Raw genomic sequence first — 72,089 nt, forward strand, 5'->3', positions numbered from 1 at the left:
AAAAAGAGAGAAAAACAGGATCCACGACGATCGCTGAGCTCCGCGTTACGGGCTATCTGTTGTCGATGTAGTAAAATGACATATAATCAAAATGTATAGGACCATAGGAAAGTGAGTAAAAATCGACCATGTGTCTGCATCTTCTTTTGCTTTGTGTCTCCCTTTTATAGATTTAACGCTTGTAGAAAAAAAAATTAATAATAATAATGAATAAATAAATAAATAAAAATACAAAATTAGGGGGCGGAGAAAATTCAGACTTTATAATCGTTTCGTTCTGAGAACGAAACGGACCAATGCAGATTGGGAGTCTACCTTAGTACTCTTCAAGAGATCCATTATTTTTTGGGGGGGTTGATAGATTTGTTTCTGTAAGTAGCATGGCTCTCTCTATTATATATTTGGGACACTCGATTAAAAAATGCTCAACTGTTTCTAATTTGTTGGGCTTACATGTATCACAAAGTCCCGTGGGGACGGTGGGGTGTATATTAAGTCTTTTTAAATCGTAGTTCAATCCTATTACACCAAAACGGAGTCTGTGGATAATGGTTTCATGGAATGTACTTAGGGAACAAAAAAAAAGGGAGAGTTAACAGTGGGATGGTATAATTTAAGTAGGCGATGGGATTCATTCCATCTTTTTTGCCATTCTAGAGTGTATCTTTTGAAAATGAGATGTTTTATTTCTGTTAAAGATAATTTGTTGTTGACTTCAATTTTTTTCTGCAATGCATTTTTTGCTTTCGTGTCCGCCATCTCGTTTCCACTAATACCGCAGTGGCTGGGGATCCATTCAAAGTTTATGTCTATGCCTAAAAATGTTAAATTTGTTAGTAGGGTAAGAATTTCTGAGACAAAAGGTATTTCTTTTTGTTCTGATATTGCTACTAGGGAGCTTGATGAGTCACTAAAGATTACTACTCCTACGTATACATCAAGAGTTTCTAACCAGTTGAGGGCTAAGATGATTGCTGCTAATTCAGCTCTATATGATGAAGTATAATCAGTGAGGCGTTTAGACTCGGAGTAATGGAAAGCTGGAACGAAAAGGAGGCAGCACATGCTCCAGTGACGGGTTCTTGGATCCATCTGTGTAAATATGGAGTTGATTTGACCATTTTGAATTAATAAGATCGAGGCTCGTTTGTTTTTTATATAAAGGATGGTCATGTTTATTTAGTTCCTTGTTCAGTTCTATTGAAACCTTCGGGTGTTGAAAAAGCCATGGAGGAAAAGCGTATCTACATGATTCTACAGAGTAGTTTATTTTCTCTGCTCTGATTCCAAAAGGTTTATTATTTTTTTGAGTTTTGGATAAATCGAATTGCCAGCACGGTTTTATATTAAGCAAAATTGGATGGTCTTCATGTGTTTCAATCTTTGTTCTGAACTTATCTGTGAGTGCTTTTCTTCTCAGGTCGAGGGGCATTTCCCCGAGTTCAGCCTGCAGGGCTTCTAGTGAGGTAAGAGGGAGCCCTCCAACGCAAATCCTTAATGCTTGATATTGAACTGCATCTAATTTTGCTTTTATTGTTTGGGATGCACTATCATAAGCCTCGCATCCATAATCCATTAGCGATCTTATTATTGCCCTATAAACAATGAGGAGGGATTTGGAGGAGCTTCCAAATGAAGTTCCAGTAAGGCTTCTGAGAATGTTAAGTTTCCTTTTACACCTTGTCACTATATCCTCGATATGGGCATGCCATGTAAGTCGGTGATCAAAAGTGACACCTAAAAACTTTTTAACAGAGTTGAAAGTTAGACGATTTTCTCCTAGTTTTATCTCAGGGCAATTATTTTTTTGGGCTTTTGTAAATAAAACCAGAGCAGTTTTATCAGAGGAAAGACGGAAACCCCATTTATTAAACCATACGTGTAATTTGTTAAGATATTCTTGAATTTTTTTTGAGGTTACATCTAATTGATTACCAGACATCCAAACTGCTATATCATCTGCATAAATGGATGTGGTGACTGGATTGATGATAGGGATGTCCCTCATCATAATATTATATAATATGGGACTAAGTGTACTTCCTTGTGGGAGTCCGTTTTGCATTACATATATTTTTGATTCACTCTTTCCAATTGTAACTTGGAATGTTCTATTAGAAAGGTAGTTGTAGAGAAAAGTTAGCATTTTACCTTTGATACCACACTGCAAAAGTTTGTAAATTAGACCTTTTATCCATAATCTATCGTATGCCTTTTCGACGTCTAAAAATAGAGCCAAAGTATGTTCTCCATTGTTGATAGCTTTTTGGATAGTGTTTTCCAAATCAACAATACTATCAGTGGTGTTGTGGTTTTTTCGGAAGCCGCTGATTATGGGAGGCAAAATATTATGTTTTTCAATGTACCATTCAAGTCTTCCTTTAACCATACGTTCAAATATTTTGGAAAAGCATGAAGAAAGAGCTATAGGTCTATATGAAGAGACAAGTTTAGGATCTTTCTTTTTCTTAAGAATCGGAACGAGAGTAGAATGTTTCATTTCATGGGGTATATCTCCCGAGTTCCAAATTTTGTTCATTATTTTCAACATTACTTTTTTAGGTTTAAGAGGAAGATTTTGATAAACGATATAAGGGATGTTGTCTTTACCTGGGGCTGAATTTTTGCAGGTTTTGAGAACCTTTTCTAGTTCCAAAATTGTGAAAGATTCATTTATTACATGATCTAAACCTTCAGATTGTGCCTGAGAAATCTCAAATTCAAGGTTGGGTAATTGGTTTTTTGTTGGAAAGGTAGATGAGCCCATTTCCTGAAAATGAGTACCTAATAATTCTGATTTGTCTGAATCTTTTGTTATTACCTTATCATTTTCAATAAGTGCCGACATTCTGTTAGATTTCTTGCTACTCAAGCCGTTCATCCGTTTGATTGTTGCCCATAGTTTGCCTTCGTGGACGAAACGGTTGAGTTTTTTGCAGAATGAATCCCAATATTCCTTTTTCGTTTTACGTAGAATTTTTTGTGCTTCTGCCTTTTTTTCCTGGAAAGAGGCAAGATTTTCTACAGATATATGTCTTGTTAATTTATTTTTAGCTCTATTCCTCGCTTTTATGCTTTTGGTAAATTCGGGAGTCCACCAAGGTATAGGATTATGCTGTCTTTTTGTGTTAGAAGGAACTGTCTTAAGGATAGTATCTGTAAGACTTTTGATGAAAAAAGTATAAAATTCTTGAAAACTTTCAAAATTAATGAATTCATCCATCAATTCTTCACATTTCTTTGCGAAATCAGCCCATTTTGTATTTTTGAAAGACCAAAATTTCATATGACTAGAATTTTCTTTTTGAGGTGTGGTGTCTTTAGAGATATCCATAAGAAGCTCTATCGATATAGGGAAATGATCACTGCCAAAAGAATTGTTGAGGACCTCCCAGGCACATCGGTTCGATAAAGCTGGGGAAGTAAAACTAAGATCCAAATTGGACATTTTTCCAGAGAGAGGATCGAGTCTTGTTCCTGAAAGATCGTTTAATATAACTAAATGGTGTTTATTAATGAAATCTTCTATGATAAGTCCGTTATGATCATTTTTTCACTGCCCCAAAGGCTGTTATGGGAATTAAAATCTCCTAGTATGAGAAACCTATCAGTACCACAGGCTACAGTTAGTAATTTATTTAAAATATTTTCGTCTAATTTTTGACAAGGATTATAAAAGTTGACTATGCCAATATGTGACTCACCAAAATACACTTTTATATGTTGGATTTCATATTCTTCATCAAAACGAGGGGTTAAATAGTCGGCCGTGTTGTGGATGTAAAATGCACACCCTCCTCTACTTTGATTTATACGGTTCCTGGGTATACATGTATAATTGGGAATGTTAAAAATATGATCTTCCCCAAACCAAGTTTCTTGTATGCAAATAATGTGATAGAATAAGTTGTGAGGGTTACTTAGGTATCTTATAAGTTCACTGCCATGGCAGTGTAGGCCCTGTGCGTTCCACTGCAATATTGCTAGGGACGCCATGATAAGAAAAAAACTAGCTACCTCCTTCTGCCTGTGGGGTAGGGGTAGATCCACTTCTAAGCAATCGTCCAGTTACCGATTCGACCAGAGCTAAAACTTCTTTCTTTGTTTTTCCTTCCACAAAAATGAATATAAGATAAGTAATAAAATTTATAATCTGTTCATTGTGTGCTGTTGTTAAAAAGTTACTTTTCGTTTGAGGCTCGTATCTATGTTCTTCTTTTCTTGTTTGTTCATAATTAAAATCCATTGGAACTTCTGTTTGTGGTGCCGTCTTTTTTGGGAGGGGTTCTTTTGGACGGACCACCGGAGGGGCGGATTTAGTTTGAGCTACAAGGGGATCAATTTGGTGCTTGTTGGTTGAGTCTACATTATGAGGCGTGGTCAAGTTATTGTCTGCTGTTTTTTCTTCGTTAGCGAGCATTTTTGCGGCGTTAGCATAGGTTGTGTTCTTTGTTACTTTTATGTGCTGTATTTTCTGTGCCTTTTTAGCCACGGCACATCCATCGTATGCTGCAGAATGTCTGCCCCCGCAATTGATACATTTCCTATCTTCTTTCTTTTGACATTCCTCAAAGGTATGTGCTTCTCCGCACCTAACACAACGTATCTTTGCTCTGCATTGAGCTATGCCGTGGCCAAACCGTTGACATTTGAAGCATCTTGAAGCACGGGGTACAAAGATCTTAACTGGGAAAATTTGAAAACACAAGTTTACTTGTTCGGGGAGATTTGTTTTATTGAATGTAAGAATTACACTTTTGAGGGGCACTTCTTCGATGGGACCATTTTCATTTTGTTTTGTTTTCTTATTAATTCTCTTTGCAAAAGAAACTCCCTGGGTCTTAAGCTCCTGCTTGATTTCCTCTTCTGAGATAGCTGTAGAGACCCCATAAATAACACCCTTCATTCCGGTTCTCTTTTCTTCTATTTTTACTGGGATGTTGCCAGTTTGGGTTATTTGTTGAAGAGCGGTCATTTGCTTTTGGTTTTTGCACTTGACAATAATGCTGTGAGGGAGAGAGATAATATTGTCAATTGGATTGGGACAAGTGCGTTTAATTGCTCTTGCTATTTCTATGGGATTTACGTTATTGAAATTCTTGTTTTTTTCTATTGGGCTAATATACAGAGTAAAATTGGCCCTTGTGTTTGTGGATGGGGTGCTGTGTATCGTAAAAGTTGTGTTGCTTGTACTATCTGACGAAGAGTCCGCCCTGGGCGTGATATTTTCCACGTCCAAGCTTCCTTCACGTCTTCGTTTGCCGCGAAATTTAATTTTAGGTGATCGTGCGTACGTGACAGTCCGGAATTCATCGTCAGTGGTATCTTGCAATGGCGGTCCCGTTTTCGCGTGACCCTCTGTCATGATTGGTCCGCCGCTACAGGGCGGGGTTTTTGAAAACACGTGTTAACCTATGCGTTAGTGTGTGCGGAATGGAAATTAGTTAAAGGCCAACAAATCCTGCTTACCTTTGCTTTCTCTTTGCAGAAGAAATCCAAATATTGGTCCTAAAAGATCCGTAAAAGATGCGGCTTGATGAAAATTAACAATTCTGATAAAGAAAACCCAAAAAAAAGGGAGGAAAGAAAGAGCTCCGCGAGAACCCTTCCTCTTCCGCGCGCGTGGCTAGTCTGCAGTCTGCAGTCTGCTATAAAAATATAGCGTAGTCTTTCATCCAGACCAAGATCTTTTAAATAACAAATGATGAATAATAATAATAAATAAATAATAATAGAAAAACAAACAAAGACCCTGCAATCTTATCAACATTGAATAGCATGGAAATATGGTGTAGTCTTTGCTCCAGACCCAGTTATTTCAAAATCGGAAATTATAAGAAACAATAAAAACAAACCAACAACATCAACAAAGACCCCACAATATCATTGATGTAGAATAACGTTGTTGTTGTTATCTTGGGTTTTAATGCGCGTATCGTTCAGATATGAATATTTACACCTATGATTAATTTGTCGTTTTTGTGGTATGCGTTATCACATGGTTTTTATAGTTTGGAAGATGCTGGGGTCTAAGTTTTAAGATTACTGTTTCGCTTAATTTGTACTTTTAAGAGAACTGGGTGTGGGGTAAAGACAACACTCTAAACCCAAGCATTTTAACTGGGTTTAATTGTGAAGATTGGTCTTAGCTTAGATTTTTTTTCAATAAATTGTTTATCTTTTAAATAACCGGGTCTAGACGAAAGACTAAGCATAATACTCGTGTTATTCCACAGGAATAAGAATATGACAAAGTCATGTTTTTAAGATTGTTTAAATTATCATGAAGACTGGGTCTGGAATTCTTGAAATAACTGTGTCTGGAGGAAAGTCTACGATCGATATTCATGTTATTCCACAGTAATTAGACTATTGGGTATTCGTTTTAGAATATATGTAAAACTATTTTAATGTTTTCAAATAATAACCAAGTCTGGAGAAAGGATGTTTGCTTTACCAATGCATTATTACGATGTTTTGTAGGGGTCTTAGTATTATATAAAAAAAAATGGGTGTGGGGTAAAGGCGTATTTTTTTACTGGGTGTAACTTTTGAAGATTGGTCTTAGATTTGAAGTTTTTTTTTATTAATTTTTTTTAAATAACCGGGTCTGGAGGAAAGAGTACGTTTTAAAACTCGTGTTATTCCACAAGAATAATATGATTTGATTTGATTTATTTTTTCTTCTGCATTTATATATTTATAACATTCGTATACAATACAATTTGTATTACGTAACAAACATAATTTATCGGTAATTGATTTAGGTATGAATCACAAAGAAAAGAAAATAAAAAATAGAAAAGTCATTCTAAACAAATATGATCTACAATTAACAAAGACAATTTTAACATTTACAGTTTGCTGGAGGATTGTCATAAGAATATGATAGAGTTTTACGTTTAATAGAAGATTTTGTTTCGTAAATTTTTTAATGATTAGGTCTGGAATAAAGACAACGCTCTAAACCTCTTTTTAAAACAAGTTCTTTGGTTGAAGGATTCTTTGGTCTTAGATTTGGGTTTTTTTATTATAACTATTAGCGTTATTTAAAAAAAAATAACTGGGTCTGGCTGACAGACTACGCTATATGTCCAAAGAGAAGGGGGAAAAAAGCTGTGAAAATGAACAAAAGCTGTGGCAAAAATAGTCATCCTGACTGGTTGCAAACCAAGGAAAGAAGAAGAAGAAGTGATCCAGCATTAATAAGCTCGATTTTCATTTTTATTCCACTGGAATATCATTATGGTATCTTAGTTTGGACTTATATTATAATTTTTGAAATAACCGGGTCTGGAAAAAAGACTTTGGACTTATACTATAATTTTTTAATTAATCGGGTCTGGAAAAAAGACTGCACTTTTGTGCTATATGAACGCATAACCAGAGGGATTTAGTTTTTAGTTTTAAGTAATCGGGTCTGGAGAAAAGACTAAGCTTGATTCTCAATTTACACTTAGCGCATATATTCACAATATGCGCCGTATTTAAACAACAACAAATACATTTATTCCACCAGTTTTAATTAACTCGGTCTGGAGAAAAGACTAAGCTCGATTCTCATTTTTATTCCACTGGAATATCATTATCGTATCTTAGTTTGGACTTATATTATACACTTTAAAATAACCGGGTCTGGAAAAAAGACTTTGGGCTTATATTATGATTTTTGAAACAACCGGGTCTGGAAAAAAGACTTTGGACCTATATCATAAATTTGAAAAAATCGGGTCTGGAAAAAAGACTTTGGACTTATATTATAATTTTTGAATTATCCGGGTCTGGAAAAAAGACTTTGCACTTTTGTGCTATATGAACGCATTACTATATAGTCCAGGAAAAATAAGGTTTGACCTCAAACAAATTGCAACAGAATTTTTTTCACCACAATGCATTTCCACGAAGTCCCCAAAATGACATACTAAAAGTCCAGAAAAATCCAAGTGGTGGAAAGACGTCTAATTTGCATAAATCCAAAATGGCGGCCATCGTGAGAACTTTTCATAATTATTATCAGTAGTACAAACACTCATCTGCTCATAGCACTTTTAAAAATTATAATTTAAGCATTAAAAGTTCTCCAGTGTTATATCTTACCATAGGCTTCATTTTAAAATTATGATGGAAGTCAGATTTGACCTCTGCTGACCTCTAGAGGCCAATGACCTTTAGGTCAATGACCTCAACATATCAGAAAATTGATGTTTTGCATCATTAGTTCATGATAAATATGGTTATAATGCTAAAAAATATTCAATATTGATTTCAGGGTATCCTGATATTCTAGAATGAAGTTTGTGTATTATAAGTTTTGACCTCTGACCCCGGAGCACTGGCAAAGGTCAATGACCTTAACATATTGACACTTAGCATCAGTGGTTTATGAGAAATAGGCCTCTTGTGTAAAATTGCAATACAATTTATTTCAGTATGAAAATATTGTAATGCATTTCCATGAAGTCTAAAAAATGACATACTAAAAGTCCATGTCGTGGAAAGACGTCTAATTTGCATAAATCCAAAATGGAGGCCATCATGAGTATATTTCATATCTATTAATAGTAGTACGTATAGTGATCTGATCATAGTTCTTTCAAAAATTATTATTAAAGCATTAAACTTTCACCAACTGGTATTATATCTCACCATGTATGCTTAATTCCAAAATTGGGATGCAAGTCAGATTTGACCTATGCTGACCTCTAGAGGTTACTGACCTTAAGTTCAATAACCTCAAAATATCAGAAAATTGATGTTTTGCATCATTAGCTCATGATAAAAATGGTTTTAATGCAAACAAAATCATTCAATATTGACTTTCAAAGTAACCTGATATTCTATAAAGAATTTGATGGTTTATAAGATTTGAACTTTGACCCTGCAGAGCTAGAAAAGGTCAATGTCCTTAATATATTGGAGTATGGACGCTTAGTGCTCATTGTTTTATGATAGGCTTAAATAGGCCTCTCTGTACAAAAAAATTGCAATACTACTTATTTCAACACAATGCATATCCATGAAGTCTCTAAAATGACATACACGTACCAAAAGTCCAGGAAAAACCCAAGTGGTGGAAAGGCGTCTAATTTGCATATATCCAAACAGATACAAAATGATTAATCGTAGTAGTACAAACACTGGTCTAATTATAACACTAAAATTATGATTAAGGCAATTAACTTTCACCAGTGGTATATTTCATCATAGGTTTCATTTAAAAATTCATTTCATATGAAAGTCAGATTTGACGTCTGCTGGACTCTGGAGGCAATGACCCAAATGATCATTGACGTCGAAATATCATAAAAATTGATGTTTTGCATCATAAGTTCGTTATAAACATTGTTAGTTTGTGAGAATAGTTAGTCTTAACTTGTAAGGTCCTTTGATTTTCATGAGAAAATAGGTGAGTATTAAAAGTTGTGACCTTTAACCTTGAGGGCTTCAAAGGTCACTGGATTTAAAATATGAAACTTAACTAGTTTACTAACCAGCTTCTGCTGAATAGAGCTACTTGAGCATCTCACCCTGAACAAAAGATCGTCCCATTATAGAACAGCATCCTTTTCCTAACCAGGCTGGTTTTTAACTTGGGAAATAATATACAGGCTAGGTTCTCAACCAGACTCAGTTAACTAACTAACGGGTGTAGAACATTTTCTTGAATTAACAACTGCATCTGACACTGGTCTACTCATATAATGGTACAACACATTGAAGACATTCATCTGACCAAACTCATCAAACTTCTACTAGAAAACAAACATCTCTTTATGGTGCTCAACAGGAAGACCAGCTGTGAAGAATTGAAAAGAAATGACTCTTTCAAGGTAGTGTTCTCGCTCGAGTCCCATGTTCTTCAAACCCAACCAAACCAATGTTAGCTTGTTTCATCCCCGCAATCCTCATGCTTGGAGGAAACTCAAAACAACCTATGGTTGGAATTGTAGGGCCTACATGTAAATGATGGGCAAAAAAATAACTTTTAAATAATCAGAATAATTAAGAGAGTGTTACTGAGTATGGCAGGTTTTGACCCTTGACATCGGAGGGCCTTCAGAGGTCAATGACCTCAAATTGTGATAATGTTGGTACTTAGCATCATTGGTTCATAAGAAATTATACAAATGATATAAAAATGATACAGTTTTTTTTTTCAACAGATCATTTGGGTAAAGATCGCAGACCTCAGCATTTGACTGCTGAGAAAAGTGAAAGGTCAAATATCTCAAAATATCATATCAACCAGTGATGCCGAGTACCAATATTTTTACATTATTTTTAAGGACAATTATCTTTAGAGGTCCTCAAATTTTAAAACTAAAAGCCTGTAGCAATTATCTCTGGAATTTTCAGGCACATAAGCGTTGATATGACAAATATTTTAACATGCTAATCAAGAACTATCGATGCAAAACATCAATATTCTGATATTTTAAAGTCGTTGACCTTGAGGCCATTGACCCGTAGAGGTTAGCAAAGGTCAAATTTGACTTATACGCTAATTCTAAAAGGAAGTTTATGACAGGATATAACCACAGAGCTACTGAGGCTTTTATTTTTAAAAGGGTTATGATAAGACCAGTGTTTATACTATACCTGGAATGGGATAATCATGTAAAATTGTAATGATGACAGCCATTTTTGGATTTAGGCAAATTGGCATCTTTCCACCTTTTGGATTTTACTGGACTTCAAGTATATCATCTTGGAAACTTGTATCGCAATATTTTTAAATGAAAGTCTTGTATATCACTAATCAGTCAGTGTCAATATTCTAAAACTTATAGCTCATTGACCTTTGTCATCTCTCCAGACAGTGTCAGAGGTCAGAACTTCCAATTCACAAAATTCTCTCTAGAATATCAGGATCGATAAATTGAAAGTCAATAAAACATATTTATTTTTCATTTTATCATTGTTTTATGAAATATTGATGCCTTATGCAAAACATCAATTGTCTGATATTTCAAAGTCATTGAATTATGATCAGACCAGTGTTGCAATGGAACGGCTAATATAGTAATCATGAACAATTCTAACGACGGCCTCCATTTTTTTATTTATGTAAATTAGATGTCTTTCCACTACATTGATTTTTCTGGACTTTTAGTATGTCATTTTGCAGACTTCATGAAAATGCATTGTGCTGAAATAAATTGTATTGTAATTTTTACACGAGAGGCCCGTTTATCATATACTACTGAAGCTAAGTATCAATATTCTAACATGTTAAGGTTATTGACCTTTGCCAGTGCTCCGGGGTCAAAGGTCAGAAGTTATAGTACACAAAATTCTTTCTAGTATACCTTGAAAATCAATATCGAATAATTATGTTTGCTTTATAACTATTATAATATTCATCATGAACTAAAAAATGTGAAACATCAATTTTCTGATATTTTGAGGTCGTTGACCTTAAGGTCATTGACCTCTAGAGGTCAGCAGAGGTTAAATCTGATTTTAATATGAAGCCTATGGTAAGATATAACACTGATGACCGTTAAATGCTTAAATCGTAATTTTTTAAAAGTGCTATGATCATACCAGTGTTTGTACTAATCATGAAATATTTTCATAATGGCCGCCATTTTGAATGTATGCAAATTAGACGTTTTTCCACTACGTGGATTTTTCTGGACTTGTAGTGTGTCATCTTGGGGACTTCAGGGAAATGCATTGCGGTGAAAAATTTTTGTTGCAATTTGTTTGCAGTTCACCCCCCCCCCCCCAAATCAGTTATTTTTCCTGGACTATAAAGCTAAAACAATTTTTACAAATTTGAAATGAAATGGGGTTGCGTTTATTTTGATACACACCGTACAACATGATATAGCCAGGGGCGTGACTTCGACAGCCCCCCCCCCCCCGCACGAGAGGGCTAGGCCTTGATGTGCCAGGACTTTTTATGTAGCTAACAGAGAAACAGCTAATCTTATCTCTCCAAGTGGTTAAAAAGGAGTATATAAATACATACAAGTTGTAACTATACACTATACATTATACATATAGTCTTCGAAAATGCATACAAAAGCGACATTTGTGAAATTTGAGTAGTCAACTTTGATACCTTGTAAATTTATTAAAAAGAAAGAGACCAAGTTAGAATTTCATACACATGCTAATAGTATATCAATAAAGTTTTCTGGAACATTTCAAGGTAATTGCTTTATTTTTCTTAGATTTATGTAAAATCATGTATTTCCAAAATTTTCAATTTTTGGTAAAAATGACAAAAAATTTAGTTTTCCACTGAAAATATCATCCAAATGACCTATTTATCCCCTATTAATAGTACCAAATTGTAGGAAATTTAATTTTCTTTCATATGACACCAATTTTGTGGCAATTAGATGTTCATGTCAAAATCTATGTACAAAATATCAAATTTTGTGAAAATTTGGCGGCCATTTTGGATTTATGCAAATTAGGCGACTTTCCACCGCTGGGATTTTTCTGGACTTTTAGTATGTCATTTTGGGGACTTCAGGGAAATGCATTGTGGTGAAAAAAATTCTGTTGCAATTTGTTTGAGGTTGACCCCCCAAATCGGCTATTTTTCCTGGACTAATAGGATTTTAGTTTAGAACGGATTTGCCAAAAATCCCTTCAAATTTATTACATTTGTGGGTAAAGTCATTATTACATTTGTGGGCGATCAAAAATTATTACATTTGTGGGTAAAGTGCATTATTACATTTGTGGGTAAAATTATTACATTTGTGGGTAAAGTGTTATTACATTTGTGGGCGTTATTACATTTGTGGGTAAAGTGTATTACATTTGTGGGTGTTATTACATTTGTGGGTGCAACACACCCCCGTCTGATTCTCTTAGACAGTAGCTCTTAAATACTCGAATTTCAAAGGAGTTTGAAATAATCTAATGATTTAGACTTGGGTAGCTTCATAAGCATGTCTTTATTAATAAAAAAAATATTTATTAAATGGGTTGAAATGGCTAAGGCAACAATCAATTTCTTTATATCAAAATTTGATTAAAAGAGAGACCACATTCCGTAGTCAGACGTTATGAGTATTCTTTGCCGAAAACATAATGTGATTCTAAATTTGTGAGATATTCATTTTGAGTTACATAATGGTGACACACATCATGTGCGAAAGCAAAATGTTGGCAGGAGTCCATGTAAACAAAACCTGTTCGGATTATCAGCAATTACCACAGACTATAACAATCTTATCTATTTCGTTTAAAATAATGATGAAAATGAAACGAGGAAAGTTTATAATTCCCCTATTCTATACATATATTTTACTTCTTTATTTCTTTTATAATGAATTTTTTCACGAGTAATTTTTACAATGACATTGCCATTTCAAGGATATACACTGCATGAGTAATAAGGCAATTGCGTATTTTGGGGAAAATCGTGTATGTTTCCCTAATTTTATAATACATACAAAAATAAATTGTTCGTATATTTAATTTGATGCACATTATTTTGAAATAACGCAAACGCAACGGTATAAATATTGGAGAAATGTGTAACATGAATTAAACAGGTACACATAAATGTATAATTCATGTTGTATGTTTTGTAACCATACTTATCCTGTGATACCGAGTTCATGTATTAAACAGAAATGCAGTAGTGACATTAAAAAAAACAGAACCAAAGGAACGCTATTTCCTATATTTAGTGTAAATGACCGATCTATCACAGTAATAGTGACAACACTGTCTCGGTTACGGAAGTTATTTATGGAAAACAGAGAAAAAAAACTTCGTGGTAATGCATTATTTCAATTCCATCAACAGTTCCAGCATTCAGTTTCCGGCCAAGTCTTATCCAAATTTTCGACGCAAGTTTCGCGTCCTCGTTAGGGATACAAAACTCACCATGAATAATACTTGGAAATTAACATTTGAAATACTTGAAAATAAACTTTTTTGGAACTGAATGCATTACCACTAAAAGATGCACTCTTTGAATCTGTTTTCTATAATAATAATTATTATAATAATAATAACAGTAATGCCCAATGTAGCATTTCAGTTCCGAAAACTGTTCTCCCCCAGCGGCCCTGCTACTACTATTACCCCGGCTGAGCTAGTCTACCAATTCAGGTGCACTCAGCTTTTTGAGGAATTACTTCCTGCCGGTATCTATCCATGCATCTGTATCCAACACGCGGAATGCAATATCGCCATGCCTCAACTAAATGGAAGTTATTTATGTATATATACAAATAACAATAATGCATCATAATATACATGTTATGTTTCATTATAGGTATACAATATACAAGATTTTAGCTTATGTTTAAAAAGAAAAGAGCTGACAGACTGCCTGAGAGAATTGTCTAGAGAGTTCCAATATTTCCTGTATGTTGGTCCAGTATAAAACTGAGTTAATTCTTCGCCGAGATCTGCTGATACATGGTATAAAGCAGCCTGTCTCGTTAATTGTCTGTGTATTTATTCATTCTTAACAAAAATACATGCTATTTCCATGGGTACTCCACCCTTCTCTAACTGATTCATGAAACACCAGAGATATAGATGTTACATGTCTTGGACCTTCAGCATATTTTTTTTCATAAAAACAAAGCTTATCATTCTCAGCACGCATATCAACAGCCAAGATAATTCTCACTGCCCTGTTTTGGATAGCAGCATTTTTCCTAAGTAAAATTTTACTTTGGGCCCCCGAACAAGTAGACCATAATTTAGGTAGAGCAAAATTAAGGAAGAGCACAAAGTTTAAGGTACACTCTTCGGGAATAAAAGCTCCAGGTTATTATAAATCACACAAACATTTCTAGAAAATGCTTTAAATACATCGGTTGCACGCATATTCCAAGACAACTCATCATCAATACAGAGAAATGGGTATTTAAAACATGGTCCTTTTCTCATTATTTACCTCATCAAATGCTCCATTTTGGGGCATAACTGTCTTAGTATTACTGAATAGCATATATTTTGTTTTCGTTGAAGCAAGCGACAGTTTATCTGCGTGAATCCATTTAGTCAGTACACATGTCTCTCTCTTTAGACTTCCCAAAAAAGGGCTTTGTTGTTTCTGTGTCAACATAATGCACTTAAAAATATAATATCCACATTAAAAAATACAATCTTTTTGAAGATTTTGGAAATTATTCACATAGCCACCGCATGTGAGGGGTAGCATACCCGATGCACATTGTTGCCTGTCAAAGGCTTTGGAATAGTCCAGGAATATACAAATTGTAAGGTGCAAATCCAGTGCAGAAGATTTTTTTTCTAACAGGCATAAACATCATGAGAAGTTCACTCTAAAAATTCGAATGTTAAATCAACATTTGAAAGGTTTGAGGAGTGACAACCTTTTCCAAATGTTGCATCCAACCTTGTATAATGCTGAATCCAACATTTTAAGTGTTTGGTAGAACAATTTAAAGTGGTAAATGCAACATTTAGAAAATGTTATCACTCCTCCAACCTTTCAAATGTTAAGTTAATATTTCTTGTTTTTAGAGTGTTGTATGTTAACTTTATCTTGAAAACAAATTGGGAACTTGAAAAACTTGACAAGACTTCCAAAACTGTATCAATCTCGTATATACATTTGTTTTTATACCATAGAGAAGACTGTGAGTATAGAGACTGGTCTTCAATTATCCACTTCTTCACAGTTTTCTTTTATATACACGTATAGCCACAACTTTAGCCATTAACACTTTTTCCACGAACACTCCTCCACACTAAAGACAAGTTGAAAATGTGAGAGGTAAACCACAAATGGAATTACATCTTTCACAAAAAGACCATTTACATGATAATAAAATACTATGTTGATTGACCATAAATAACCTTTAAACTTGGACATGTGACCTGAAACTCACGCAGGAAGTTAACTGATACTTGATTACTCTTATGTCCAATTATCACGAACTAGGTCCATATGATTACTTTCTAAGTTACATGTATGAAGACATTTCTAAAACTTAACTTTTGCTAAGATTTCAATGTCGACGACACCGCCTTTGGAAAAGCACCGTCCATAATCTTTCTCTGATACGCAGGCGAGACAAACCGTCAGATTTGATTTTTAAAAATACTGCGTCAATGACCAAACTTTGATCCGCAACTATATAGCTAAGTATACAAAACATATATAACTGTGGTGAAAGAAGCTACTATTTGGGTAGCGTGCCTATACTGACTGGACCTTTTATAGGTAATGATCTTTGAAAACGGATCAGGAAGCACGATTGTACAACCTCAGTACTAAAGTTCAAATATGGCTTATTCTCTAAACCATCATTTGCATTCTTTCACATTACTTTATCGACCGGCATTACTTTACACATGGGAAATATAATTTTGAACTTTGGTCGACCATCGTATCCGAAAATATCAAAAATCGATGTTCTGGATTCAGCTAAAAATGATGATTTGTACCTTTTAAAACAGTTGGCACCTAAAAAAAATGTTTTTGTCTGTATTTGATTGGTATATTGTTGGATCTTAGTCATTTAAATTCCTATGCTAACCAAACCAAGTACGTATTGTTATTTTTACGAGGATACTATTCTAGTTGGTATAAGGTGTTTATTCTTCTACGCTTATATGCCACTCGACCACTGCCCCTCCCCCGCCAACCACAACAAGTATGTAGACTAGGCAGATAATTTTTTGCAAAATAACCCCCGATATTTGGGCATATTAACGTCAATTTCGCGCAGTGAAGAAACAAGTCGTTGTAAACTTAACCACTAACTTATTATTTTGTACGATCTTGTGTAAATCTAAATTATTTCCAATTAATGCATAGTCATTATGGGTGTTCACATGCCACTTGTCATATTTTACTCTTCGGCATTGGGTTGCTGCGTTACGGTAACGTCATCAGGAAATAGTTCTGAAATTTTCCCTTCAAGTCCATCATCTGTCAGAATTTTGTTGATACTTTCTAGATGACCGGAGTTCTTTTTGCTATACCATTTCCTTAAAATTTCCTCGAACGCCTTCTGATAATCATTACTGTGAGTTGCTAGTATGTTTGCAGAATTGTCCAAATCGTATCCCAATCGAAGGCACAGACTGCTGTAATTGGCATGAGGCATCTTCTTTGACAGATTGACGAGTTTAAGTTGTACGCGTCTCTTGCCGGATCTGCAAGGAAATGATTTAAAGATTGGCTGTATGTTTGTTAAATGATGAAAAGTTAAGATATCGAAAATGCAAGACCTACTTGAACATACATTATACTTCGCTACCTCTCTTTTTACATAATAATGATAATGATATAGGATTTGTATAGTGCTTGTATCCACCATACTAGCTGCTCAAGACGTTCCTTTATTACATCTTCTAATGAGTATGATAACTATCATTACCATTGCCATTTTCTTTATTTTATGCCACTGGTGTTTTTTTTTACAACTGTTATTAGCAGTATCAATATCAATAAAAAAATTCATGATATGTAATTTTTTTAAATAACTTATAATATATTATTACATCAATATTGACTGGCCTCGGGGCGATACGACATACATCGCCCAAGCTAGATATATATCGCGTGAGTCGTAGACAAGGGTGATATCAATTTAGTGAGGGCGATATAATTATGTCCTTTCACTTATGGCCAGTCAATATTGCTATTATTTAACCAAATCAGACATCTAGAGCAAAAAACGTTAAAATGTTATCCTGCTAGTGCAGTGCGGCCAGCATATCATTCGCACACTTACGCGCACCGATCGAGATGACCGGGGAAGTTTCGGCGCGGCCAGACCAGAACAGCACGGTCTTGGCTCTGGCGTCAGCCGTTAGCTTGTGTAGATTTGGTAGGGGCAGCGAAATTTAGCAGAAGAACGGTAACACAAATTTCATCAGTCTATGAATTTTTATTGCTATGTAAACTACAAGAATCATGATTACCTTTTGTCTGATATTTTTTTTTAAATACAAAAATACTTAAGTAATATTATTTAACATATTTTATTGGAGGTTTCAGTATCCATCCAAAATACTAAAATTGAACAAACGAAAAAAAATCAACTCTACAATCTTCCAAAAAAGTGCTCTGGGAGAAAATGGTCACAAAATCTGAGCGAAGTGGACCTTCCTAAAATGCCCTCTACGTTCGTTGGCTCTGCCTTATTTACCGCTACATTTCCACGCATTTTCTCATATACTTTCCTGAGCGGGCAATAAATTGGGTCCGTGGATAAACAAGTGGAAACTTACTGACCAACCATTTGATCACAGTCATAAGCAAGCAATAATATATTAAAGCCTTAGAGTGGTTTAGAAACTACCTCACAAAACGTAAATATTTGTTAGCATAAATGAACAAAACTCTTCTTTCCAAATGTTAATTGGGGGTGTTCCCAGGGGTAGCCTACTGGGCCCACTTTTTATTTATAGTCTATATAAATGATATCCAGAACTTTTCAAAAATATTATCCTATATCCGTTTTGCAGACGATTCAAATGTACTTTATTTTCATCTTAATCCTGATAGTGAATGTATTGAACATTGAACTGGATAAGTTGGTAAATTGGATACGGGCTAATAGGTTGTCAATCAGTGTACAAGAAAATCAAATGTATGCCTTTTTAGCAATTCTTTTAAATATTTACCATTCAACATCTAACTGGATAATGTAGATATTGAAATTGTTACAACAAAATAATGTTTAGGTCACACGATAGACGACAACTTATCTAGGAAAGCACATATTGAATCTATATGTCGCATAATCTCGCACACTGTTGGTATGAAAATGCTTTACCCAACATTAATTTTACCTTATTTAAATTACGGAACAATTTTAGTCTAGGGAAATACACACACATCTTACCTGATAGAATATTACACTTACAGAAGAAGGGGCTGCGTATTATTGTTAACATATCCTGGATATCCCATAAAGATAACTTGTTTTCCGACAATATAAATTTGTAAATTAAAAAAATGATGTTACTATAACCTAGGTAAATCCATGTATCAATTAAACAATAATATGTTACCATCATTCTTTAATTCGCCATTTAACAAAAACAAAGCTGTTCACAAATATCCCACACGTCAATCAGATGAATTTCATCTACCACTACCCCGGACCATCCTTGCAAAGTCAATATTTACTTTCGAAGGCCCTGGACTCTGGGGCACTTTTGATAACAACATCAAATAATCCCCAAGCTTAAACTCTGTTAAATTAAAATTCAAGAAGTTCCTCCTTAATAATCATTAATTGATATGATTCTTTATCACTCAAACACCCATATATTTTTTTATGAATTATGGATGCCATTATCGTATGCTTTGCATTCCCTTCGTTTTCCTGTAGATTCCTGTTGATCAGCGAGATCCGTTGTGAGTGCCTGGCAGGATTCCGGAGACCTTTTATCCGTCTCATTTTCTATTTCTATTTAAATCTTTTTTCCCTCTATTTGCTCATTTTCACTGGTTTTATGCTCAAGTTGTCATTTTGTGTTTTTTTTTTTATTTGTCCTATGTACAAGAATATTTTTATTAGGAGGCTGTACCCTACAAGCTCCGCTTTTTAGCAGCCTCCTCCATTTCTAACTTGCTAATATGATAATCGTAACTATAATTTTGTACTTAAAATGCTATGTTTCCGTGCTTATATTGTTCTGTATTATAATGATTATTGTACAAAGCAAAGTGTAAATGTTGGAAATGGAAATAAATGAAATGAGATGAGATGAAATGTCATAATTATACACTATCACCACATAGTCATCATTAAAATCAGTATTAACAATAAGGTATTTAAATCAGGTATTTTAAATTATTATTATCATCATTAACATTATTTTATCATCCTTATCGTCATCATAATCGTCATTGTTATTATTATTACTGTAATAATTTTTAGGCGCATCATTATTATCTTTTTATGTGAATCCATCATTACTTACTCTGAATCTCTAGATTTCGACGGTCTTGCTGTAAAAGAAAACAACAAATGAATGCAATAATAATAAGCATGATAAGAGAATAATATTTTATGTCAACATTAATCTACAGTGCATGACACATTTTTATAGTATTGCTACATCATATTTGACGGAATACGTCATTAAGTACGTACTAAATCGTGTGCTGTTGATACATTACATGGTTTACATTCACGTATTACCTGCGGCGAAGAGAAAGAGGGAGACATAGTGGTATTAGGTGCAAATACAACTACATTCAAATTTGGAAAATCTACCCTTCTTTCACTTTTAATCAGAAATATTCAAAATTTCACATTTGCGGTTTATGTTTGTTGTCATCCATGTATTTAGTTTTTTAAATGGTCGGTGGTCTATCTGTAAATCTCTTTTTTGTGGATAAATACTCATTTTTTTCACTATGGATAATATTTCGTTACATTATCAGATCCTGTCATATCCTGTATAAGACCCAAACTATGGCAACATTCCTCACGATTGATTAAAAAACAATCGCATCTCAGTCACCATATTCACGCTAAAACTGAAGTAATAAATCAGCAAATGAAAGGTTGGAGGAGTTAGAGCCTTTTCCAAATGTTATATCCAACTTTAAATAGAGCTGCACCCAACCATTTATAGGGATGCCCCGGGCTGAAAATATTTACATCTAAATAAATAGAGTAAAATTCACAAATGTGATAATAAAGAAGATATTGAATTTTAAAGTTTAGCAATATATTGTGAAAACAGTTATACACACGTCGTCATGAATATTCATTAGGTGAGCTGATGATGTCACACCCTCGCTTTCCCTTATTTTGATTACATGAAATCATAAATGTTTCATATTTTCATACATGTGTGAATGATATGTCTTCCTTGTAATGAAATAAGTTTCAGCAATAAATATATAATGCACTCAATCAGTTGTTATTCCAATATATTTGGTACTTGAAGGAAAAAAATGAATAAACCTAATTTCATATAATAAAATACAAAAGAACAAGTGGGAATATGACATCATCAGGTTGCTCATTGAATATTCATGAATACATGCCTAATTTACCAGAATAATGCAAACATTTAAAATGCCATAACCTTGTTATTCCTTGTCCTATTTGGATCAAATTTTCAGTGTTTTGTCTTATCTTTCTTATTTTATTTCAAATATTTTTTTCAGCCCGGAGTAACTCTTTTAGCGATACACTCACACTGCAAGTAACCCGACACAAGACTTAAGTAACACTAGGAGGTATTTTCTTATATTAGCCCCACAACTATGGAACAAACTTCACCTCGATATTTGGAATTCATAAACTTTACATAATTTCTCATTTATATGAAAATAAAAACCTATTAATTCCAATAATTTGTACAGCTTCTGTAAAATGAATAATTGCAGCACAATGACATATCCGGTCGAGAAATAGTTTTTGCGCTTTATAAATGCATATTATTTCATTATTAGTATCATTATGAGATTAAATAACCTACAGTGGTGAATACAATTTTGTGAAAAGCTTGTCATCCATCATCCCTCCAACCCTCCAATTACTCACCTAACATTTCAGTGTTTAGCGTGTAACTTAAAAACTCAAAGGCCTGGGGGGTTTACTTACGAGTCTTGCAAAGGATTGTTTTGTCTTCTCCGTGAAAAAGTTTTACGTTTAGTTCGGAAAACGATTCAATCGTCTTGCTATAAAAGCATCTGGTGATTATGGGTTGAGTATAGATCTCTCTCTCTGTCAGTTTCTGTAAAAAAAGAGGGGGACTGACGATATAACGGTCGAAAAATCTTTCCGCTTTAGTGAGCATCACTTACTTATGCATAGTTAGTGCATTTCAAAAATGATTTGCGCACAACTAGGAAATAGGTATGGATAAAAGCAGACGATAATCAAAAAGAGCACATTGTCTTTATTTAAGACTGATTTGCAGTTTTATCTTACCTTTTTAACTTGTTTCTTTGCTAAAAAAAATTCACCGAGCTCCAGTGTACCACCTCCCCCCCCCCCCCCCCCCCTTTCCCCCCACACCGAGGCAATCGTGATGATATCTGCTTTATATCAGTAGAAGCGAAACAATAAATGGCTTGGGCTTCATGTTCCCTCTGTTAATCATTGTCATGCTTGGGGATAGTGTGGAGAAACAATTAAATGAATTATGAAATATAAACCCGTAATCAATGATAAAAACTTGAAATGAAATTTTGAGTGTTGGATTGTTGGATTTTTTGAAAATTCAAATTAAAATTGTTAAGGTGGATTTGTCCTTTACGTTGCTGCTAAAGTGTAACTCGCCGTCTAAGTCTAAGTCTAATTTGTAATTTTTCAAGAAAATGCCTAAGGAATGGCTATAAACGCTGGCACCGACAGTTGCTTTCTTCGCAAAATGAGGATAAATGTGCTTGAAAGTATAGAATTCTATGTATTTTTATGTAATAATCTTAATACATTTACAATGAACAATATCTGAGAGCATGCGTTAAAATTATATTCGTTTATAATCCCAACTGTTGCAATCGTAACACAATTTCACTAATCAGCCCCTCGAATAGCAAATGCTTCCTTGTAGCATGGACCTTTCCCCGGAGGGTTCGAAACACAAACGCTGTGTACCGCCTTGACATGCAGTTGTTACTCAACCTTGTTCTGTATGATAGGCCCTTCATTGTTGAAATGACGTTATTGATAGCATGGACCTGTCAGAGTAGTAGGTCCATGTTGATAGCAAAGGTTGCATAGAAGCAGGGAAGGCGAGGACTTAGAGTGCACCCCCCTCCCACAGAAAAAAGCGAGCATGAAATAAAGGCGGCTCAAAGGGGCTCAGATAGGCCTGGACAAAATGGTAAATTGCCAATTCGTCTATTGCCAACTCGTCCACTCACCATATGTTCTACGATAATAGTCTAATGCCATTAAAACCATCAACATTTCGTATAACAACCATTTGGTCTAATCATCTCTAGTCTAATCACCATTTCGTCTCTGACGATGTCGTCTTATAACCAGTTGGTCTAAAACCCATTTTATTTTTATTCATTTTGCCCTATTAACACTAAGTTCAGCAACAAGTTCTCAGACGAAATGGTGTGTGGACGAAATGGCAGCAAGACCATGTGGAAAGTGGACGAACTGATGGTAGACCTAATGACAGTAGAAGAGTTGGTAATTGGACGAATTGGCATTGCAGTGAATGCTTCAAAGATACTCAAACAAATCATTAGCATTCTAGGAACCTTATTGTAAATGAAGTCATGGTTTTGTCTGTGCTAATTTTCGGCGCAATTACGCAGTCGACGGCCGATATCTTGGCATAGTTATGATGGGGAGGGGGTCAGAGTGAGTCCCCCCCCCCCCTCCCTTCGATGTCATAGCGAAGCACAAATGTCCAGTTTAATATCAATAGGATCAGTAAGCTTGTTAGCTTAATTAGTTCCTAAAATACATTGTAGATATAACCTTCGGTAAGATTTTGTTCCATCATAGTTTTATCTTAAATCCTTGTCTTACCAAAAGTGACATTATCTCACAGTTGTGCAATTCTTGTAAAGCTTAACATTTAAACTATGGTATTGCAAAACTAAAATACATTCTAGATATAACCGTCTGTATGTAGACAGTTTTATTGTCCTACCAAAAACAACGTACCATCAAAATAATGAAATACTTTGCTTGAGCACCAATTACCGCGTGATTCCATAGATTTATACACATTTGACCAAATGGGCATTGGACCAAGTTGGGATTGGACCGAAATATTGGACCAAACGATATTAGACCAACTGGCTATCGGACGAAGTTGCTTTTGGCCCAAGTGAATTTTGTAAAAAAAAAAATGGCTATTGGGTGTTTATTGGGCGAAGGAGCATCTTTATAAAATGGCTCTTAGACGAAATGGCTTTTAGACGAAGTGGCTCTCAGACTTATTTGCTATTGAACAAATGGTATTGGACCAAAATCATTAGACGACATGGTCATTTGACGAAATGGCATTTGACCTAGTGGACATAAAACCTCATCGTGCGTGACTCAATCGCAGCTGCTGTGCATGAGTCGTACACGCATTTAGTATGCAAACAGTTTACACTTCTATTTCAGTCACTTAGGCGGCATGTTATGCTCTAGAAGCGGGTACCCTCTCGCAGCTGACCACTCACTCCATTCTAGATATAATTGTATTTATGTAGACAGTTTTATTGTCCTACCAAAAACAACGTACCATCAAAATAATGAAATACTTCTGAAGCTAAACATACATAATTACTCATGATTTGCTTGAGCACCTATTACCGCGTGATTCCATAGATTTATACACATTTGACCAAATGGGCATTGGACTATGGCTATCGGATGAAGTTGCTTTTGGCCCAAGTGAATATTGTAAAAAAAAAAATGGCTATTTGGTGTTTATTGGGCGAAGGAGCATCTTTACGAAATGGCTCTTAGACGAAATGGATTTTGGACGAAGTGGCTCTTGGACAAATGGCTTTTGGACGAAGTGGCTCTCAGACTTATTTGCGAGAGGGTACCCGCTTCTAGAGCATAACATACCGCCTAAGTGACTGAAATAGAAGTGTAAATGCGGGGGGGTGTGCTTCTTGTGTAAATTCTGATACTAAACTTCTTATGACAAAGTCAACGATATCGGCGGACAATGTAATTAGTATTCATGTTGATGAAATGAAACCTAGCCTGCAAATGGTGTTAATCAATTTAGGGAATGACTAACACAAATATTTTTCTCTGTGAGGTTCGAAATTGTGCACTTCATGATAGCTTGATTTTTACAACATCGGGTTCTACAAAAAGGTAAGGACTAGAATAATAATAATGCGAGTGCGGAGCGCGAGTTTGATTGACCTGAATTTTCTTTAAGACTCATGTCGATTTTCATCGTTAATTCCATTTTATACACTCTTTTAAATTCTAATTCTCATTTTATGTACAGTTTTTTTCTCCACATATTTTACATCACAAGCCGGGATAAAGAATACTAACAAAATAAGATGATATTCAAAAGAGTGGTAAAAAAAGTGGTAAGAAGTAAAACAGGACAAATGTGAAAAAAGGGGGTAGACGTTATCATTTTTGAAATTAAATCAAAATAATCGGGGAATTAGATAGCAATATAAAATATGTTGAAATTATCACTTAATCACTTTCTTAATATGCCTCTGGTGTACCTCATTTTACAATCAACATTGACCTTGTGCCTATATTCATACTGTGTATCTGGTGAGCTATGATTTTATTTTATAACAATGAGATTGATAGGACTCACCCCAGTCATTTCTTCCAATTTACCATCGAAGACAGTAATTGATATACTGCACTTCTGCCATCGAACATAGAAAGTCGTGCTTTCTGACAAGTCTTGAAAACCATCTGTATTTCGATCCTGAAATTAAAACAAAAACAATAAATATTAAGTTCAATAAAAAGGATTGTGCCTTCCAGCTATATCGTGCGTATCAATAACAAGTTTAAACTTCGACAAATTCCCGTCAGTTGAATAATCTACAACGTTGGCATTATTTATATTATTGGGCTTTGGTCTCTCTATGAATGAGTGAGCACGTGCACCTCTTGTAAAGATCGGTTGGTTTGGTTTGCGCATAAATATTATAAAAATAAAGATTATTATTCCGTTTTGTCCTAAAATGCACCAAAAACGGGAAAAAATAAACTTAAAAGGGAAAAAACAGTATTTACTTCGGCTGTCGCGCAACTTCACTTCCCTGTTTTATTGGAACTTAATATGGCCATTGAGTCCCTGTACAGATCGAGCTAGAACTTCGGTCTCTGTATTTGGTGAGTGGAGCCAACGGAGTTCAGCGGAACAACGACCATAACAGAGACCGAAGCTATTGGTCTAATTACGTATATATATACATTAAACCACGGATGGCTGGCTATGTATACCGCTGAATAAAATACTTTCGGACGAGCTGCGGACTGACTGGCACTGTAACGTGGGATCTAACTTGGCTCGACACACGTTAGCTTGCTCCTTGCTACCGATGCACGTCGTGTCCGACCGCGGCCGGGCCCCGCCTTGGGGCCATTGCATGCAGGCATGTCCGCATATGGGAATGATACGATGTAATATCGATGTGGCAGATATGGCAAGTTCCGACTCGGAGTCCTCGTATAAGACACAGTAGAAGTCCGGATCTATTCTAAGTTAGTTGAGCCACATGGCTGATCTGCTTGTTTGTTATGTTAAAACAGTAGTCGAGTACATTTTATTTAAGGTACTTGCCGGCTCAAAACGAAACTCGAATTTCAATTTCATTTTATTTTCCCAGCGTGTTTGTCCCATTGAAGACACCGTTAGAAAAAAATATAGCACCGAAAAAAAAAAAAATCCCCAAAAATCCAAAACCCGAGTGATTTCGAACGCGACGCGACGCGAGTGATTATGATAAGCCTACGGGCCCGTTGTGCATCTCCCCCCCCCCCCCCTGGATCCGCCAGACGAGTGTGTATTAGGAATAGAAGTAGTAGTATTAGTAGTAGTAGTAGAGATAAGAAGAGGTTGTAGAGGTAGAAGTAGTAGTAGAAGAAGAAGTAGTAGTAATAGTAGTAGTAGTAGTAGTATATAGTAGTAGTAGTAGTAGTAGTATATAGTAGTAGTAGTAGTAGTAGTAACAGAAGTAGCAGTTTTTGTTGTAGGAGTAGTAGTCATGGTAGTGTAGTAGTAGTAATAGTAGTGGTATTAGTAGTTATATAATTAGAAGAAGTGTGCCGTTGTATATTAAAATAAACTCCTCCAATTTTTTTGGAAATCTGAGTTTGAACGATATTCCCTCCTCGGTTTTAGTAAATATCAATTTGTAATTAATATCATTGAATAGATTAATTAATTATCTTAAAATGATACCCTATATGATATGATTATGGTTCACATGGAGGTGCAGTGCCTTGAAATGTGGGGCAAGGTCAAAATTAAAAAGTTGCAAAATGACACAATATTGAAAGTCACTGTCTTTTCCGTGGTGATGAGTGAGCTTCTCAGCGGTTTCTTTTGTGTTTTTTTGCACCTTAACATCAACATTAACATGGAATCAAACACACCTCTGCACAAGCAAACACATAACAAACATAAACAAACATGCATGGGTATTTCACGACTCAAACCATGTTATCTCACAGAACCGTCACTACATAAACCACAACAATACATACAAAATGAAGAAGCAGGGGCTTGATTTGAATGGATTTTCATCTCTATTGACACTAGCCTTTTGTCAAGGCCCTCGCGACTTGGCTATATCCTCGTCAGGTAGTGGCTGATACGAGACTAGCGGCCTGGCGATACCCGATAATTGGCGATAAAAAGTGAACGCGCGAGCCGAACGACTTGTCGTGAGGGCCTTTTAGAACCTGACTTGGATTTCTTATGTTAACCATTGTTTCCGAGTCGGAATTGCTACCTGAGAGGTAGCGGCCAATCAGCGAACGTTTCTCGCATGACGTCAGCAATATTAAATATGCAAATATCGACTCTCGCAATTCATCTTGGCTGCCTCCGAGTCCGAAGAATTATTGCTGAAAAGTACAGAAATTGCATCGCAAATGCTGAAAATATCAGCGTTCAAGGAACTACAACTGAGGGCGATTATATTAGTCCTTCGAGGACACGATACGTTCGTAAGTCTCCCCACTGGATATGGCAAAAGTGCCATTTACCAGGCCATCCCGTTGTGCAAGGATTATCTTCGAAATCAGGTCGCAGGCAACCTCCGACCCCGTCAGCGTCGGGTATAATGAACGAACCACGATGGCAGGCAGTGTGAAACTGCTGTTCTGATTGGTCAATATTCGGAGGGAGACTAATTAGCATGCTCATGAATAATTCATAGCAAGCGGTGAAACCCAGGTTCTAAAAGGCCTTCACGACAAGTCGTTCGGCTCGCGCGTTCACTCGGGTATCGCCAGTAATCTTCGTAGGCCGCTAGTCTCGTTTCAGCCACTACCTGACTAGGATAGAGCCAAGTCGCGAGGGCCTTGACAAAAGGCTATATTGACACAGACAAAATAATCATGTTTCAATATTGACCCTTTATGACTACTTCTACTCGTTTTGCAGCTTTTCAATTCAGACCTTATCCAACATTTGTTAATCCTGCTCTTTTTGTGATGGCATGATCATATAAAAAAACATGGTATCATTTAAAAGGAGATTAAATTATCTTTTGACTGATATCAAATATGCATTGTGTAAAATTGGGAGTTGGAAGAAATAAATGGCCAAACTCAGATTTCCAAACTTTTTTCTGCTCGTTTTGCAGCCTTTCAATTCAGACCTCATCCAACACTTTTGAATCCTGCTCTTTTCGTGATGGCATGATCATAACAAGCATGGTATCATTTAAAAGAAAATTAAATGATCTTTTGAATGATGTCAAATATGCATTGTGTAAAATTGGGAGTTGGGAGAAATTGATGGCCAAACTCAGATTTCCAAACGTTTTTTGAGGGGTTAGTATTGTATTATCACTTTACTATTCCAGGGATTGGAGTTCTATCACAATGAGATGCATTTAGTAGCTCTAATTGCGATTGGTTTAATTTCATGCAAAGGGTTTGTAGAATAACTATTTTATGTTACGTATACGTATTAGCCTTCATGTAGGCCTATCATTATCGGAAGGCCATGTTTCATGACATCATCTTACCGCTGGACAGGACTCATCCCTTAGTGTAATTTTCAAGTCATGCAATTCACTGTTGTCGGATTGTTTTGCTGAAATTACACAACATACGTCTTTTCCAAAAAAATGCTTGCCCATGTTGAATACCGCAAACCACTTGCAAAATTCGGCAATATGCAAATGTAACACTTTCTCGCGTACAACCACTGCAGGAATGTCTTGGACATTATCAGAAATCAAGTCGATTGTTGTCATCTCGCCATCTGAAATTAAGAAATTCGAAGGTTTGTATTTAATTTTTTTTCACGAGGGGTGACGTCGTATAAAACTTGGAAGAAAGTACTATTTTGTACTTGTAATCTTAACAAAGGCAATACATATGTTTTAAGGCTACGGAATACTTAAAATTCATTTAAAATGTTAACCAAACACGATATGTGGAGTTGTGCAAACTAAATCATTTTATCATTCACATTACCAAGTCCATAATGAATGCATCATATCACCATTATATAATACCATTAATACAAGAATGAATATAAATGTTTGATATGCAGAACCTCAGAGTGAAAATATAGTTTATGATATCCAGAACCTTAGTCTTTAAAAATTGTTTGACATAACTAATTGGACTTACCATGGCAATGATAGAGAACCATTTGCATTGGTGATGCATCGGTTATCCTGGCACAGTGGGGCAACTTGATTTGAACGGGTTTCTTGAATTTAAGACCACCTGGCTTGAGCTCCACGCCGAAGCTCGCCAACATTTCTCCTTCTCTTAGCCATGGTCCAGATGGGCCTTCAATTAATTTAATGCTTATCTCTTGATCATCATCAAGTGCACCAGGTGGTATCATCATATGGGTGTTGTATATGTTGAGATCAATTTGTCCCCCTTCTGGTCCTATGACTTTCCTGCCAGAGCGTCTAATGTCCTCGCCTTTATGATCTAGAGCTAATATCGATTACAAGAATGAAGATACTATGAATTAATATTTCGATGGGGGCTGAATTATACTACAAATACATGCATCAAGTTAACAGGCTCCATTTCTAGACAAATAAGCAGTCAGTACTTTGTTGAAACGGTTATTGTTAAATATACATGTATCCTCAATTTAGACTTAAATTGACATCCCAGACCTAACAGTAATCACCAATTTCATGGTATGAAAATGGGAAGACGCAATTAGCAGACGAGATAAAACATGCGGAACTCATTCTGAAAAAACAATAACATATGATTCTGCCCCATTCCGATTTTTTTTTTAAGAATATCCTTGACATGTGGAACGTTTCAGATCATGGCTACACTTTGTTCAACTGCTTAACATCGAAATAAAAAGAATGGAAAAACAAATTACCGGCTAGTGCATCAGATCTCTCTTCTTCGGGTATCCTATTTTGAAAGATACAAATGATAAAATTAAGGTAAGACTTAACGGTTTACTTCAGCTGATTATTCGAGCATCAAAAACATTTCAAGCTTGAGGCTTGAACTAAAATCTCAACTTAAGATTATTTCATTCTCCTTAAACTTGAGCCCAAAAAGTTATTCTACACCTGTAAAATCGTTGGGAAATTAATGAGCGAATCTTTAACCGACATTGCATAACATTTACTGTCCACTATTGCTTAAAGGACAAGTCCAACCCAACAAAAAGTTGATTTGAATAATAAAAAAAATCAAACAGGCATAACACTGAAAATTTCATCAAAATCGGATGTAAAATAAGACAGTTATTACATTTTAAAGTTTCGCTTAATTTCACAAAACAGTTATATGCACATCCCGGTTGGTATGCAAACGAGGGAACTGATGACATCACTCACTCACTATTTATTTTGTATTTTATTACATGAAATATGAAATATTCTAATTTTCTCCTCATTTTCCTGTGAAACAAAGTTTTATTTCTCCCTGAACATGTTGAATTACCATTGTTTAACATTTTATGGGTGAGACAAGTTGGTCCTTATTGCAAATTATGCAAAAGGAAAATGGACAACTAAAATTCCCCCACCTTTTGTATGACTAGTGATAATAGTGATGTTCAAGGCAAAATTACACAACCATCGAATGCCAACAAAAATTACCCACCTACTGGTTATGGGATGAGAGTTCACAACTCTTATCCTCATATAATGCTGGTAAAATGTCAAATATTTGAGTAAAGTTAATCACTCAATGATGGTTAAATAACTTGATTTTTTTAACCAACATAACATTTAACAACAAATTTGCCAACATTTTAGTAATCTATTTGGAAAAGTAGTAACAAATTTTATTGGCACTTCTACCCCCTCCCCCTCTCTCTCTCTCTCTCTATTCCTCTCTTTCACACACACTCACTTGAATCTGCACTATACACTCTAACCTGTTTCCATTTCACTTCATCTACTTTTCCACTCAACATTTTACTCTCAGATCTAGTCAGGTTTACTAGTTATATATAAATGCGATATACAGGCTAGATACATGTAACAGAAATGGTGGAAGTACGGTCAACATCGGAATACCGAAAGTTTTTGATACCTTAAAACAAGAAGCTGCCAGATCTTGTTGCAGGCGTAGTGTATCGGTGTGTAACCACTTGAATCAAATATCTCATAGTTGGCTCCCCGATCTAGAAGGTAGACGATAAGCTTCTCATTCGTTGTAAGTGTTTGGTACTCAGGGTGCACTATTGAAACCTGAAAAGGATGTTATTACATTTATGTTACATAATATAAAAATACTTACCAAGATTTTCTTATTTACGAGATAACTGGATATACTCATTTGATTTGCTAGTTCATTACGATTAACTTGCACGCCGAATAAAAAGTACACAATTTTCCTGCGCGCGCGCAGCATCTTCCTATGAACGCACTATCCAAAGATCATCGCGCAAATTGGCGTCAATTTCCTCTCATGAGCCTCCACGCAATACATGTTGCAACGCAATGCGAGGGGTAGGTGGGAGTGTTCAAATGAGTATATCCAGTTATCTCGCAAATAAGAAAATAATGGTAAGTATTTTCATAATTTACTATCAATAACTGGGATATACTCATTTGATTTGCGAGACCAACACGGATTCAACGTGAAGGGAGGCATGTCTAGACTAAGAAAGTGCGTACAAAATAGGGAGATGAAGACACGAAGGCCGCTGCCTTAAGGACAGAGGAGGCAAATAAGGCCTCATGCGAAGTAAAGTCCTTAAGTACAAGGAAGTGAAGGAATTAGGAGAGCGCCAAAAGGCGGTCCTCAAGATGTCGTCTACGACGATTCCATTGAAAAGAGCCTCAAGAAGAAGCGATACTTTAGTATCATGGGCCCTCGGCCTAGTGTCAGAAGGAGAACATCATCACCAACTGACTTGATCGTTTCAACAATCCAGCGTGAAATGATATCTCGAGAAGCTGCCGCGAACGGTTCGCGCGACAAAACAACCAACTAAACAGAGTTGGGAATTGTCTGAAGAATGGCAAACAAAGACAAGGGTAAGAAGTCACGCCTAATCTACGCCAATCCCGACAAATGTCCGGGAGCGATGCATAAGTATGCAAAGCTACGTACTGTAAATGGTTACAGATAAACGGATACAAGAGGGATCTCGACTGATAGACAGACGAAAGATACCCTGAATACCGACCCAAGAGGGAGTTAGTCAAGCGTCAAGAACGACCGACAGGCGCCATGACGGACTAAACCATACAAGCTCAACGTTTGAGAAGATACTCAAGAGTTTGTAAGATTCGGATTGAAGGTATTAATCATCCGTAACCGGAGGGATGATAATCGCCGATGATCAATAAACGATCCGACTTTGTTGAAAAAATCGACAAGAATCGTGATCGGAAGACTGAAACTTGTACGGTTCAGTGAGTGATCAATCAATCAAACCGAGAAGGCAAAAGTGGGGCTAATAAAAACCACGATCGGGTCACCGGCTTAATAAAATGAAGCCAAGCCGCAGCAATGCAAACGTAATGAATGCGAGATATCTCAGAAGCCCCCGCGTGGGAGAAAGCGCCCAGAAGTCGATCTCTGTCTCAAATGCGTGAGGGCAGAACATCTGCAGAATTCTGATAGAGAGCTGTGGCAGGACGTTTCCAGCGGTCCGATAAGGACATGGAACGGCAGAGAGTAAGGTTGAAGTAAACCACTCGTAAGGCAGTCAATGTGTCGAGAAAAACGACTGAGTGCCATCCTGTTAATAAAGAAACTGCCACGGACCTGCTGTCTATGTGGAATAGAACAGTCTGGTCAAACAGCTCAACTGGGCGTGTCGGAGAAAAAAAGCGGCTCGCATCACGACATAACATGTGTGATAGACCGAGCGGTCGAGAGAGGACCCCGGATCCGATAGGTTGCCCTCTCAAAAACAGCCAAACATTCTCACGAGAGAAGAAAGGCATGCGGTATGTAAGAAATTCTTAACTCCAATCTACAGGCCCGCCTAGGGGGTAGAATGGAGAGAGTTACCGCTGAAAGAGCCGTCGCCGTAAGCGATGCCCGGTCAAACTATGAAGCTTGACGTAGAGGGCGAATTCCGAATTCGGGAGTACCTGCATATTAATGGGGGATACCCATGCAGGTGAACTCGCCGACGGCTCCCCAGAGTGCGGGCTGGCGGGAGAAATCTCAATCCGCTCAATGCCCGACACCGGCAATAAGACCGACAGAAAGCAGCAAAGCGACTTTCGGGGGCTTGACGACTTGCTGGGTGAGCCCAATACGTCGGCAGCACCTGTACATATTGTGAAATCACCCGTGCGGGTGAAAGGGCCGGCAATTTCATAGAAAAGGGCCGGCAGCTGGTGCGATGCTGCTGATAAGCCCGGCCGTCGCGTAGCGGCGGTCTATAGTGACGGAGAACACGAGGGTAAGAACCCGTAATGCTCGGGGACGTATTGATGCAACCTGTAAGGATGCAAAGTCCAGCCGTCGGTCACCGAGAGCTTGCCGACATGTTGGGGCTTGAAAGCCGTATGTCGGAAGCACCTGCATAGAAACGGGGGTCACCGTGTAGGTGAGCAGCGTTTCAATAAAAGCCCGGCGTGAGAGGTGACTGCTTGAACCGCACGGTGCTTAGCACGGCGGCTGAAGCTGACATGAAGCGTGGGGGGAATTACCCGCACTGCTCGTGGGCGTGTGAAGCAACATGAGAGTTGCAACGCCTGACCCACAATTATCGGGAGTCTGGTGACATAATGGGGGGGGGGGATTTCCCTTGCAGGTTCGTGAGCCGGCGAATCATGAAATTGCCGGTGACTCTCCGAGGTGTGAAATGGCGAATGTCTGCTTGACCTGCCCGGTGCTCGACACGGCGGTTTTAGCTGACGGGGAGCATGAGGATAAAAATCCGTGATGCTCGAGGGCGTTCTGTTGTAACATGAAGTTACAACGCCTGGCCATCGGCACAAGAATCAGAAAGAAAGGTCTGCCCGCGAAGCGGGGTTAGCGACCTAGAATTTCTTCTTCTTCCTCTTCTATGCGGCCCCCGCCGGGGGGGGGCAGAAGAGGGCACAAGGGACAGGGGGACGTGATATCTCGCATGAGAAAAGTCACCCAAATCTGATCAAGCCGTTCCGGCACATGAACGCTAATTCCATGGTTCCACCTTTAAGGGCACGTGGACGCGATTCCACGGTTCCACCCTGATCAGATAATCATGAGATTGACGGGGTCGAGCTCACGTGTCTCTAGCGACTAGGGGCTGGTAGCCCTTTGCTAATGCTCCCTGACGGAAATTGACAAAGCATCGAGCCTAGTCTGTGCCGGGAAAAGAGTCCCACGCTCCTAACCCGGACTTGTCGGACCCGATAGCCGGTTGGTCAGTAGTACAACACTCCCGAAAATAGGTTCAGGTCCCGTCGATGGAGCCTTGGCTATCACCTTTCAGGCACGTGGCCGCAGCGCCACGGTTCCACCCTAAAACGCTCGGGCACGTGGGCGCGGTTCCACCCTCTTGGGCACGTGGACGAGACTCCACGGTTCCCCCCTTTTTTTCAGGGCACGTGAACGCAAACCACGGTTCCACCCTTTATAGAGCCCTACGCAAAGTGTCTCTCTTGCCCTCATACTCACCGCCGCTGATCACGGGGACAAATACCATGTCTGGTTCTCTCCCAGCGGCAGGTTTGGAGTCCACAAGAGATGAGTCGAAAGAGCTCATCTACCTGGTAAGTTCTTAACCTGAAAGAACAAAGGGAGGGGCGAAAACAGAGAGGGGGCGGAGGGGTGGGTGGGCAAGAAAGGTCACAAAACAAGACCCCTTTCAGAAATCATTAATAAAATTAATAACTCAGGTAATTAACAAACAGGACCAACTTCTTAAACGAAGAGCAGGATCAGCCAAGAAAAAAACACAAGGTTTTTTTTTTTTTTTTTGGACAAAGGTCGAAAAAGAAACAAGTAATAGGAGCTGATCTGAAAGGAAGAAGTAAAGGCTTACTTCCTTTAAACTGAAAAGCCGAAAACTAATTAGCGAAAACAAGGACGCTAATAAAAACAAAAGGAGGGCTTCCCAAAAAAATTTAAGAGAAATTTTTTTTTTAAAGACAAGTCCAAAAAAAAAATTAAATACAAAATAATTATTATAATTGATTTATAATTAAACAATTAACCAATCAGTTAATTAAATAATTAATTAATTAATTAATCAATCAAGAACAAAAGATTGATTGAAACATAAAGAGAACAATCAACCGACTCAAAATAAGAACAACAACAAAGTTGAAAACAAGTTTGAGAACAAACAAAGGACGACGCTCCTACCTGTCCAGCATAGCCTAAGCTGTGGAGAGGGAAATAAATAAATTCAATTCAAGACGAGGCAAAGGAGCAAGTCAAGAATTAAAAGAATTATAAGGGATTATAAAGAAAAAAGGAGGCGTCGCATCAATGCCCGCGGCACGCAGGAGAGCGCGGAGCTGCGGGGAAGGGAAGCGGAGGCAACCCGTCTGTGAGAAAACGAAACTGACGGTTTGTAACTCACACAGATTATTTGAAGAAAACGTGAATAAATAACACGAAGGCTCCGCGCAAAGAGATATAACTGAAATCAATCTAAAGCCGAAAGGCAAAGGATTGAAATAGGCAGTAAATATATACATAAATATGTCAACAACGGACATTTTAAAAAAGCAAAGTGGGAGTATACTCAGCTTACGTCTGATCACGGCGGCAGGCGAAAGTAAAAGAGGAAATGGACGCCAATTTGCGCGATGATCTTGGGATAGTGCGTTCATAGGGAGATGCAGCGCGCGCGCATGAAAATGTGTATTTTTTTATTCGGCGTGCAAGTTAATCGTAATGAACTAGCAAATCAAATGAGTATATCCCAGTTATTGATAGTAAATTGTATTTTCTCTTTCTATTATTTTTCCAATAGATTTTAAAATAAACATTGTGAAAAAAAATAGGTTTGAATATAGATACCAAAGGGTAGAAAGTCTCTTTTACAATTATAAACTCCATTTATTGTGAAAAGGGTAAAACAGCATGAATTCTGCATTTTATCCAGAAATAAAATGTTGAACCTGATTATGTTGAGCCATGTGGCAAAACAATTCAAACGTAGACAGAAAAACCGGTAAAAACAGTAATTGTTTACTGGTTTCCAGTAGAATTATGCTGGACCAGCTAATTTTTATCTGGACCAGTAAAAAAAATCCACTGGAGACTGGAGTTTTATCAATACATTTCATTTCAAGCAAAGTAGTACTAGCAGAATGTTTTTTTTTAACAAACTCGTGTTACTTGTACAATATATAATATAATGGACCAGTAAGGCCAGTAAGACCAATAAACCGATGTTCCACTTCCAGAGTTACCAGTTGAAATTCTACTGGTCCAGTTGAACTGAGCCTCAATTTATATTGTCTGTCTAAGTTCATTGGAATTATTTTGACCAATTTACTTCGTTCTGTTGAAAATGAAATAAATTGAAATTGAAGTGAATTGAAAAATTAATTGAACTTTGGAACATAATTGAAGTGACCTTGTGAAATATTCCTCACCTGTTCAAAACCAGTTGTATCCTGGACAGTTTTGTCAGAGCTTCCCCAGACAGTTACTGCTAAATGCAGGCAGGTCTTGCCATCATTGGTTTGAATGTTAATGTTTGCTCCGAATTCCACTAGAGCTTCAATAACTGGTGAGAATCCACCTTCTACTGCTAGATGAAGCGGTGTTTTCCCTTGAGCGTCTTCCTTGTTAACAAGAGGACCATCCTGTATTCAAATTGATTTAATGGTAGAAACAGTAAACTGATAACCAAAGAGCGTTAGGGCAATATCATAATTTTAGTTCTATGACCGTGCGATCATGGACCTGGGAAGCGGGGGTGCTGGAGCAACCCCAAGATTTTCCAAGGGGGTGCTGCCTGTATTATTATCCATAGGCAGCACCTCCCGGAATTCTGGTTGGTGTGTCACATAGGAGAAATGTATGGAAAATGACCAACATCTTGTGTTGAAACCCCTTTTTGGCTTATATCAAATTTCTTGGCACCAAAACGACCTTCCTTTTGTAGTTAAACCTTGATTTACTTGTCAAATTTACATAGGCGGATCCACGGGGGTCTAAGGGGCCCGGGGCTCCCTATTGGCGGAGCAAAAAAGAGGGGGAAGGCGTTTTAAAAAAGAAAAAAAGGCAAAAGAGAGGAGAAAATAAGAGGATGAAGAAGAGTGAATAAAATAAGGTGAGGGGATGACTTGGAAAATAAAATTTAAAAAATATTTCATGTCACTATATAAAGTTTCGCTCGCGCTTCGCATTTGCCTTGCATGTTTGATGAGATAGGCCTGCATGAGATTCTTCCTCAATAGGCTGATATGGAGCTTAAAATATCAAGTTTTGAAGTCAATATACAAAATATATTTCAGCTCCAACATCGAGCTTTAAACATTTTGTTTGATTTATGAATTGATTTAAAAAAAAGTGCTCTGTAAAATGTCCATTTTATTGCATTAGTATCAACATTTTCAGCTTGCGCTGCGTGCTCGCGTTATTTGATTTGTCAGGTACCTATTCTCTTCGTGTATTCCACAAAGATATCAAAATATCCCTTAATTTTCAGGTTTGATTGTAAAAAACTATCAGCCAGCGTTGCCTATTCGCATTTTGATTGGTGAGTAATATACATCTCAATAATTTCCTCTATGATAATAAGCAATTTTTAAACAAACTACTTAAAATCCCCTTTTCATGACATTGCAATATGCGCTCTCAATAGTTTGTAAAAAAAATCAATTAACCCATGCATCCTATTCATAATTACAAAAGTGCTTAAAATATCCAGTTTTCTGGAATTAATGTCAACAAAATTTCGAGCTGTCATTAGGCTCATTAGATTAACATTAACATTTTCATGAATTCCTAATAATTGAATTGTCCTTTTTTCAGAATGGAATATCTCGCAATTTAGGACGAGGAATAGAAGAAAGTCATCATTTCTATATGATGACAAAATGTCCTTAGAATGTCCAGGTCCTAGGTCAACGCTTCGCGCTCACATCATTTATTAAGAGCGATCCATAACATCCACTTCACGCTTTTCCTACACAGTGCTTGAATTAGTGCTTAAATTAACCCTTTTTGGCCTGCCTTTTTCAGATAGGAATATCAAATATTTTCAGCTAGCGCTTCGCGATCACATTATTGATTTTCATGATAGAAAATATATTTATATCGAATGCCCAGATACTAGGTATAAATCTTAAACATACGCACGCATGTTTTTTGAGATACACAGCTTATTCTTTATTTAAAACATGCTTAATTTATCCAGTTTCAGACTAAAATTTTCTGCTCGCACTTGATTTAGGATACCCAATTACCCATTCTTTTCATGATTTAAGAACATGAATAGAGTGACCCGTTTTTAGGTCTAAATCTCATTTTCCCCGCTTACGCTCACGCTTCGCGCATGCATTGTTTATGTATATGCCTATCCTGCCCATGACTACAAAATGTGCTTAGACTTTCCATTTTTTTAGGGTGGAATGTCAAAGATTTTCAGCTCGCTTTATTTCATTATTGAATATGTATCGCTTCATGGCTAACTACAAACACTCCTTAACAGGTCCCTTTTCGATCAATTACATGTATATACGGATTTGTTCAGGATCACAAACATTGCCCAGAGCGTTCGATTTTCAGGACAGGATACATGAAATTTCCAAAAAAAGCTCGTGCTTTGCGCTAGCACTATTTTAATATAAAGCAAATAAGTGGCTGTTACGAAGAAACAAACAAAAATCATCTTTGAGTGGCCGATCGGGTAAAAAAAGGGTGACATTTTTTCGCCCCCCCCCCTCTTATTGGCGAAAGCTGGATCCGCCCCTGTTGTTATATATAACTTTATTTGCAAATCTGCACATTAAAGGAATACACTATACGCCCAGGACACTTCCCTATAATGAGAAAATGTAGGGCAATAAAATTCACTATACAGAAAAAAAATCTTAGAATATCATACAATAATCAACATATCACATAAATATAGAGACACCAGTAGGTGCCTCTGGGGGACCGCAACAGGCACGACGCAAGCTGAGACCGGTCAAACGCCAGCCAAAGAGCCGCTAATGACCTTTAAAAAGCGTCATGTATGGCGCCGTCCCTCATTGGCCTGGAACCTTGACAAAGTTGACAGTCGCTGTCTTATTTTAAAAAAAATGAAGACCAAATGTAAATAATGACTTATTGATAGTCAGAAAGTGAGTGGGGATAAAATTAATCCGGGTCAATATCAATATAGAGTAAAATACTGGGAAATGCACCGAGGTGAGCAAAGGGAATGAAAATGGAGTCCGTCTATGTACTTGAAACACGAAGAGGGAGTTTGGTTTCCCACATATTCAGATTTTTTGAGAAATAAATGACAAAAGATGACACAATGGCCAATTTTGATATATTGATTTCACAAGATCGAGGATCTCGTCTGTTTGTCTTCTTTCCTCGTCTTCTTGTCATCTTGACTCCATTTAAGATTTTCATCCATGAAGACCTTACAAGACATCGTCAGTCCCTCGTCAACGCTGCTAACAAATCTGATCTGATATCGAAGGTATACACAACTGATGGTAGAGTCAAAGCCCTTGTGAAGGCAACACAAAGATGGGTAACTATCACTTCTGAAAACCAAATAGAAAAACTGTAGACTCATGAAAACTACACTAGTTCAAATATGAACGTAATGCTCAGATTATATGAACCTAGCTTTCCCGTGCATTTTTTTGTAATAAATCCGTTAGAAACAATCAGAAAGCTATCCTTTGTGTTAAATGTTCAAAATGGTCTCATTTGAAATGTGGAAATGTTTCAGATAATATTTTTATGTCGACGATTGACTGGATTTGTAATAAATGTTTAATGAATGAACTTCCTTTTTACGTTGAAAATTCACCTCAAAAAGATATAAATGTACCTCTAACAAGAGAATCTCAAGATAATTCTAACGAGAACTCTAAATTACAAAAATATAAATTCCCAACAGAGAGGGGAATTAAAGTATCACACCTTAATGTTCACAGTTTAAGGAATAAAAAGGATGAAATAGAGTTGTTTTTAGATTCTAATCCATATGATATTTTTTCAATGTCTGAAACCTGGTTGGACAATGATTTTCCCTCTGGAAGCTTACATATAAATGGATATAACTTAGAGAGAAAAGATAGAACTTGTGGAGCTGGTGGTGGTGTTGGTTGCTATATTAAATCAAATATTACCTATAAAAGGAGAAATGACCTTGAAAATATTTCTTTGGAATTAATGTGGATAGAAATCCAAATAACCAACCAGAAATCATACCTACTAGGTATTGTGTATCGCCCTCCCAAGGCAACAATAGATGTGTTTGAAGAATTAGAATATAACATTGAAAACGTTTGTAATATAAGTAATAAAATACTAATCACAGGAGACATGAATTGTAATATGTTAACAAACAACCTTTTGTCTCGGAAAATCACAGACTTGTGTGACTCCCTTCAGTTTAGACAAGTGATCACAGAGCCAACCCGCATTACTCCATACAGTGAAACACTAATTGATCTTTTTCTTATAACTGATAGCCTGGGTACATTGCCGTGTGGTGTTCAATCGGTCGGTATAAGCGATCATTCATTGATATATATAAATCTCAAAGAAAAGAAATTGAAATCCTATCCGAAGATTACAACTATGAGATCTTTTCGTAACTATGATTCAGAAAACTTCAAAGATGATCTTACTTTATTAAACTGGGATGAATTATTTTCAGACAAAGAAAACGTTAATATGATGTGGTTAACTTTTAAAGATAAGTTCATTGAACTGTGTGACAAACATGCGCCTTATGTTAGTATAAGAAAAAATAATAAACCTGCTCCATGGATAACAAATGAATATTTAATTCTTAGAAGAAACAGAGAATTTTACAAATCTAAATTCGACTATTTTAAATCTATTGGAGATATAGAGAAAATTAATTACTTTTGGTCTGAATATAAACATATTCGTAATAAAATAAACAATATGAATAAAAAATTAAAACGTGAATATTACAGCAATAAATTTAAAGATTTCTCAAGTGATCTGAAACAAAAATGGAAAACAATAAAAGAGCTTTTGCCAAAAAGTAAAACCAATGATAAATATAATCTACAATTTGAGGGTAAAATTATAGAGAATAGTAATGAAATTGGTAATGTTTTCAATCATATATTCAATACTGTGGGAGACAGAATTAGTAATTCAGACACACAAAGGACAGAAGTAGATGTTGAAGATGTAGATGATCCATGCACTAGAAATATACCCAATGTTGATACGATATTTTGTTTTACAGAAATAAGTGAAGAATTTGTATTGAAAGAGCTTAAAAATATTGATACGACTAAAGCTTATGGTCTCGATGACCTTCACCCTCGATTAATCAAAGACGCTGCAGATTTTATTGTAGGACCTCTAACCTATATATTTAATTTCTCACTTTAAACTGGTTGTGTTCCAAATGATTTTAAATCAGCCAAAATAATACCAATACATAAAAGTGGTGACACGTCACAACCAATGAACTACAGACCTGTATCGATTCTGTCGGTAATTGGAAAAATTCTTGAGAAGGGAATTCATAAACAGTTGTATAAATATTTAAACGACCATTCACTGCTTACTGATAATCAATCGGGATTTCGACCATTTCATTCCACAAATTCTTGCCTCCTTGACATTACTGAATATATTTTACAAAATATGAGCTCTGGCTACCTAACGGGTGCTGTATTTTTAGACCTTCGGAAAGTTTTCGATGTGATTCCGCATGATAAACTATTTAAAAAAATGTTATTGTATGGTATACGAGGTACTGAATATAACTGGTTCCAATCATATTTAACAAACAGAATACGACGTGTCTCCATTGATAATGTTTTAAGTGATCCTCTCTTTGTTAAAACAGGAATTCCCCTAGGCTCGACCATTGGGCCATTGATTTTTAGCTTATATATTAATGATATTTGTGAAATTATTAATATACCACTTAATAAAATATCGTTATATGCAGATGATACCGTTATTTTTTGTAAATCAAAAAATAAAGAAAATTTGGAAATAACACTTCAATCTCAATTTAATATGATAGTTGAATGGATGAGGGTAAATCAAATGTATATTAATGTCGAAAAAACCAAAGTTATGGTATTTGGTACTACTAAAAAGATTAATAAATGCAAAATCAATATTTCATGTAATAACTCATACTTAGAAAAAGTTGACAACGTAAAATACCTAGGAGTAATTATTGATTCTTCGATGAAATGGTCAAAACATATTGATGCACTTGTAAGCAAACTCTCACGTTTCACTGCATGTATACGTCGAATTAAGATTTATCTAACACATAAAACAGTAACTGATTTATATTATTCTATGTTTGTACCACACCTTGATTATTGCAGTATTATTTGAGGAACCTCAACGAAGCATAATATTACCAAACTACAACGAGCTCAAAATAGATACGCTAGAATGATTTTGAATGTCGATAGATATACACCAACTAAGGTTCTGTTACATACCCTAAATTGGCAATCCGTCCAACAACGTATAAAATTCAATTACTGTATAATGATGTATAAAATAATTAATAACCTTGTACCAATGTATCTAACAAGACTCGTTTCCTATAGACCAATTTATTACTCTACAAGATATGCTGCAACCAATCCTTTACATGTCCCAACACCTAGAACAGAATATATGAAATCAACTTTTTCTTATCAAGCAATCGTAATTTTTAATACCCTTCCTTTAAATATACAAACTTGTGGATCATTTATTATTTTTAAGAAGCATTGTAAACAACTAAGTTTAGAATTTTAGTTCATTTTTAAAGTAAACTGAATACATTTTAACTGAATTCCGATATAATCATATGTGATAGTCATAGTGGGCTTTATAGTGGGGTTGGGGATGGGGAGGGATTGTTGTTGTTTTCTTTCTTTAAATGTTTTATTGTACTCTATATTTTTATATATGTTTACCTTTTTAGCATTTTTTTTTCTTTTTACTTGATGTTAATAAAAAAATCGAAGATAAGACCGCCATTATGACGTTAACTGGCGTTAACTGATTTTATTGTATTACTCTATTTTTAGTATTTCTATTTTTTATCATGCTGGTATAATTTGTTGTTCTCTGGTTTTTATAGTTGCTTTCTCTGTATATTGTATGTAATGTTTTACTCTTTTTACATTGTATGATATTGTAATATTTTATTGTTAACATTTTAACAGGGCTCTCTTGTAAAGCAGTTGTATACTGAAGAGACTACCCTGGGTAAATAAAACAAAATAAATAAATAAATAAATAAAAATTTCTCTTCTTCTCATCTCGTGTTCTGGGGCACTTTTAAGCTTCCGTACTAGTGCCACTAGACCACTATTGTTATACAGATTCACACAGAAAAAGAAAAAGTGTTGGAAATATTAAGACAACTTCGGAAATATAGACAACCACAAAATTAAACGAAACGATTGAAATCTAGTCTATCGCGAATAGCCATCTTGTATTCTCGGCACCAACAAGTTGACTTGCCGAGTTCCAACAACTCGTCATCTTGTCTTCTCGTCCTGACAAAGTCGACTTAACGAGATTGAGGATCTTGTGCTGTTGTCTTCTCATTATCAATAAACTGACTTGACAAGATCGAGGATCTCGTCTTCATGTCTTCTTTCCTCGTCTTCTTGACATCCTGACTCTTTTTTTCGTCTTCTCATCTCGTCTTCTGGGGGCACTTTTAAGCTTCCGTACTATTGCCACTAGACCACTATTGTTATTAGACGAAATGATGGTTGAACGAGACGGTAATTGGACCGCGCATGGCAACAATACCAAATGGTTGTTAGCCGAAATGGGTTTAGAAAAAGTGATTGTAGACCAACTGCATTTAGACAAAATGGAATGTGGACGAAATGAAAGACCAAGTGGTCTAATTAGACCAGTTGGCTATTAGACCAAAAGGTAATAGACGTAATAATATTGGAAAAAGTGGCTATTTTGCCAATTGGCAAAAATACAATTACACCAGCTGATAAAAAACAAAATGGCTATTAGACGAAATGATATTAAGCCATGTGATTGTGGACAGAATTTTGACTAAATTGCAATAAATCGATAAATATCCATACAAAGAGTAATCCAGGGCCCCGTCTTACAAAGAATTACGATTGATCCAATCAATCGCAACTATGGACGGTCAGCAACGTCAACATGTATTATGCTCGTTTGTTCCAAATATTTTCTAACTATGATGTATATTCATGCATTCATTGTTTTCTTGAAAATTCACTGTGCTTCTCTTTGTTTGCAAAGGACATTGTACCAATCTCCTATAGAAAAAATTATGACACTGATGGATTTCCATAGAGTTACGATTGATTGGATCAATCGTAACTCTTATCGTAAGACAGGGCCCTGATTTCCAAATCACTTAATTCTCTTTCTCATGTCTAAACATAAAGATAAAGAGTGGGAAGGTAAACAAAATCAAAACAAAAAAAATACTTTTAAAAAGTTAGGCCTATTCCTTCCAGCATCAAAACAGTGGTCATAAATTTCCCTGCAAAAGCTTTGAATATGGGAGCCGAACGACCCTCGATCGCCCCCACCTCCCAGACAAATGAGTATAACTGGAAGGGAAATGGGAAAAAGATAGAACGAAAATTATATTGAGAGAGAAAAAAAGAAGGGTTAGGGAAATCGGTTTGATGAAAGCTATAGATTACAGAGGAAAGAAGGATGGACGAAAACAAAAATGTTCAAAGAAATTTGGAGATATGCCAGATCTTTGGATACTCAGTTTTAGTACATTTTATCAGGCATTAGCTTGACGCATGAATTTCATGCATTGTTTAGTAATGTCCTATTGTCAGATTGATAGAATTGCCGGTGTGTCACCCCCCCCCCCCATCAGCTAAGTAGAGCCATGTAATTATTTTTACGTGCACCCCACCCCCAAAAAATTTTGCGGTTTGAAATTATTGTTCCTACGATACGAATTCTAATTAACAATACGAAATATAATTTTCTTTATTAAAACGTCGAGAAGAACGATGAAATATAGTTAAATTTGCATTTGAAATTGTCTTTAAAACACCATCAAGAGGTACGCAATGGCTTTACTCTCTCGCAAAACAAATAAAAATTACATGTCCACCCCCCCCCCCCCCTCCCCTTTCTCCTGATCTGTAGTAAGGTATATGGTATTAGAAGTTTTACAAAAATACTACTTGAGGGTCTTAGCTAATGCAATCAATTGAAGTCTGGCGTGTACTTGTTCTCCATCCCCTTGGCCCAATCCTAGAGGCATTAGAAGGCTGACGCAATCCAAATTTCCTTTCCTCGCAGCAGAATGGAGTGGGATGTGCCCTTTGTTATTCTTTGATGAAGTTGACTCCGACATCTCGTCAAGATTTAGGACATGCTCCAATATCTTTGAGTCCCCGCTGTTGGGAAACAATTCGTGCACATTCATTTTCATGAGAGGCTTGTGGGCAGACCAATGTTGTGTACATGGTATATTGGCCTACATACATGTACGACATACCACAAACCGCGAGGGAGAAATTGATATCAGTAATATTAATTAACTGAACGTGAAATCCCTACCCCTGATTCAATCAATTGAACCATAAGTTAGGACACCTAACAAGAACAAATAAATACTGTAGTTAAAGGAGAATGAAACTCTTGGAGCAAGTTAGCTTTTGTGAAAGCAGAAAAATCAAAGAATAAGATCAACAAAAGTTTGAGTGAAATAGGAGTAGCAACAGAAGAGTTATTTGAGCATTTGAATGTCGAGATCACTAATGCTATGGAGATCCTCCCATTGGCAATGCGACCAAGATCTTTGATGTCACAGATGAACAACTCTCCCCTTTTGGACACTGGAAATATACCCCAAAACATCTCTTTTTGCTCATTCTAATCATATGACAAACGATTCATCAATGATATAATGTTGTGAAACCTCTGTACTTGTCCTCTCATAAAGAGAACACCTCACATTGTGATAGACTCTATAAAAGTGAGAATATAAGTGAAATAAGTACTACCCACTGGGCAATTTGTTACCGATTACCAATTTTACCGGTTATTACCGGTAATATCACCCGGAAATTTGAGTAACACCAAATATTACCGTTATTACCATGTTATTACCGAAATTATAATTCCTGTTGATACCTGTTACTGTTATCACCCTGATGAAACCTACATTTACCTAGTTACAACAGGGTGATGAGGGGTAATAAGGGTAATGTTGAATGACTTTGATTGGTTATAACATTGCAAACTTTAGTAATAAGAGCAATCTTACAGCAATCCCAGCGAAATTTTCAAAGTCCAAAAAATTACTGTTATCACCCTGATGAAACCAACATTTTACCCAGTTACAAACAGGTTGATAAGGGGTAATGGGTAATGTTGAAACGCTTCCATTCCCAGACAGCAAAGTATCTGGATCACATACGGTTCTTATCTGGGATATCTGGGTCCCATATGGGCCCACATGGAACCCAGATGAAAACATATACTTGAACCCACATGGTGCCCAGATAGGACTCAGATGGAAACGAGACCTCCAACCCATGCGGAACCCATTAATATTGGGTAAATGGAGTAATATCAGATGGTAATATCAGGAAAATGCTGGGAATATTAGTTACTCATGAATATTCATTACTACAATAAATGGCCAAAATTTTAGCTAATATAGCTGTAATAATTAATGTGTTTATGTTTATGCAATTATTCCACCCAGAAAATTTTCAGAAAAATGTTTAGTTTATATATCATATTAGTCATAATCATGACATTAATGTTAGAAAAATGTTTTAGGGTTGAATAATTGTTAACCATAATTTGTCAAGTGTTGTAAACTCGCTCAATATATAGAAGTAAATGACAGGGTTTGGTGGATAGGTGTAGGATAGGATTAGGATTAGGATGTAGGATTTTAGGATAGGATAAGATGATATGGCTTAGAGTATGGAGTTGTAAAAATGTGCTTCAATGACCCTAATGACACTAATTGTTTTTTTAATGAGCCGACATTAATTGGGTAATATTGGGTAAACAGAGTAATATGAGCTAGTGGTGATATCATTAAAATGCTGGAAATATCGGTTACATCATACTGGGTAATATTGGGTAAATGGAGTAATATCGGGTCCGGGTAATAACGGGGAAAGATTGGTCTACTATTTCCCCGTTACTACCTACTGGTGTTACCGTGGTAATAACTACGTTATTACCTGTTATAACCCGGGTAATATCGGGTAAAATGCCCAGTGGGTAAAGTAATGAGGGAGTTGTACGTGTGTGACATCACAGATCTTGGTCGCATTGCCAATGGGAGGATCTACATGGCATTAGTGATCTCGACATTCAAATGCTCATAACTTTCTTATTATTCATTCAATCTTCCTCAAACTTTCAACAATATGTTTCTTTGATTTTTCTCTTTGATATGGATTCAGCTGGTTTCAAGGGTTTCATTCTCCTTTAATACACGGTGGTAAACCAACTTCTAAGGAAAGCTGGAAAAAGAGTATCGGGGACTTTGCAACAAGGGTGGTATTTTATTCATCTATTTATTTCCCGTTTTATTTAATGAGGGTGGCCTCATCAGTTATATAAACTGTTGTCATTGAGGGCCCTGGTAATGGGGTAACTTGCGCACATGTATTAGAAAACGTACTAACTCGGCATGGAAATTTTGGAAAAAAAAGTATTAGTGTGGGTGAAAAGAGGATTACCGATTGAGCTAGAGCCAGAACACAAATTTAGTATTTCTAAAAGAACATTTCTTTGACTAACCATAATAATTATATTTGGACTACTAATATGACTTAAGATTGAAGGTTTATTCCTCATTAAAATGTAGGAAATGAAACCCCAAATTCAATACCACGTAATATCATTGATAAATACATGATATTCAAAATAAATCCATCTATTTCATTTCACTTATTTTTTATTTCCAACAATCATTTACAATACGTTTTGTTACATACATCTTGATATAATTATAATCAATAAAATAAGGAAATTTTATATGTATAATAATCAAGATAACCATGTATCAGGTCGGAAACGGAGGAAGCTGCTAAAAAGCGAAGCTTGTAGAATGCAGCCTCCTATTACATATTCGTATGAACAATGTAAACAAAACACAAATACAACATGGTAGAAATTATATCCCAATCAGATTTGCCATTATGGAGTACCGCCTCTTTAAAGTTGGGATTCCTCAAGTTTGATGTCTCTAGATAGAGTTCGCCATTTTCGCGGGGTTGGTTCAAAATCGTAACGTCGGGGACGAACCTACATATCTATGTTTGCCTATTATAGATTATATTATACAGATACATATATACATTATTCATAATACTCATAAATATATTATTCGAAATTGGTTTGATAATATATTAGAATTTACAAACAACGATTCATGAGATTTAATTAATGGTACATGTTCCTTCCAAATTTACAATTTACAAACTGGCAAATTATAGCTAATTCGCCAATTTGGAAAATGTAGCTATTGGTGCAAAATAATCATTAAAATTCATCAAATTGTATTTTGAAACTATGATTTCATATCAAACACATTTGGAAAAAAAAAATATGAACAAAATTGGAAATCTAGAAATATCAAAATGTGATCAACGTTTTTCTACAACGTGCATTTGTGATTTTCCGTTTGTCTACATTCTGAGCACTACTTTTAGAACATTGTTCGTACTATTATCATGATCACTGAATTTTATTTTCTTAAACATGTTTAATGATTATTTCCTTGTTGGAGCATAGTCTTAACACAATTATTCTATGAAAAAAAAATGATAATATTCCTTACGAACCCTAGGGCAGCCGCATGAACTAGGGTATCACCATCATTATCCCTCTTACAGTGGTCTGCTCCATTCTCTAACAGCTTTTCAACACAGGAATGATGACCATGCTCTGCAGCTAACAGCAACGCAGTTGAATTATGGTTTGACTGGTGGAAAAGTCAAAGTTTGAAGATTTATAAAATTATTACTGGCTACTTTCTTGTTTAAGACCACTGAGTTGAGAACAGGACGAAATACCTTAAAAGATACTATTTCAAAGGTATGAAAAGGTACTTCCACGAAAAATCATTCTATGTCAAATGTCACCAATGCGTCACCTACATGTAATTTTTCAAAAAAGAGTAAGGAGTATCATCAAATGGAAGGCTTAGTTTGTAGACAGGTTAATATACGACCAAAATTACCCTTACCCGGAACCAATTGCAACAAATGATTTTTCAACGTTGACCTCGGGAATAACATACTTGAAAATGGCTGCAATTCACTGAAAATGGATACTCACTTATTATTCACCCGAGAATCCTATTTCGGTTCATGTTCCATGGTCTTAGGATGTAAAAAAATTGATACAGGCTAGAGTGAATATAAGCACTCCAGTGTACCTGGCAAATACAAATTGGCGCCCAAAATGGATGACGCTGGCTAAAAATCCACAATCCATCTATCACTAACTTAAGTGGCTTGAATTTTGCTTCTATTCAATGGTGTTAAGGGTAAGGTAATACAGTGGAACAATTTACAAGGACAGCCAGTGGTCTGGTGTGTCCAAAAATCCAAGATGGCTTCCAAAATTGGAGTTTAAAACGGCGGCTGATGATTAAAATGGACATATTTCATTTCATATCCGCCTTGGAGATAATGTTTTTAGTGTATAGACCATGTTTTCAATGGTCTAATAATGAATTGGGACAAGTTACAAGGACAGCCAGTAGTCCAGTATGTTCAATAATCGAAGATGGCTTCCAAAAAGGTTTCTAAAATTGCTGTTGCTTCTTAAAAAAAAACCGACATAGTTTGCTCAATGTCCAGAAATGTCATTGTTGTGTCTAAACCACGGTTAAATGGGTCAAATAATACATTGGGACAAGTTACAAGGAAAGTCAGTCTGGTATGTCTAAAAGATCCACGATGGATTCCAAAAATTTATTCTGAAATACCTGCTAAAACTTAAAGCGGACATAGCCCATTTCATTTTGGCCTGGGAAATGCGAATTTGGTGTCTAAACCACTGTTTCCAAGGGTCAAATAATACATTAAGACAAGTTTTAAGGACAATCAGTGGTCTGGTATGACCAACAATCCAATATGGCTTCCCAAATTTGATTCTAAAATGGCTGCTGATACTTAAACGTGGCATAACTCATTTTATATCCGCCTGTGGGATATGATATCGGTGTCTAAACTATGGTTTCAATGGTCAAATTATATATTAGGACAAGTTACAATGACAGACAGTGGTCTAGTATGTCCAAAATGCCAAGATGGCTTCCAAAAATGGAGTAAAAAATTGTCTGACGTTACTTATAAAAGGACATAGTTTGTTCAATATCTGTCTGGGGAATATGAGTTTCGTGTCTAAACCATGGTTTAAAGGGTCAGGTAATACAGTATGGTAAGTTACAAGAACAGTCAGTGGTCTGGTATGTTAAAAAAATCCAACATGACTTCCAAAAATTTGGTGTAAAATGCCTGTTGTTACTTAAAAGTAGACATAGAAATACACCTTGAAGATATGAATTTGGTGTCTACACTAGAGTTTAAAGGGTCAAATAATGAAGTGGGTTAAGTTGAAAGGACAGTCAGGTGTCAAGTATGTCCAAAAATCGATGATGGCTTAAAAATGGGGTCTTAACTGATTGTTAGTACTTAATAGTGGATATAGAACATTACAAATATACCAGGGGATATTATTTTGGTGTCTACATTAGGGTTTCAAGGGTCCAAAAATACTTTGGGACTGGTTACCATGATATTCAGTTGTCCATTTTGCCTTAAAAATCCAAGTTGGTTTCAACAATGGGTTCCAAAGTGATTGCTGCTACTTAAAAGTGGACATAATTCATATAATATCCACCTGTTAGAAATGATTTTGGTGCCTACACGCATTTGGGTAAGTCATATTGTTTCATGAGTTGGTAACACCACCCATATTGATGAAATTCTAGAATCTATCTTGGATTTTTTGACAAAATTAAATACTAGCATCCTTGTTATAGTTCACTGTAAAAAATATTGGAAAAAATATTACCCAGCTCTCGCGAGTAATTATGTGTCCAACCAATTTAGGACAGTATTTTACCCAGTGCGGGAAGCACATTGTCCAGCAAGCTTTTAAAATAAGCTGCAATTACTTTAGAATGGGCAAAATTTTTATCACACTGGTCAAATAAAAATGCCCTCAAAAAATGCCCAATGTTGGTTGGACACATGATTACCCTCATGGAGCATTTTTACCCAATATATTTTAGAGTGTTGTCTGAATGTATTATTTGACCCTTCATACAACAGTTTAGACGCCAACATTATTTCTCACAGATAGATATTGTAGAACTCTGACCATCTGACAATCAGTGATATGAGTCGTAAAACACTCTTGGGTTTTTAGGCAAACTGGACAACTGCATATCAAGTAACCAGTCCAAATGTATTATTTTACCAAGAAACCATAATGTGGACATCGAAATCATATTTCCTTGGTTGATGTTAAATGAACTGTGTCCATTTCTAAACTAACAGCGGTCGTTTTAGACTCCGATTTTGGGAAGCCATCTTAGATTTTCGACATACTGGACTACTGTCTGTCCTTGTAACTTATTTTCTGACCTTTAAAACCATGGTTTAGACATCAAAATCATATGCCCTTGACGGATATTACATGAACTATGTCCATTTGTAAATAACAGCGGCTATGTTATACTACTTTTTTGAAGCCACCGTGGACGTTTGGACATACTTGATTACCGATTGTCCTTGTATCTTATCCCAATGTATTATTTGACCCATTTAACCATGTGTAGGCACAGATATCACATTCCCAGATATTGAACAAACTATGTTGGGTTTTTAAGTAGCAACATAAATTTGTTACTCCATTTTTGCGTGCCGTCTTGGATTTTTGAACATACTGGACCACTGTCTGTCCTTGTAACTTGTCCCGAAGTATTGTTTAACCATTGAAACCATGGTCTAGACACCAAATTAATATATCCCAGGTGGATATGAATTGAGCTATGTCCATTTTAAGTTTCAACAGCCATTTTAAACTTATGTTTCAAGCCATCTTGGATTTTTGGACACACCAGACCACTGGATGTCCTTGTAACATGTCCAGATGTTCTACTCACCCTTAAAACCAATGAATAGAAACCAAATTAAAGCCAATTAAGTAATAGAGGAATTGTGGATGTTAAGCCTACGTTATTCATTTTTGGCGCCATCTTGGATTTTCCTGGTACCCGGAGTGCTGATATACATGTAACTTGTATTAATAAAATTGTTTGCCCTCTGGACCATGGAATATGAACATGAATAGGATTCTGGGGTGGATAATGAGCGAGTTATATTCATTTTCAGTAAATGGTGGCCATATTGGACGCCATCTTGAAAAATAACTACTTTCCCGTATGCGCATTTTGGTAGATTTGTAGTATGTTATTCTTGAGGTCAAATACTGCGAGAAATAGATGAAAAATCATTTGTTCCGGGTCAAACCATATATTAACCCGTCTATTTCCTTAGCAGACCTCAAACATTTTCAAAGGTGACTGTGAGTAGGCTTGAAACAGTTACATGAGGAAAAAATGACTATCATACTTGTTTGTTAACATCTGCTCCCCTTTGCAAAAGAAAATCTACGCATTCGAAATATCCCTTCGAACTAGCCAATAGAAGAGCTGTACGGCTATTTTTGTTCGTCGTATCTATATCGACACTATTCTCCAGAAGACATTCAATGATTCCGGGCCTATTCCTGTAAAAAAAAAAAAAGATGAATTGCGCATAATATGTATACATACGATAATTTGCCTTGGCCACGTATGTGTAAGGTGATGCCTTATCATGTTCATTCTTTTGTGTCCCTAAAGCCCTGAGGAAAACCATAGACCATTAACATTGCTCGAAAGCTTGGCCGAATAAAAGGAAATGAACATTATATATATATATATATATATACATGTATATATATAATCCGAGATAAGATGGTTAAATCAACACGGCTACTACCAGTTTCATGCTTGATGAAGTTTCGTGCTTAATTGTAAGCTTTGAAATTATCAAATGCAACGTTATTCCCTGTTTCTTCATCGACGGCCTGATGATTGCTTCTTCAAGCATGAAACTAGCAGTAGCCGTGTTGATTTAACCATGCATCCTATCTTGGATTATACCAGCTCCATCAATTGTAGAGCACTCTTCAGGATCCAGGGTCTTTTCTTGGTTATATACATATATATATATATATATATATATATATATATATATATATATATATATATATATATTAGTGGACGCTAGACGTAGCTTTCAATCGTGTCTTTCATTTATTGGCTAGCTTTCAACCACGGGCCTTGCATTGAAAAAAAAAAGAACAGAACAAATCAACAAAACCATAAAAATGAAGTCGTAATAACAACAAAGTAAATGAAGGGTATCAAAAAGTACAGAACAGAAGGGTAACAGTAAATTCACAAAAGATGGGTTAATGAACTAAACGATATGGTTGAGTACAATAGAAAAAGTTGTGGTAACTTAAATTGTGAAGACACGATATTTACCCGCAAAGGAGATTAACTAGGGTTTCTGAGCATCGGGGTAGGTGGCTAGTCTTGTGTAGTGTATACTGCACATAGAACGTCTACATAGAACATGACACGCTGGAACACACGTTGTGCAAAGGGCCTTCTTCCTTTTATATATATATCACCATATCTTCTTCATATAAGACTATTACCCATTTTGAGGTTCTTCCGTTATTCAAATTCTGTCAACGCTCTCGCTTTTTGCGTGAGATCGGGATAGATTACATTTATAAGAACTGCACAAAATTTGTCATAACGAAGGGTGACACAAAAAATGTTTTGTTAGATTATAATATGGTAAAATAATGGATTAAGCTCTTACCATTCCGCTGCAATATGAATAGGTGAGTCCCCCGTCTTTATTTCGGAGTGGACGTTTGATCCATAGGCTATCAAAATACTTGTAACCTCAGAATGGCCCGCTTTGATAGACATATGCATGGGCGTCCAAGCTTCATCTGACTGCGAATCGAAAACATTTTTAAATCACGGTTACTAGGCCTATGACAAAAATTACCTCTGAACAGATTGATCCAGAAAATATAACCATATACAGATATTTTAAAGAAAACTTGTAAATTTTTAAGAGAGCACTAATGTACAATTATTTGCCCTTTTCTAATAAGATTTACGTAGTGTCTGAATGAAATTTTGAATTAAATTAGTAGTTTACATGTCATATGGCTGCATAATTAATTTTGTATTCATTATTTACATACTGTATTGGGAATTAGATAAGTAGAATATATATTTTTACCTGTGCATTGACATCTGCTGCAGATTCTAAAAGGATTCCAACAATCTCTGAAAAACCTTTTGACGCGGCTATATGAAGCGATGTGATACCCGTTTTGTTTCCTTTGTTCACATTAGCCGACAAGTCCAGAAGGTATTTTACCATGTCAACATTGTTCCTAAATAATATTTAAAACAAATGTCATCATTTCGGTTCACAAGTATCTTTAAAAAAGAGTGGTTTACGATATTGTATAATTTAGCCAACACTGAAGCATGATGGACACTCACAGACCCACTCCTAACAATCAATTACTTTAAGGGGAGAGTTGGCAAACGCTGTTTATTGTGTCCAACTGACTCAGTGCTGAACACGGATAGTATGGGAAGAGAGCTTTGGGAAGTTAGTCGAAATGTACTTTTTTCGGTACTCGTTAACATAACTATTGCTATGCGAATGTATAAAGTAGTGAATTTTTGTTTATCTTTTTACTGGGTGTATACCAGATAAATAAAAAGACTACACTGCTGAGAAGTTTGCATTATGGAAAATGACCCCTAGCCAGAAATAAGTAGTTCAAAACCTGAGGCGGGGCTGCCCAAATGCATTAATTCCAACAGGATTCTTGATAAAGTCACTCACTTTTCGGTAGCTCGTTGCAAGGGTGTCTTTCCACTATTAGACTGAGCTTCAATATCGGCTCCCGCTTTGCACAGAATCTTGACGCATTCCAATTGGCCCCCAAGTATGGCAGAGTGCAGAGGTGTTAGAAGAGTTTTCGTTGTTGAATTAATGAGCGAGCGATTTTCTAAATGTTGTCCAGCATCACTTTGATTATAAAAGAATAAAACGTTAAATCGGTAACACCTTGGTTATTACTATAAGAAATCGATTACATGTGTATAATGCCAGAAATAAGACACCAACCATCTACGAGCGCAATTGCAGCACTTACCAGTCAGTCGGCAAGCCCTGAAAAGGTAGATTCTTTTATCCACACGATATTTATGACTAAAGGGTTTTTGCATTGTTAATGAGCTTGCGGTGCAGAAGAAAACACCTCTTTTTATTCGGCCATTGCTGCTCTAAATATTGACCAAATTTAATGTTTTTGGTATCTTTATAAAGAAGAAATATTAGTCTTTTAGGTCATGTGTTTGAATTATTTTTGAAAAGATTGTGTAATATAGATGAAACCTTTGATCTAGAACATGAAAGAAAATAATTATTTTCATGCAACAAAAGTTCTTATTTTTCCACTGAATTTCTGTTTGAGCCCAAATGATTATCAAATTATGATAAAGCTGAAGATCTAAGCTCTAATGTATATAATTTTATAAGAAGAGGTACTTTAGATGGGTCAGCAGCCAGCTTTTTATAGGCCAAGTACATTTAGCAGCTTAAAAATCAAGAATACTGCTCTCTGATTGGTCAGAGAGACCACACATCCACACAAATTCCAATGTTCCCCACACTGGGCCTCTGCAAGGTAACACTCACCCATGTAGTAATCTCTTCAAATTACCCGCGCCAGTTGTTTTGAAAACACTATTCAGCCAATCAGAACTCTGGATTTTATGTTACTCAGAAATTTCAGAAATCTTGTCTTGCATCTTGATGGAAAGAGTTGGTTGCTGATGCCCCATATCAAGAGTGACATTGTAAGAAAGTATAAAGTTTGAGCTTTCTGATGATATGAATAATGTTTGTGCCTAAAGCACGAAATTTTGCACAATTTGCAAGTGAAAAAAAAGAGGAAAATTATGTTTGAGGCATCTTATCAGGTCAAAACTTCACTTATTTATAAAAAAAAAAAAAAATCAAAAGAAATAACCAATATAAAAGATTAGCATTTACTTTTTCCTATGGTACAAATAAGCTATATTACTCAAGGAAAAAAATGTTTTTTTTTTTTTTTAAAGAAAGTCTCACAATTCACTAGATTTTGCAGTGACATCTTTCTCATTTGCCCATTAACATGGGGACTTGCAGACAGACTGTAACAATATATCTAGATGTCACTTTGAAATACCACTGGAAAACTTATATTCTGCATTGCATAATTATTATATTGCCATATTATCATATAATAAATATCGTCCAACATTACATACCTGTCTCTGCTCTGCGTTATTTCGACAGAATCTATAAGCGTTTGCAAGCATTCATCTTGTCCGGTTTCTGCTGCGACATGGAAAACGTTGTAATCGTTTATTGCCTTTAGTTTAAAAAGGGGGGGGGCATGAAAGTGAATCACATTTTATTAAAATCGACATTATCAAGATACACAATAATTAGAATACGATCAAATATAGGCCTACCCATTTTTAATCATGTCAGCACAACTGGCGTACTTCGTTTACTATTTGCGTAAGAAATAAGAACATTTATTCATCGAGCTACGTAAAAAAAAAGTGTTTTTCACCGGCCTTTAGTCCACGAAGTCATTCTGTATTAGCCTGTTTGAATCGTTTGAATTCTAGTCCAGTATAAATTTCATCCAACCTAGGAAAGTTGCGCATACATTCGTAATTCCGAAGCTTCGTTATTCTGAAGGTTCGGTTATTCCGAAGGATCGTATTTCCGTAGGTTCGTAATTCCGAAGATTCGTAATTGCGAAGGTTCGTTAATCCGAAAACAAAATAAGGTTCGTAATTCCGAAGGTTCGTCAATCCGAAAACGAAAAAAGGTACGTAATTCCGAAGATTCGTTAGTCCGAAAACGTAATGATTAACGAACCTTATTTCGTTTTCGGACTAACGAACCTTCGGAACAACAAACCTTATTTCGTTTTCGGGTTAACGAACCTTCGGAACAACGAACCTTATTTCGTTTTTGGACTAACGAACCTTATTTCGTTTTCGGATTATCGAACCTTCGGAATAACGAACCTTCGGAATAGCGCCACAAATGTTCGGATTAACGAACCCTTTTACGTTTTCGGATTAACGAACATCGAGGTATAGGCAATTCACGTGTTTCGGAATTACGAACCTTCGGAATAAAGAACCTTCGGAATTACGAAGTGTAACCGGAAAGTTGTTGGGTACACGTGTTGTTGGGAGTTTCTTTTGGGGGTGGTCTTTTTTGTACTTAATTCGTGTTCTAGATGGGTATTGATTAGAAGTAAATTCACATTGGCTGACATCTTGGCAACCTTGAGTGATTTGTTTAATCGTAGCTATCATAATCATCTAATTAACATGCATGCGGGAATTATGTACTTATCTTAAACCAGATGGGCTAAAATCATTGTTTATATAGTTTTTTTTTCTTTGAACGCTGGTGCTTTAACCACTAGACCACAGAGACGGGTTATTGGCAAGGGTGACCTCGATCCGATTGACCGATTTTTTGACACTATACCAATTATAGTTTACTTTGTCGGGTGTAGGTTGGTTTTGAGCAATGACAAGCCGCCATGCCTCAGCTGATATTGCTTAGATACAGTACACGTATGGGAGAAAGTATACAAATGTGATATATTATACATGTACAACAACTTTGGCAACTCTTTTATTTCAATATTTTGTGAAATAAATGGATGAAGAGAACAATAGCAGGCGTAGCTTTTAAATCAAGGTTCCCCAGAGCTATCTGCCCTTTGGAAAAATTGGTGATGCCGAAAAAATGTCTCTGCCGGGAATCGAACCCGAGCCCCCAGCTTTGAACGCCGTTGCCTTACCTCTGCCATTTTTACCTCTGCCATTTTTACTTCTGCCATTTTTACCTTTGCCATTTTTACCTCTGCCATTTTTACCTTTGCCATTTTTACCTTTGCCATTTTTATCTTTGCAATTTTTACCTCTGCCATATTTACCTCTGCCATAGTTACCTTTGCCATTTTACCTCTGCCATTTTTAAACCGAGCCCTCTCCCAGAGGATGTAGACATGACGAGATCTGAAATATTATCATCTGATCATCTATTATTATTATTATTATCTTTATTATTATTATTATTATTAATTCCTCGTCATAGAACACCCTAAGAAAGCTGTATCATCTATATTTAGAGCTTTTGTGATAAATATTTATAAATTACTTTTACGCTAATTAGCTTGCTTATTATATTTAATCAGGCTGTTTACGATGGTTGCGTTGCTTAAAAGGAAACAAATGAGGTGGTGAGTGGATTCCTCGTCACCGGGGCCCTTAGAAAAATAGTATGTTTAATTATTTGTTTTAAGATTAGTAAGATATACCATACTGTATGCATGCTAATTAGATAATAAGGCTAACTCAAACAAATTAAAGGCTATGACGATGGCAATCTATCTGAATTTACGTCCAAGTCCATCTGGAACACGAATCAACAAAGAAAATGAATTTAACAATGTTTTCCAGGTCTAGTACGTATACATGTACATGTACATGTATGAGGCCGAGACAAGTTCGAATATTTTCCTGGTTTCAATTTATTTGATTTGATTTGATTTGATTTATTGATTCCCGCTTATTCGGTGCAGTTTTCCACCTCTTCTCTCCATTCAAATTATTGGGAGCAATAGAAGAGCCAAATAAAGGAATAACAAAAGTCTAGAAAAGAAGAAGGTCTCCGCCATCTTTTTAAAACACTGAATGATTGTCAGTTCCATTTTCCTCTCCAGATTATAGAAGAATGGATTTCATAACCTGGAAAAATAGGCTACATTGTTTATTATGTAAAAAACCTTTAAATCATCACAACCCTCCTGACACTATCTGACGTCACTTAATTATTTCTCGTAGCAAAACACTTAACTGACAATGGGTGTACATGTACAGTGCCGGCCGCGGGAAACGTCACAGTGCCCCCTAGGGCGAACGCGGTAGCCCGTAGCGGACATTTGAGGGGAGCGGACGAGGGAAGACGCCCGCGTCCGCTCCCCTAGGACATGAGTGCCCTAGGGGAGCACCCGAGGGTAGTCCCGCGTCTATCCTAGGGTGTTTCTGTAGGATGCTCGGCCGTGCATTCTTGGTCGAAAGAAGAGGACTGATTTGACACATTCAAGACTGCATGTGATTTTTATCTCATATCAAGCATAAGTTTTCGAATATTTATCGTGGATAAAATATGTTATGAAAATTACAAAGTTTTGGGTTGATAACTAGGATTTTAGGCTTTTTCACCGAATTACTTATTGTGTTCGATTACACACTGGGACCAGTATAAAGGGTCCTTTCCTATATATTAATATTCTTTCCGTGGTGTCCGTTATTTCATTCACTCACATGGTTAGTCGTGATTGTAAATGAGTTTCTGACAAAGGAGCAGGTATTTGTCGATGTTGACCCTACATTCCGGAGGTCGTCCTATAACTATTTACTCTATTGTTTCCCTGCATGGTCATCCTTTTTATATACCCTGACATGCCTTTCAGGCGCGGATCTACGAGATGCAGATAAAAGGGAGAAGAAGAAACCAAAAATGAAAGAAAAGGCGAATATGAAGGGATGGATTGAAGACGAGAAGGAAAGAGATAAGAGAAATAGAAAAAAGTGAGAGAAGGGGAAAGGGGAGAAAGAGAAAATAGGGGGGGGGCGAAGAGGAGAAAGAGGGAGAGGGGGTAAAGAAAAGAAATAAGGAAAAGGTGAAAATCGAGAAGAAAACAGAGGGGATAAAAAAAGGGAAGGTGAGACAGAAAGAAAATAGGGAAAAGAAAAATAGATTGAAATTCGAAGGGGAGAAGAGTCAAAGGAAGAAAAGGAAGGACAGAATGAGAAAGAGAGAATGATAAGGAGGGGGATATTAAATGAAATGAAGAAGGGAGACATAATAAAATTGTCCAGTTTTTCATATCAGAAAATACGTTAGTAACTCGCATCTGCCCATTTTTACGCTGATGACAAGTATTAAACATTCTTGCGCTCAATCTTGTAATTATTTTCTCTCACCTTGCTCACAATTTCCTGCTCTCGTTGCATCAATTAACATCCGCTCATTCAAGAAAGAAAAATTAAAGAAAAAGGCAAATAGGAAGGGATGGAGGAAAAATGAGAAGGAAAATAGACAAAGTGAGAGAAGCAGAAGGGAGCGAAGAAAAGAAGGGGAAAGGGGAGAAAGAGAAAATAGAGGGGGCTTATTGTTTCATGGTAATATGGATACCATATAGTTCTGCGGTACTTAGATATGAAACTTGTTTTACTCAGTAATGCTCATACGTGATGATTAAAAGGATTTTCGACTATATAGAGGTGAACCGGGACGGGGCTTTCATTCTTTAACTTGGCTTGACTAATTCCGTTGTTCCCCGAAAAGAATTGTTAGATTTGATAGTTAGCGTTTGCGTGAGCACCCACCAAAACTCTTAACAAAAGAATGGTTTGTATAGCTCCATTCTTGCTTTGTCGGCAAGTGATAATTAACTCGTTAAGTACCCATTCCACACACTACGTCATAGTAGCTTTCGAAAACATACTTTTACTTGGGTATGTGTTTAAACATTGAAGCTAAATGTGCTAGAATTTGTTTAAATAGTTACATTATGTAAATAGCTTTTGCTGCTTTGCTCTGGAGCGCATTGAGCATCCAATCAAGATGGAAAGTGCGCTTTACAAATGTCATGTATTATTATTTCTAGCTGCCATATAACACTGAATTCTGTATTATACCAAGTTGTGACTTGGTTTTATCATTTCCAATTCATATAACAAAATATATTTCGAAGGAAAAATCTTGCTTTACTGAAATAAAATTAATAAATAAACAATGTTTATAACTTTAATTGATGTCCGACAAATCTAACAATATAAAACCGCAGTTCGTAAATATGATAGTTTAATCTTTACTTCGACGTCAATTATTCGTGTTATTATCATCATGTAGGTGTATCAGGGATATTAATATTCGTTTTAATCCCATCTATAATTTTATAAAAAATTGCGCGAAATATATGTGGTTGTTCTCACTATGAAGCTGCAACCCCTCTTCATTTTTCTCATCCTCCTCTTCCTTCTTCTCCTTTATTATTTCCACCACTTTCATCTCTTCCCAATTCGAATATCTACCAATGTAACTTAAAAACCGCAATAGAGAGCTGGTAATGTAATCAGATGTTTTAGCAAAAAGATAAATCTGTTACATCTATTGCATTTAGGTAAATTTATATTTTTTATAGGGTGAGGGTTTTAGAGACCCGATTTGAACCGAAATGAAAAGAACATCCTCATTTATTGTTGTTAGCGTATCAACAAATTAATCCCCCCTCCTCATTTCTATGAACATCCTGTCATAAATTTGGAAGCGGATGTGATCAAAGGAGATCAAATGTGTGGGCGGGGAGCAAGACTCTACCAGACTGTTGACAATAACAAAAGAACCAAATAAAAAATCGATGAGCACAACCAATTTTGCTGGTGTTTGCTTTTTGCACGTATACTTTGTATGATCTTGGTCATACTAGTATTCGTTTTCACCTTTCATTCCCTTCATTAGGGTTGTATCAACCATGTCAACGAATTGACGATCCCAATATTGACCGCACGTTTGTTTTAACATAATGAGAATTCGCAAATGCCCTTGATATTCATAATTCTGTTTTATTTTAAGTTTGTCATTAATGTTTGTTAACATTCACTCTGTTAATAACTTGTCAATTTTGATTTACAAAAAAAAATCAAGTCTGCTTATTAATGCCTTTTATCTATTTTAATTATTTTTTTGTTGATATCCCTTTCTTTCTTCTTTCCGGATTCCACCCTGTGCACCCCGTTAAACTCAGGGAAGAATGTTTCAAATGTTTTCTAGTTCTTACACTGTTCACAATAAGGAGATGGGATTAGGTATATTGTTTACGCTGAAGGGAGAGGAATGGGTGCGTATGGAAAAAAAATATCCCAAAAGATAGAGAATTGATCTCCATGACATTAAATCACAATTGTGTCCTATTTTCTAAAAACAAGTTTGTATGATACATGTATGCCTCCCACGTAAGGCGTAAGGAAAAAAGTTTACCTAATGCATCAAATTAGATTAATTGATTAGATTCATTGCGGTAAATGAAATACAATAAATTCGATGTTCCAGCCAGGGTGACCAGATTTCACAAAATTAAATACGGGACAATCGACAAAGCACTATGTACCATCGGATCGACCGAGCCAGGCCAGAAAATCAACAAAAAGGCTACACAATGTTAGACTTGTTAACAAAATATATTAAGAAAGGGGAAGGGAGGGTGAGCGGAAGAAGGAAAAGAGAAAATAATGAGGAAACAAGAAATGAATTGAGACGAAAGAAAAAAATAAGGAAAAATTAAAAGGAAAAAAGTTTGAATAAAAGAGAGAATGGTTTCCGTCATTACTTGTACTGAATAAAGAAAGAAAGAATTAAAATAAAGGAACGGAAGATGAATAAATGTTTGAAAGAAAAAACATAAGGAGAGAAAAGAGAAAAGTAAGAAAAATGGAGGAAAATAGACAGAAATAAAAAGAATTCCTTCATTATTTGAAAGAAACAAAGACAGAATAAACATGAAGGAAGAAAGGGAAAGAGGGAATAAGGGAAAACAGAATTTAAAAAAAAAAAAAAAAAATAACATCTACAAAAAAAATAATAATCTACAATAGATTCCGATCACGCTAGTTTAAAAACATAATGGTCTATCACAAGATAACCAAAGTACATGCACATGTAAACATAATGCAATGTACGTACCCTAGGGCACCCGAGGATAAGTGCGGGCACGGCCAATATTATATAGCACGCAGGAAACTGCGGGCCCGGGAAAACGCCCTCGTCTGCTCCCCTTGAATACCCTCGGTTAGACGCAAAAGCCCCCTAGGGTGTTTGCGTGCTCGGGCGTGACGTTTCCTGCGGCCGGCACTGTATATACATGATTTTTTCATTGTTGTGCTATGCAATGTCTACTTGTAAATTCAATTTAACACAATCCAAAAATTTGAGAAAAGATGTAGCTAATGTCATCAAAACAAGTAATCGCAAACAAAAATATATTAAGAATATGACACATACACGTACTTTCCTGGCGTCTAAGTCGGCTTTATGCTTGATAAGAAGCTTGACAATATCTTTACTCCCATTTTTCACTGCCAAATGAAGGGGTGTTTCATTCCCGTAATAAGAAGCACCTTTGTTAACGTTAGCTCCTTTCTCCAGTATAAATTCGACTATTTCTAGATGTTTCCTTGTAAGATAAAATATAAATTGAATTTAATAGAGAGAAGTTTTTTTCAACAGCACCAATCATTAATATACATATAGCATCCTCATGTCATAAACTATTCTGCATTTAATTGGGTTGAATCAAGACCTACCACAACTGAAGATTCTTAATCAAATTATGAATGGGTCTAGGTTTATATATTCTGCAAGGGAACTGGTTCTTTTTTATTATTATTTTGTCCTCTCCTTATTAGGAACAAAGTTGAAAATTATGTTACCTTTAAGAATTGATCCAATATAACATTATTCCCTAGATTCAATCTATTAATTTCGGGGAGAGACTAGATTAAAAAAAGGAAAAAAACTCGTGTTGACATTTGAAGCCCATTCTAGCGTTACACGTGCGCGTATACAGCACCACATAATATCGACTTCTCCGTAGTCCAACATGACATTCGTTTACCTATTAAAACAAGTTCAATGCCTACAGTTTGGAAAGTGTAGATGAGTTACTCTTTTATCTAAGCGTTCTTCCACTTCTTCTTGTGTTTCTGGCTTGTGACTAAGTCTTATTTAGACTTCAGGGGGGCTTGGGAGGGGCGTGTACACAAGCCCCGTCCCAACCCCCACACATACAAATACATTTTATTGTGGGTTAACATGTTCCTCCCCCTGTTGCACCCACAAATGTAATAACGCCCACAAATGTAATAACACTTTACCCACAAATGTAATAAGTTTTGATCGCCCACAAATGTAATAATGACTTTACCCACAAATGTTATATATTTGAAGGGATTTTTGGCGAAAATCCGTTCGAAACTAAAATCCTATAGTAATACGTTCATATAGCACAAAAGTGCAAAGTCTTTTTTCCAGACCCGGTTAATTCAAAAATTATAATATAAGTCCCAAGTCTTTTTTCCAGACCTGGTTGTTTCAGAAATTATAACATAAGTCCAAAGTCTTTTTTCCAGACTCGGTTATTTCAAAAATAATATAAGTCCAACTAAGATACGATAATAATATTTCAGTGGAATATAAACGAGAATCGAGCCTAGTATTTTCTCCAGACCCAGTTAATTAAAACTGGTGGAATTAATGTCTTTGTTGTTGTTTTAACTTATACGGCATGCATTGTAATTATATGCGCTAATAGTAAACTGAGAATCAAGCATAGTCTTTTCTCCAGACCCGGTTATTTAAAACTAAAAACTAAAACCCTATTGTAATGCATTCATATAGCACAAAAGTGCAAAGTCTTTTTTCCAGACCTGGTTAATTAAATATTTATAACATAAGTCCAAAGTTTTTTCCATACCCGGTTGTTTCAAAAATTATAATATAAGTCCAAACTAAGGTTCAATAATGATATTCCGGTGGAATACATATGAGAATCGAGCTTAGTCTTTTCTCCAGACCGAGTTGATTCAAACTGTGGAATTAATGTCTTTGTTGTTTTAACTTATACGGTGCGTTATGTGAATATATGCGCTAAGAGTAAATTGAGAATCAAGCGTAGTCTTTCTCCAGACACGGTTACTTAAACTAAAAACTAAAACCCTGTAGTAATGCGTTCAAAAGTGCAAAGTCTTTTTTCCAGACCTGGTTAATTAAATATTTATAACATAAGTCCAAAGCCATTTTTCCAGACCGGGTCGTTTCAAAAATTACAATATAAGTCCAAAGTCTTTTTTCCAGACCCGGTTGTTTCAAAAATTATAATATAAGTCCAAAGTCTTTTTTCCAGACCCGGTTATTTAAAAAATTACAATGTAAGTCCAAAGTCTTTTTTCCAGACCCGGTTATTCAAAAAAATTATAAGTCCAAACTAAGATACCATAATGATATTCCAGTGGAATAAAAATGAAAATCGAGCATAGTCTTTTCTCCAAACCCCGTTATTCAAAAATTATAACTAATAATACAACAACAACAGCAAAAACAGTAAGACCCCATAATCTTATTAATGCTGGATAACATGGACATATAGCATAGTCTTTCAGCCAGACCTAGTTATTTTTTTTTCTCAAAATAATGCTTATAGTAATAATTAAAAAAAAATGAAAATCTCAGACCAAACAACCCTTCAACCTAAGAACCCGTTTTAAAAAGAGGTTTAGAGTGTTGTTTTTATTTCAGACCTAATCATTACAAAAATTACGAAAAAAAATCTTCTAACGTAAGACCCTATCATATTCTTATTCTTGTGGAATAACACGAGTAATAAAACGTATTCTTTCCTTCAGACCCGGTTATTTAAAAAAATGAATTAAAAAAACTTCAAATATAAGACCAATCTTCAAAAGTTACACCCTTACTGGGTGTAACTGGGTGTAAAAATATGTATTTACCTCACATCCTTTCTCCAGACTTGGTTATTATTTGAGAAAAAAGAATAATTTTTACAAATATTCCAAAACGAATACCCGATAATCTTGAAGATCGATTGTAGACTTTCCTCCAGACACAGTTATTTCAAGAATAAAAAAGAAATAGAACCCAACCCCCAATAACGAATCTAAGAACCAACAATCCTCCAAATTAAGACCATGTAGAAAAGCACATGACTTGTTTAGTGCGTTGTCTTTACTCCAGACCTAGTCATTTAAAAATAATTCAAACAATCTTAAAAACGTGAGACTTTGTCATATTCTTATTCATGTGGAATAACACGAGTATTATGCTTAGTCTTTCGTCTAGACGAGGTTATTTAGATTATAAATAAATATTGAAAAAAATCAAAGCTGAGAACAATCTTCAAAATTAAACCCAGTTAAAATGCTTGGGTTTAGAGTGTTGTCTTTACCCCACACCCAGTTCTCTTAAAAATACAAATTAAGTGAGACTTTAATCTTAAAACTTAAACCCCAGCATCTTCCAACTATAAAAACCCTGTGATAACGCATACCACGAAAACGACACATTAATCATAGGCGTAAATGTTCATATCTGAATGATACGCACCTTAAAACCCAAGATAACTTTGTTAATATTGTTTGTTTGTTTTTATTGTTTCTTATAATTTCCTATTTTGAAATAACTGGGTCTGGAGCAAAGACTACACCATATTTCCATGCTAATCAATGTTTATAAGATTGCAGGGTCTTTGTTTTGTTGTTGTTGTTGTGTTTTTAACGATTTTTATAACTAGGTCTGGAGGAAAGACTACGCTATATGTACATGTTTTCAAAGAAAACAAACGTTGATAATATAATATATATGATGGCGACAATAGTCAAATTTGACTGGTTGCCAAATAAAAATAAGAACCCCCCCCCCCCCGTTATTCGGCAAAAATAGGATCGTGGGTCTTTCGTTTTTATTATTATTATTATTCATCATTTTTTATTCGAAAGATATGGGTGTGGATGAAAGACGACGCTATATTTCCATGTTATTTTACATTAAAAAGAGAGTGGGGATCTTTGTTACTTTTTTACTCTTTAAGAAATGATTTGTAATTTTGAAATAAGTGGCTCTGGAGGGAAGACTACGCTATATTTCCATATTCAGCATCAATAAGTTTGTGGGGCCTTTGTTTTATTATAATTATATATTTTTTTTATGATTTGTTATTTTAAAATAAATGGGTCTTGAAGAAAGACTAAGCTATATTTTCAAGTTATTCAACATCAATGAGATGGGTTTTTTGCATAGAGATATATACTTATAACGCTAGAGGGCGTACTTCGTCAAATCGCTGTTATTACGCGGAGACCGGTCGCTATTACTCGATAGGTCTTCGCAGCCTGCCATGTGCGTACTGTACCTATGGGCCATGTACTGTGATAGCACAGAAATGGAACACAATGATGACATATGAGCGCGAAAGCAAATGGAAAAGTTAAAAATAGTATTGAATGTACAGAATTACAGTTAAATTAACAAAAAATCTAACGAAACTGAGAACAAAAATGCCCATATAGGAATATTAATATAGCGCATAATATACAGGCCAATGATACATCCCAAATTGTTTTTGCTTTTGTTATAACATTTCGATACACTAATATGACTGTTATTTTCTAACGATTTGGAAGGGATGAATGTTAAAAAAAACATGTAGGCCTGGGCATATTGTTCTAGGGAGTCCTGATTAACAAATTTAACATGGTGTTCAAGTTGACCTCAGAAATTTATATAGTCAAAAAAGTTAACTTGGCCTACAGGCCATATCACAGTGTCTAATGCATATGAGACACTGGTGGATCTAAGGGGGAGGGGGCAGAGCCGGCTCGTCCCCCCCCCCCCAATTTTGAGAGGCACAGTTAAAATTTGTAATGTTAAATGCCGTTAAAACACTAGTGTATCCCCCTTTGAATTATCCACCCGGCTCCCCCTTTTGGAAAATCCTGGATGCGCGCCTGATCTAAGACACAATGTATTGATAAAAAACACTATTGCATTTTTTCAAGTAGTTTCATAATAACCATGATGCTGATAATTATTTCTTCATTTTTTAGAATAATTGTTATAATTTCTTTTCCATATATACATGTATAGATCTACACATAGAAATCATATGGGCATAAATCCTTTTCCCCATGGATTTAAATGTCGATATAACCGTCATCACAATAACTCGTGAGTCATAAAATGAATTTTTATTGATACTATTTGAAAATGATTTACACATTGGTCTAGTTAATTGATGAATCTATAAGTTTATGGTTTATATTTCCAATGTTGGCAACCATCCGATCATATACTTTCTTACTTGCAAATCAATGTAGAAAAGTTTGTTGACAGCAAAATTTGCATATCGAATGCGCGCATGCAGCCATACAATTTTGCAATGTATACAGGAGGCCTCATATTGAGAGAATTATGTTTACAGTATTGCCTTGTAAACATGATAAACAAATTACGATGCGTGTTTAACACAACATAAAAGATTTTCACTTTGATTTACTGGAAAATCTAGACTTGATTCACCCCGGCTGAAATACCATGCTGATCGGCAAACCGGCTGAGATATTGTGTTTGTGTTCCTATGATTGAACCAATATTATGTGAACAATCAAGGATCGAAGAAGAGGACGAAGGAGGAGGAGAAGGAGAGGAGAATAAACAGAGCGGGAGGGGTACATCATATTTTTTTGTATTACATACGAAGTACATTATTACTACAACTGAGTGTATAAAACCAATTGATAACAATATCCTGAAAGAGATACATTAACACTTTATAAACTTATCATAAAAACTTTTGTAAAATTGTGAGTACGAAAAACAAACATATTAAACAATAGGCCTATTGTAAAACTGACAAATCCTTGGAATAAGATATTACAAATTGTCGGCTGTTGAGTGATCATCCTAATTTAACCTCAAATATAATGCCTGTCTTGAAATTGTGTTAATCAAAATGTGACTGTGTTGCTTGAATACTAACTTAATCATGTTAATGACAAAAATTTCCCAACACTGGCACCGGCCTCTCGACTCTGTGTATAAACAGATCTATTAACACGCGTTTTGCAGATTCTTTTTTTTTTCTTTTTTTTTTGTCATTTTAAAAGTATATACTGAATTTGATTTTCTCATTTTTTTAATGATACGATTTCCATGGATGAACAAATGTCAGTTTATTACGGGGCCGCGCACGGAATGATTTTGAAAGTGGTGGTCGGGGGGTGCATAAAATCACAATCAAATTTTATTATGTACTGTTCATTTTCACTTCAGGGAGGGGTCCGGTCACGCCCCCTGTACTTGAATACTTTTATTTTGATTGTGAATTTGCTTGGATGCGTATGTCACTTTAACACACACCCCCTGAAAATGAGCGAATAAAATAAACCGATTCTAACTCAAAGAGAAGGGTATTAAAAGCAAAAATTTTGGAACAATGAAAATTCATTCTAGATATTTTAAATCAATATCTCATTTTTGGTGCCGTATAGGCCTGCAGATTCTATCATATTCCTATGAGAAAAAAATTAACAAAACCACTGAAGACCCAATATAGTTTTACCATTGATGGTGTAACGGGAGGCTCACAAAGAAAAATTAATGAGATGTCCTGAAATACTACTTGCTAATAAAGCTAAAATAGCGTATATATAAGATAAAAACACTAACTTATACAAATTATTGTACCTTAAAAAACTATTACTAGTATATATTTAATACAAATAAAGGCAAGTTACATAATAGTAGGCCATCATGCTCAATTTTATAGGCTTACTGTTTTCTTTTTTTACGAGATAAGAATGTTCATCTGTAAAATTTTTATAGGGCATATCCGATTTATATTACTTTGTATTATGTTTGAATGGAAATGACATTCAAAAAAATGAATTGAAGTGAGGTGGAGTGAAATCAACTGAATTGAAATTACAAAATTATATCCGACATAAATTGGTCGATCATAATGAGAACCATGATGGAATCATGTAGATGAAGGAATTGCCAAAGGACGATGTCAGTTAAAGCCAAATGTAGGGAAATCCATAGATGATGGGCTGATTAAGTGTTTTTTAATTAAATGTCAAAATTTACTATAAATATTTTATTTTATGTATTTATTTATTTATTTATTCATGTGTTATCAATATGTTATGATAGGCCTATAAATGGACAGGTAATCGTAGATGCAATTATTTGAGAATTTCATCCCGAGAATTCAGGTAAAAATACAAATCAATAGCTGATCCCCATGTAATCACACTAATAGTGTATTGAGATGCAATTTGTCATTCATATTTTCAATTGTATATGAGGTTTGATTCTTTTCTTCAAGATAAAAGCCGGCGACAGCATCCTTTTTCACAGCGTTACACGTACGAGCTATGTGTACATCCGGGTACTTTTGCAAATCTAGACCTATCGAGCAATGGCCGACCACGCTCCGCGCAATCACAGACGTTAAGTACGCGCGCCTATGGCGACTCCGCACTCTAGCGTACTTAGTATACATCTCTATGTTTTTTTGTTAATATTGTTCTTCATTATTTTCTATTTTGAAATAACCGGGGCTGGAACAAAGACTACACCATATTTTGATGCTAACTGGGCGTTGTGGCGTGCGCCTGTAATCCAAGCTATGTGGGGAAGTTACAAATTGATGCAAAGGTTCGAGGTTCGAATCCTGGTCACGTCTTTCGGATGGTGACGTTAAAGGTCGGTCCCAGACGTAAATAATAATATCTTCAATTCATTTATTTAATACTTTCATTAAAAACAAACATATATAAAGACATAATAACATAGGCAATATATAATAGAAGTAATTATGACACTAATAGTAAGCAAAACGATACAAAGAAAAACAAGAAGGAAAAATTACTTTACTCGGATAGAAATGAAAGTATAAGGAGTGGCAGAAAGGCTGAGCCTTATATAAAACCCAAACTCCAAACATTATTATAAACCAAAGTATATATATATATATATATAACTGATTTAAACCAAATATAAAATCTAAAAGGTACGTGCATACATGCAATCATTAACACCTATTTACAAAAAAAAATTGACAGACACACACAAACACACCCACACATACACCACACACACATCTTATTGAGTAAAATCATTGCACCTTTGAATAGTTTTGAAGTAAATAAAATTTCATTTTCCTTTTGAAACTATTTAATGATGGGCTTAATTTTATATCTAATGGTATGCTATTCCAGATTTTGGGACCTCTGAATAAAATATTATTTTGAGAAACTGATGTTCTTACTAAGGGAATGTGACAATTTTCTGCATACCTGGTTCGATATCCATGAATATCTTTATTCAACTAAAAATATTGTAAAAGAGAACTTGTTAAGATTTTTTTGTAACATAAATACATAAAAATTGCACTATGATAAATATATAAATCAGGCATTCTCAGAGTTTTCAGGCTTTGAAAGAGAGGCATGGTATGGGCAAGATATTGGCTATGTTATGTGTGACAATTCTTATTATTTTCTTCTGCAGCAATATAAGTATATTTGTATTCTGCATACTGGAACATGCCCATATGATAATACAATAATATAAATGTGGTAAAATTAAAGTGTTATATAGAGTCATTAAGGTTTCTTTAGATAGAAATTTCAAACTATAAAATACACCAGCACGTTTAGATATTTTGTTGCAGATGACACCAGTGTGCTCCTTCCATGTAAGTTTATTGTCAATTAAGACACCTAGAAAAGTTGTTTGTGTGACCTGATCAATAAAGGAGTCTTTTAATTTAATTCTTATTTGAGTAGTATCAATTTGATTCTTTGTAAATACCATGAAATGTGTTTTCTTTATATTAAGTGAAAGTTTATTATCTTCTAACCATTTGACAAATTTATTGAATTCAGAATGAAATGTATTTTGAAGAACTGTAATGTCTTGGTGAGACATGAACACACTAGTGTCATCTGCAAATAATATAAATTCTAATGTTTTGGAAATGTTACAGATATCATTTAGATATAAAAGAAAAAATAATGGCCCTAAAATTGAACCTTGG

At 35.8% G+C, this 72,089-nt stretch overlaps 1 protein-coding gene across 1 annotated transcript; it reads right to left on the bottom strand.

The window, feature by feature from the left end:
- Nucleotides 1-16,814: 16,814 nt before the first annotated feature.
- On the bottom strand, nucleotides 16,815-54,685 carry LOC129263123 (poly [ADP-ribose] polymerase tankyrase-2-like). Its single transcript, XM_064100479.1, has 7 exons — nucleotides 54,542-54,685; nucleotides 36,599-36,811; nucleotides 31,125-31,282; nucleotides 29,953-29,987; nucleotides 29,223-29,543; nucleotides 19,906-19,933; nucleotides 16,815-17,121 (listed from the first exon to the last, which is right to left on the bottom strand). The coding sequence occupies exons 1-7, from the start codon at nucleotides 54,683-54,685 to the stop codon at nucleotides 16,815-16,817; spliced, it is 1,206 nt and encodes a 401-aa protein (XP_063956549.1).
- Between the last annotated feature and the right edge of the window lie 17,404 nt (nucleotides 54,686-72,089).

This window comes from Lytechinus pictus, chromosome 6 (assembly GCF_037042905.1).
Source record: "Lytechinus pictus isolate F3 Inbred chromosome 6, Lp3.0, whole genome shotgun sequence".
Lineage (NCBI taxonomy): Eukaryota > Metazoa > Echinodermata > Echinoidea > Temnopleuroida > Toxopneustidae > Lytechinus > Lytechinus pictus.

What these genes read in the sequence shown, in the direction of transcription:
- LOC129263123 (XM_064100479.1), bottom strand. Translation starts at nt 54,685, where the DNA reads ATGGTAAAATACCTTCTGGACTTGTCGGCTAATGTGAACAAAGGAAAC. An exon ending in CAGCAGATGTCAATGCACAG is followed by an intron (nt 36,812 to 54,541) that starts GTAAAAATATAT and finishes ATTTGAATACAG; the next exon opens with GATGGTCCTCTTGTTAACAA. An exon ending in GAGATCTGATGCACTAGCCG is followed by an intron (nt 29,544 to 29,952) that starts GTAATTTGTTTT and finishes AATCGATATTAG; the next exon opens with CTCTAGATCATAAAGGCGAG.